The sequence below is a fragment of the Bos indicus genome, chromosome 3, assembly GCF_029378745.1.
Source record: "Bos indicus isolate NIAB-ARS_2022 breed Sahiwal x Tharparkar chromosome 3, NIAB-ARS_B.indTharparkar_mat_pri_1.0, whole genome shotgun sequence".
Classification (NCBI taxonomy): Eukaryota; Metazoa; Chordata; class Mammalia; order Artiodactyla; family Bovidae; genus Bos; species Bos indicus.
Window position 1 is genome coordinate 114451083 of NC_091762.1, and position 72089 is coordinate 114523171.

Here is a 72089-nt window from a genome sequence, read left to right on the forward strand (position 1 = left end):
GGCCATTAGTGGATATGTATTCACTGTGAAGGGGCTTCCCTGGTGGTGCTAGTGGTGAAGAACCTGCCTGCCAATGCAGAGAACGTAAGAGACTTGAGTTTGATCCCCGGGTTCGGAAGAGCCCTGGAGGAGGGCACGGCACCCCACTCCAGTGTTCTTGCCTGGAGAAGCCCATGGACAGACTGCAGAGGGGCAGACTTCCTCTCTACTGGCAGACTGCCGTCGGACGCGACTGAATCGACGACTTAGCATGCGCGCACGCGTTCACTGTGAAATGAGAATCTGACTTAGAATCCACCCAAAGGTTCCGCTTTGCCTTTGTTTGTCAGAGCTGGGTTGCCGGGTGGGCAGACTTCCCCTCTACTGGGGGCACCAACACAGCCAATAGCAGATGCTAGCTTGAACAATTTATGCAAAAGCCGGAAAGTCTCAGAGGATGTGATTTGATTGTCGGAACGTACTCGAGCTTTGCTGTGCAGTCTGGTATTATCTTTATTGTCCCGAGATCAGGCTTGCAGGGACTTCCTGTGCTCGAGGTCTCTAAATGACTTTACCTGGCCAGCTCAGAGATGAGCATTCTGCTAAGGTGAGTCCACAGAATGGGCTTTGAAGAGAGTTGCCAGTCCCAATATAATTTCAAATTAAAAAACCCAGACATAGATTATGCAGACAATCATAGAAGGGGATTGAGTTAAGGGAGATCTCTGGTCAACTGTGGCCACCTGATGTGAAAAGCTGACTCATTTGAAAAGACCCCGATGCTGGGAAAGATTGAAGGTGAGAGGAGAAGGGGAGGACAGAGGATGAGATGATTGGATGGCATCACCGACTCAATGGACATGAGTCTGAGCAAACTCCGGGAGCTGGTGATGGACAGGGAGGCCTGGTGTGCTGTGGTCCATGGGGTGGCAAAGAGTCGGACACCGAACTGAACTGGTCAAGTGTTCAAGAGGCCACAGCACAGTGCCACTGGACTTTCCTCTGATGCTGTTAATTGAGGGTGCCGGAACTTGCCTTTCAAAATGCATCATGCCAGGGAGTCAAATTCAAAGTCATGTCAGCAGGACACAGCTGTACAGGCTCTGGGGTAGCCGGGTAGCTATTGAACGTGACATAAGTAGTCCTGTTGGTATTTCATTGTAATTTACCATTAATTTCAAGCTAATGCCAATGAAATAGGACACTGTGACAGGCTAATGGTTTCCTGCCCCCTGCTGATGGCAGCTGGAATGTTTATTTTCCTAGCTGGAGACACTGATCCCGTGACCAGGGGTCAATTACAAAGACTACCCAGTGAATTATGACTAATTTAAAAATATTTTGTGAAAATACAGTTGGGTTTGACGAGAATGTGATAAACACTCACTGAGTGATCACAGAATAAGCAGTGTTCCTGGCAAGTGTAGAGGAGCATGAGCAGTTTTCTAGAGCCCACCACAGACTTTAACGACTTACTCGGGGTTCAGTAAGATGGAGACACACTTTCACTTATTTTGTTAACTTTGAGCATGGAGATACAGAAAAGAACCAGGATGAAAGATGGGCCGTAAGAAGACCCAGTTCTCAAATATCTAGGTCTTTCTTAATGAGATCCTTAATCAATAATGGATGAGAGAGAAGAAGAGTTTGAAATGACTCATTTCTTTCGTTGCCCATTTCAAAACATTATATGAATTAAGTGTTCACTCTCTCACTAAAATACTTAAAACCTCTTCTAGCCCAACTTCTGCACCATCTTTCCAGAACTGCATAACCACTCTGTCCACCCTAGCTCCCTCCCACGCTCTATGCGGCCACACCGCATCGCAGGACACGCTTCTCTGCTGAATATCTAGGATGCCGGGGGTGTCCCCGACACACCATTTGCAGCCACAGAGCTTGAGCAAAGCGGCCTTTTGTTTGGCCACATCACAGGATTTCCTGGCTTGTGATCCTCGGATCTTTTTCTAGCATGTGATTCCAGCAAACTGACCCACTATACCTCAATTTAAGTTGCAAGTATTTTGAAGCCCAGAGCCAATTTCTTCTCCTGGCATCTTCTGTTCCACTGGTATCGCTTCAAGAAATTAAAGGAGTCATTGCAAAAGCAGTATCTCCTTTACTTTCAAAAGGTGTGGCCAGAATGTTTGCATGACCCATGAACTATGACTGTTTTAGATCATTTTAGCAACAGAGCTATATTGACACCTCTTGAGCAATCAGAAGTCAATCTGAATATTACATGTTATTACATCATGCTATTACATCATTCATAATAGCCAAGACATGGAAACACCCTAAGGGCCTGTCAGCTGGTGAATGGAAGAAGAAGATGTGACAGATGTCTGTATCTGTATCTCTCTATATATAACACAATGCGATATTACTAATAATTCAGCCATGAGAAAGCAGACAATCCTGCCGTTTGCAACAACGTGGATGGATCTTGAGGGCATTATGCAAAGTGAGATACATCCGACGAGAAAGAGAAATGCTGTGTGATATCACTCACTTTGCTGTTGTTTAGTTGCTAAGTCATGTCCGACCATTCGTGACTCCACGGACGGCAGTGCACCAGGCCTCCCTCCTGGAGTTTGCCCAAGTTCATGTCCGTTGAACTGGTGGTGCCTTCCAGCCGTCCCATCCTCTGTCACCTTCTTCTCCTTCTGCCTTCAGTTCTTCCCAGCCTCAGGGTCTTTTCCAATGGGTTGGTTGTTCACATCAGATAGCTGAAGTATTGGAACTTCAGCTTCAGCATCAGTCCTTCCAGTGAATATCCCAATGAATATTGATTTCCTTTAGGACTGACTGGTTGGATCTCCTTGCAGTCCAAGGGACTCTCAAGAGTCTTCTCCAGCACCACAGTTGGAAAGCATCAATTCTTCAGCACTCAGCCTTCTTTATGGGCCAACTCTCACGTATCACTTACTAGTGGGATCTAAAAAAACAGATGACTGAACTTGTAAAAACAGAGTAGAATGATGGTTTCCAGGGACTGGGGAGTGGAGAATTAGGGAGATGTTGTTTACAGGTATAAATTGGAAACAAGTGAATAAATAAGTCCTAGAGATTGAATGCACAGCATAGTGACTCTAGTCAACAATGCTGTAGTTTAAACTTCAAAGTTGCTAAGAGCCTAGATCTTAATTGTTTCCACTACAAATAAGAAATGATAATTATGTGATGTGATAGAGGTGTGTACGCTGTGGGGGCAATCACAGTGCAGTATACAATCAGTATACTGCAGTATACAAAAAGTATCAAATCAGCACGTTGAACACCTGAAATTTACAGTGCTATGTCAGTTACATTAAAAATATAGTAGAAAAGCAACTGATTAAAGAAGAAAAGAGCCAGTTTTCCTCAAAATTACACTTATCCTGAGTGTTTGCTACTGTTGTCTTTAACCTTTCAAAGCCCCCAAATGAGCAATGAAAAGATTCTAATTGAAATGAAATTACAGATGCACCTTTTTCTTTTCATATTTTCCACCTCCTGCTCCATCCTGACCCCCCTTACAGCAGATCCATAGCCTTGAGCCAAAGAAGAAGAATGCGACAGAGTAAAAAATCATCAGTTCACAAAGCTGATATGAATCAAGTTTCTCTTTAAAACTCAAAGCCCTAAGGACACCAGAAAGGGTTCAGAGCATGGATCAAATGCTTGAGAAAGATGAGTAGGGCTTCCTCAGAGGCAGGAAAGATCCTTCTGGACTGGGGGCAAAGGAGATGGGAAGAAGCCAAGAGACTGCAAACGTGGGGGGTCTCAAGAAGGGCTGTCTGAAGTGCAGCCATGGGGGTATCTGTGCCCTAGGGTGGCTTTGAAACAGAAGCCCACTTCTTTCCCCTGTGTTGATGCCAAGAACCACACTGGAGGAGCCAGCTGGGTAGACAGATCAATCAAGGGAGCAGCATCAGCGCCCTCCAGCCAGACCACCAGGAGCAGGCATGTGGCTGAACACAGCTGGCTTTGCTGATGCCTTGCCATGAACGGAGGAACCATGGGGCCCCTCCGAAACAGGTGCTGGAAAGGATTTATTCTAGAATCTGGGTGTGCGTTGGGTGATATGGGGGATGTTCAAGGACATGGAGCCTCTATCTGGATGGGAATGCTCCAGGAAACAGCTGCAGTTCTCTGAGTGGGTGTCTCTGTGTAGACGTGGGGGAACGAAGGGAGACCGAAGCTGTAACTGGCCAAGCAGCAGAGGTCAGGCACGTCAGCCACCAGAGGGGAGGTTTGGTCATTTTGCGGCTTAGACAGTGGCCAAGGTTTGTCTGGGTTCAGTTGTGATTATGAAGCAGGCTTGCCTGATCGTCACAGAACGACCCTCAGGTGGCTCTGATGCAATCAAATGATACTCAACAGACAGGAGGGGCCAGCCACGGGTAACCCGCCACTGACAGCACCGGGCCAGCTCCCTTCACCAGTGGTGACCTGCGCATATCAGTCCCCTGGGTATTCAAAGGCATACCTGCCCACTTTGATGGCCAAAATCTAGACAGCCGGGTCCCGCATCCTCAGCTCCACCGAGACCACCAGGATCCAGGTGACTTGCCTGGCGTAGGGACACATCAAGCCCCCTTCCCAGGAGCGGGTACCGTCCTGAGGACAGAGACCACATCCAAGTCTATGTGGCTGGGAAGTCTGTTTGCGGGTGTGTTTCTGCATATAAACAACCTGCACGAGACAGGCGGACAGAGACAGACGGACAGAGGACGGACCACTTATCAGGAGAGGGTCAGTATCCGTGACAGAGATGGCGGGCTGTCCTGCATGCTTGACTCTGGAAATGATGGGGATCAAGGGTAAGGCGGACTTGCCAGCTTGACCTCAGGACATAGTCCTGGTCCACGGGGAGTCATGGTGGCTGGAACCAGGCTCAGGAGAGTGAAGGGAGAGAAAGAAGATGGAAGGAGACCAGTGCTGAGGGCTGTGGGTCTCTTGTCAAAGGTGAACACTGGGGGGCTACGAGAAAGGAGGTGGGAACAATAAAGGACATTTTCCCACCTGCCCTTGGTCTCCAAGTATGCTCAAACTGACTTCAGGCGGGCAGAGCTCCTGCTGATAATGGACTTGGCCGGCAACATTTCTCGGCTCACTTAAGCTTGCTGCAAACACACACACTATATTATTAATACATACACACAACTCAACAATGCACACCCTGCACTCACAAAATACACCCCCGCACTGCACACACTGCAACCTGAAGCACATGTGCCATGCACACAAACATTTGTTCCTCAGTTTTCCTCTGGGTCGTCCTGAATTTTCTAGACCAAGCCCAACCTCTATTTCTTCAGGAGCCCCGTAGAGCTAGGGAGCCAGAGAGGGGAAAAAAAAAAGGCTTGTTTCTCTCTGTTTCATTAATCTTTATTGTAAAAGTTCATGGAGTGATGTCCTATTGACTAGAAAATAATTAGGGGTGGGTGTGGGAAGCACAGAGGAATGTTCCCAGCCCTGTATGACTCTGGGAAATCATTTGTAATTGAGAGTTTAGACCAGCCAACTTGCTAAGCATCTTTGCAGCCCCCTCTGTTTCCGAGGTTGTGTGCTCCTCAGTCTTAGCTCAAAAGTTGGGGTTCTTCTGACGTAGGTCAAGCCTGCGTCCTGGTAACAACTGCACAGAGCGTTCTGCTTGCTTGACCCTGCATGGTAAGACCTGGCCAGACCCTTGTGCTTTGCTTATAGACGTGACCTCTCTCCCTCCAGCTGGACAAGCATCCCTCATGTTCCCCCTACGCTTGAAATAGTGACGACATGCACAGCAACTCCTTCGTTTACACAAGTAGCTACTAAAGAATCAATAAAGGGGTCAGCTCGTGGATGTGCACCCAGGATTGCTCCCCTGGATGGGTCCTGAGGCTGTGTATGCTTTCCAAGGCAGGCACCCCACTTTTTGGGCTGTGAGAACGGAACATCTCTAAAAACTGGGTTTATGGCTCAGGAAGCCTTGTCCTTGGTCTCCAATGCTTTTCAAAATATTCAGACTCGTCCTCTCAGTGGAATGGCAGAAACCTACTCTTAAGCTCCCCCAAATCTTTCCCTTAGGAACTGTCCTGAGAGCAGGCTTCACGGTACTTCCAGAACTCAAGCAGCATGTAATGCCATATGAGTAACACTGGATTCAGATACCGGAATATACATGAGCTGAGGAGGTTCTGACGGTCAGAGTAGAGCCACCAGCCTCCTCTGTCCATGAGATTCTCCAGGCAAGATGCGGCAGTGGGTTGCCATTTCCTCCTCCAGGGGATCTTCCTGACCTAGGGATCGAACCAGCATCTCTTATGTCTCCTGAACTGGCAGCAGGTTCTTTACCACTAGAGCCACCTGGGAGGCCCCCAAGCCCAGCAGCTGTGCATTTTTCTACATCGATGCATTTGACCTTTACCTAGACCTGTTCGCACAGACAAGGTTCTGGGCCAGCCCCCCTGTTCCACGCGCCTGAGAATTTCTGGCAGCAGTCTATTCACTGTGTGGACAGGTACTAACTGTCAGCCCGTGCCTGAGTTTGGGGTCCCCTGAGGGCAGACTCAGTCACAAAGACTGAGTACAAGATGACTCAGGAGGTTGGGGAGGGCAGTGGGGAAGATCACAGAGACGCGAAGAAACCAAGAAAAGGCGCACAGAGGCAGTGCTACCTCTGCAGGCAGCTGGGGACCAATCCCACATCATCATGTGGACCATCCTTCCAGGGAGCCCCTCCCCCCAACCCATGGGGTTTGTCCTGGAGGCTTTGGATGCCCAGAATTTCTGGGGTCCGTGGGTTTGAACTCAGCAAGGCCCACACTGCCAAGCAACGAAATGGGCAGGACACAGCTAAGAAGCTATCAGCAGGCAGAGACCTGTCTACTGTAGCTCAGTGACACACAGGTGTGTGTGTGTGTGTGTGTATGTGTGTGTGTACCTCGAGCGGGAGCTGGGTGGGCCACCAACAGCCTCTACCCCAGCTCACTGGCATCAGTTCACATAAGCGCCTTGGTTAGAGTGTTTATACAGAACTTGTAGGTCAATCATATTCAGAGTGATAGAGAAAATATCTCTTGGGTGGGTCAGGAAAATAGGATTTTCTAATTTAAAAACGAAGGAAAACAGGGCTGCTTTTATGTACCACCTCTCTTCTAACTTGAACTTAATGACTAGCTGCCTTTCAGGATGCTGTGGGTGTGGACTTTCACCCCTTCTCTGGTCCCCTGGCCCAGCAAACCAGGGATCAGAAAGATGAGCATGCCCTGGAATGTTCTGAAAGCATCTTTTTCTTTTGTCTTTTTTCTGAGCATGATATCCTTCTGTCTGGCTCCCAGAGAGAGGGGCACGAGTAGGGTTGGAATTAACATGAAAACAGCAGAAATCCAAAGAGAAAAAGGTAATTTCATCTTATGAAATTCAAAATAGGCTTTCATGGGACTAGAGCACTCCACAGCCCTGAGTAATTGCGAGAAAAGATCAGCCTCCCTTTCTGCAGCCTGGCTGGGCGCTCTGGGCACGGGCTGGCTTGGGAGGGGAGCCCGCCCCTTGCTGCCTATGATGCGGCCTGGGAGGGCCAATTTCCCCTTCCCAGACCTGCCTGCTAGGGGAGGGCTTGTCTACTGAAGTTAGACAGTCTTAAGAGAAGCTTCCCGGGCAGAGGCATCCTGGCTCTAATCGCTTCTGGGGACTCGGGGCCCCAGACGTGGCTCAACACACGTCAGAAGCCTGGGGCCGTGGTCAGAGGGAGTATGCTAGGTTTGGACTGTGCTGGGTTTGAACGTTTGAGCCTCTCTGTTACCGAGGCCAGCAGGTCTGCTGCAGGCCCCACCAACGTGGCCTGAACAAGACTCCTCCACATCACGGAGGACAAGGCAGAGACTCAGGGAGGAAAACAGCTCTTTAAGAGCCAAGGGGATTCCATGTGGGAAAATACAGAGCCCTGACCAGCCGGCAGAAGGCCTTTAGCTCCAGACATCAGCAGAGCATGCAGGGGGGGACAAAGATATCCTTATCCTAGGGGACAAGACCTCAGCTGGGAGCGGAGAACCTGCCCTCCACCACCAGGGGGCGCCGGCGGCCTTAGAGAGGAGCCAGTGGGGGCAGGGCTACAGAAAAAGGGACTTTCGGTTTCGGTTTCATTTTCAGTTCACTCAGTCGTGTCCGACTCTGCGACCCCATCGACTGCAGCACGCCAGGCCTTCCTGTCCACCACCAACTCCCGGAGTTTATTCAAACTCATGCCCACTGAGTCGGTGATGCCATCCAGCCATCTCATCCTCTGTCGTCCCCTTCTCCTCCTGCCCTCAATCTTTCCTAGCATCAGGGTCTTTTCAAATGAGTCAGTTCTTCCCATCAGGTGGCCAAAGTATTGGAGTTTCAGCTTTAGCATCAGTCCTTCCAATGAATATTCAGGACTGATTTCCTTGACTGGTTGGATCTCCTTGAAGTCCAAGGGACTCTCAGGAGTCTTTTCCAACGCCACAGTTCAAAAGCATCAATACTTTGGCGCTTAGCATATATCCCCAAAGACTGAGCTCCTCCCACAGTGATTTTTAGATCTTGAATCAAACTGTTTAAAGGTAGATTAGACAGACAGTAAAGAATCTGCCTGCAATGCAGGAAACCCAAGTTTGATCCCTGGGTTGGGAAGATGCCCTGGAGAAGGGAATGGCAACCCACTCCAGTATTCTTGCCTGGAGAATCCCATGGACAGAGGAGTCTGGCAGGCTACAGTCCATGGGGTCACAAAGAGTTGGACTAACACACACACACACACACAAACTCACAGGCATTTAGTGCAGGTGAGTATAATTTTCCCCAGTTAAATGCTTTGAATTGAATGCTGTCAGAAAGTGGTTGGATATTTTCAGTACAAGAAATTGTGTCTAGACTGAGCAAGGCTAAAGCCGAACATGGCAAAGAGAAGGCAGTCTCTCCTATTAGCCAGGATGCGGGGGCAAGAGGGGGTGCCATTCTTGTGGTTTGGACGTTCTCCTTCTCACCTGTCCAGATGTGACCATGGAGAGGTCTTGGTCTTGCTCCATCAAGGTCACAGACAGGCATTGTCTGATGGTGATGTCCTCACATGGAGAAGCTCAAGCTCAGCTGTGTGTGCCTGGTCAGCTCCCAATGTCAGGGGCTGCTCTCCAACGAGACTGTGTAATAAAAAGACAGTAATGACATTAGCTGGGTGAGGACAAGCCTATCAGTGTAGTGCATTAGGAAGTGCACAAGCCAATTTTACTTCAAAAGAAAAGGTCATCTCTTAGGAATAAGAAACTATGAATCAAGAGGAAATGAAATCTTTGTTTGTTTTTTACCAAATGGCTTCCCATGATTTGTAAAAAACAAAGCACAACTTAGATCCAGACTTAGCAAAATCCTGCACAATGTATTTCAGTTAGGTTAGAGAAGTTTATTGGAGAAGGAAATGGCAGCCTACTCCAGTGTTCTTGCCTGGAGTATTCCATGGACAGAGGAGCCTGGTGGGCTTCAGTGTATGAGGTCACAGAGAGTTGGACACGACTGAGCGACTAGCACACGCACACACACACGTTTATGTTTAAAAGAACAACAGAGTGAAGTAAGCCAGAAAGAAAAACACCAATACAGTATACTAACACATATATATGGAATTTAGAAAGATGGTAACAATAACCCTGTATACGAGACAGCAAAAGAGACACTGATGTATAGAACAGTCTTTTGGACTCTGTGGGAGAGGGAGAGGGTGGGATGATTTGGGAGAATGGCATTGAAATATGTATAATATCATATATGAAACGAGTCGCCAGTCCAGGTTCGATGCACGATACTGGATGCTTGGGGCTGGTGCACTGGGACGACCCAGAGGGAGGGTATGGGGAGGGAGGAGGGAGGAGGGTTCAGGATGGGGAACACATGTATACCTGTGGCAGATTCATGTTGATATATGGCAAAACCAATACAATATTGTAAAGTTAAATAAAATAAAATTTAAAAAAAGAAATACACATTAAAAATATTTCTCTAACCCATGATTATCACATGATTTTCCAGGTTTAAATACTAGAGTTTATCTCAAAGACAGTGATCAATACAGTTGAATCCATCCAATTCAAGTCATATGTGTCAAAACACACCACAAATAGAACTGAAAGACATCTAATTTTAAAAAGGGTTTCAAACAAATATGAAAACTGGAAACATTATTATCTAACTATCTCATATACATTACTAGAAAGGCACTAAAACTTCAATAAAATGGACAAACGTGTGGCCAAATATATACAAATTATGACGAACGATTAGTAAAGATTTGGATAAATGTCTAGCTGTGTTAATAACCAAAGTAATTTAAACAATGAGAATATACAATTATAAACAATCACATTATAATAAGAGACATTACTTTGCTGACAAAGATCCATCTAGTCAAAGCTATGGTTTTCCCAGTAGTCATGTATGAATGTGAGAGTTGGGACTATAAAGAAAGCTGAGTGTGAAAGAATTGATGTTTTGAACTGTGGTGTTGGAGAAGACTCTTGAGAGTCCCTTGGACTGCACGAAGATCCAACCAGTCAATCCTAAAGGAAATCAACTCTGAATATTCATTGGAAGGACTGATGCTGAAGCTCCAATACTTTGGCCACCTGATGCTAAGATCTGACTTATTAGAAAAGATTCTGGGAAAGATTAAAGATAGAAGGAGAAGGGGATGACAGAGGATGAGATAATTGGATGGCCTCACTGACTTAATGGATATGAGTTTGAGCAAACTCTGTGAGATGGTGAAGGACAGGGAAGCCTGGTGTGCTGCAGTTCATGGGGTCACAAAAAGTTGGACATGACTGAGTGACTGAACAGCAATAATTCTATGTACTAAACCATGAGTGATTTAAAAAAAATGGAAAATGCCAAATAACCATGAGAATTTGTCAAAATTAACACCCTGTTATACTGCCGGTAGAGTTATAAATTGTTCCTACATTCCTTGAAACTAATTAGATTTCTAGAAATCTAACCTGAGAAATTATTTCAAAACACAAGGATTTCTATACAATCCAGTTATGGCCATAATATTTAAAGTGGGAGAAAAACTGGAAATAACTCAGAGTTAGGATGAAACAGATTATGACTTTCTATGAAATGTAATGTTATGGATCTTATTTTGCAGAGATTTCACAATGCTTTGGGAAATGTTTTCTCTTTAACATTTATCTGCAAAAAAGATACAGCATTGCATAGTTTTGGTTGACCTTTAAGTTATGACGGGCTTTTAGGGGATAGTTATTACTTTTATCATGAAAGTAACAAATAATTTTTCATTTCTTATCTAACACGGTGACAAATAGCTGACTTAAAGAACACGAAGGTTTTGTTGTTGAAGACCTTTTTCTCAGTGTTGAGTTAAATGACTGAGTCATGTTCACCTTAAGTAACTAGATTCTGTCTCCAGATCGAACCACACATTCAGAACAGTTTAAAAATAATTACGAATGATTCACTGTGTGAAGCAGCTTGTTGTTATTTTTTTTTGCTCTGACATATGTAGAAATCCTTCTCTTTTTGAGGAAAAATAATTTGGTCTTTATTATTCCAACACAGAGTGGGTGTCTGTCATGAATGAAAATGTCAATGTATTTTAATAACAGAATCTATCTTTTGGTATCACAAAGGAATTAATTATTCATGGCACCCACTGCAATGAGATGCCGTTCTCCTCCAGGCGTGCGGGCCTGGCGTTACATTATTAATGTTCCCTATTTACAGATGCACACTGCCAGAGCAATTTCCCACAGACGTGCTAAGTGTCGCATCCTGTTCATTTGGAACGATCGGGAAAGTGGTCCTTCACTGAATTATTATGGTGACGTTACAATTTTATGTGGTATTTTAGAAATAATCATGAAAATTTTGGCGGAGGAGTAAATCATGAAAACACGTTTTTTGGAAATTACCACCAATTCTTGTGAACCTGAGCGTGAGTGAGTGACAGTTGCTCAGTCATGTCCGGCTCTTCATGACCCCATGGACTGTAAGGCCCACCAAGCTCCTCTGTCAATGGGATTTCCCAGGCAAGAATACTGGGGTGGGTTGCCATTCTCTTCTCCAGGGGATCTTCCCCACCCAGAGATCGAACACAGGTTTCCTGCATTGCAGGCAGATTCTTAACCATCTGAGCCACCAGGGAAGCCTACTATTAAGACACATTTCTAAGTATAAAGACAGGTCAACTTAAAAAGTATCAACAGATACTTGCTTGACTTTATCTTATAGTCTATAGACAACACATTAGATTATGTAATGAAACCATCCACCTTTTCCAAAGGAATACCCGAGACAGAGGTAGCAATAAAGTTATAAATGACGATCACCAATCAGATGAAATAATTTAGATGAAGCTTATCTAAAGAATCCTGTATTCCCAAGGCCACAAGTGGCTCCTGGAAGTTCCTTGTAGGGCCTAAGATGCCTGCAGCTTTCTTAATTTTACTTCCTCCATCAACTGTCTGCTGTGATGCTACAGCTTCACATGCCTCCATCTCCATCCTCCCCCACTTTGTCCCCCCACCCCCCATCACACAGGCAAGCTGACTAGACCAAGAGAGATGCCCACCCCTGCTGGGCCAATTAGATTCTCTGTCCAAGGAATTTGGAACTTGACACCTGGAGACGAGTTGCCATACAGTGGTGACCACTGGATGTGTAAACTCATTTTGAACCTCAATAAGGTACACATAGAATGACCCAATGGCCCAACAGTTCTGTTCTTAAGTACATGCTCAAAAAACCCTGAAAGACATACTCAGAGCAGCACACACTTAAAGCAGCATTATTCACAACAGCTGAAAAGAGGAAATGACCCAACTGACTATCAACAGGTGACTAAATACAGTCACTGCTTCCACTTTTCCCCCATGCCTTCCTGGTGGCTCAGCTGGTAAAGAATCTGTCTGCAATGCAGGAGATCTGGGTTCCATCCCTGGGTTGGGAAGACCCCCCTGGAGAAGGGAAAAGCTACCCACTCAGTATTCTGGCCTGGAGAATTCCATGGACTGTACAGTCCATGGGGTCACAGAGTTGGACACGACTGAGCAACTTTCACTTTCATTTGCCGTGAAGTGATGGGACCAGATACCCATGTCAATATTTCTAGGAATGGGTAATTACATAGGCTAATGAGTGGGAGGAGTATTCCAGCTATTTTGGGGAAAGGATGGGGATTTCCAGGAATTGGACTTTCTGACCTTTATGGCCATGCCACCAGTGGGTTGCCGTTTAACTTGATGCTGTGTTCAGTTCAGTTGCTCAGTCGTGTCTGACTCTTTGCAACCCCACAGACTGAGCACACCAGGCCTCCCTGTCCATCACCAACTCCCGGAATTTACTCAAACTCATGTTCATTGAGTCGGTGATGCCATCCAACCATCTCATCCTCTGTTCCCCTTCTCCTCCCACCTTCAATCTTTCCCAGCATCAGGGTCTTTTCCTGATGAGTCAGTTCTTTGCATTAGGTGGCCAAAGGATTGGAGTTTCAGCTTCAGCATCAGTCCTTCCACTGAATATTCAGGACTGATTTCCTTTAGGATGGACTGGTTAGATCCCCTTGCTGTGTTACAATGATCATATTCTGAGGCTCAAGATCTTGCCATCATGGACCTGCTTGGTTCTAATCAGTTTACCTTATGTCCTCGGTCTATGTCATTCTTTTAAAAGTTGTGCTCATGCAATGAAGAGTTGTTCAGTCATAACAAGGGATGATGTACTGATACATGTTACAATGTGGATGAACCTCAACATAGTATCTAATAAAAGAAACCAGTGACAAAGAGCACATATTACATGGTTCCACTTATGTGAAATTTCCAAAATAGGTGAATCCACAGAGGCAGAAAACAGATTGGTGATTTCTAGGGGCTGGGGGAGAGGGTTTAGGGAGAATAACTGTTGATGGGTATCTTGGTTTTTGGGGGCTGCTGTAACAAGAAAGTCATCGAATGGTGGCTTCGAGACGATAGAAATTTATTTCTTATGGTTCTGGAGGCTGGAAGTCCAAGAACAAGGTGCCGGAAGATGTGGTGTCTGGTGAAAGCCTGCTTTCTCATAGAAGACTGTCTTCTATGTGTCCTCACAGGGCAGGAAGAGCAAGGGATCTCTCTGGGATCTCTTTTATAAGGACAGAGATCCCCTCTCAAAGGCCCTGCCTCCTCATATCATCAGGAGTATCAAGTTTCAACATATGAATTTGGTGAAGTGAAAGTCGCTCAGTCGTTTCCAACTCTATACAGTCCATGGAATTCTCCAGGCCAGAATACTGGAGTGGGCAGCCTTGCCCTTTTCCAGGGGATCTTAGCAACGAAGGGATCGAACACCAGGTCTCCCAAATTCCAGGCAGATTCTTTACCAGCTGAGCCACAAGGGAAGCCCAAGAATACTGGAGCGAGTAGCCTATCCCTTCTCTAGCAGATCTTCCTGATCCATGGAGAGGTATTTATCCTTAGGGGCTTCCCAGATGGCTCAGTGGTAAAAGAATTCACCTGCCAAGGCAGGAGACGCATATTCCATCCCTGGGTTGGGAAGATCCCCTGAAGAAGGGAATGGCAACCCACTCCAGTATTCTTGCCTGGAGAATCCCATGGAGAGGAGCCTGGTGGGCTACAGTCCATGGGGTCGCAAAGAGTCAGACTCGACTTAGCAACTGAGCATACACACTTTCCCTTTGTCTGTAGAAATGGGTATAGGATTTTCTTTTTTGTTTGTTTTGGTCGAGCTATGCAGCGTGTAGAATTTTAGTTTCCTGCCCAAGTATTGAGCCTGGTCCTCAGCAGTGAAATCATGGAGGCCTAACCACTGCATTGCCATGGAATTCTGGGGATTTTCTTTCAAGAAGATGAAAATGTTTCGGATTTAGGAAGAAGTGGCGGTTGTACAACATTGTGAACATACATACATGCCACTGCGTTGCACAATTTAAGTAGGTAATTTTATGTAATATAAATTTCACTGAAGTAGCAAGCAGTCATGTAGAGCTGAGGTCAGGAGCTGGCACCTGGCACTGCCAGACAGATGCTAAACGAAGCTCCATGGGAGCACAGATGGGAGCCAGCAGAGCAGATTGGCTGGACAGGAGGTGGATCAGGCATGCAGAGAGGGCAGAGGCCAGTGGGCAGACTAGAGCCACGGGTGGCCAGTGACTTGCCAGTTGGTTCTCCCAGCATCCTCTGCATCCCCATGAATGCCCTGTTCTCTGAACCCAAATGGATCTCTGCTTCTTACAACCCAACCGTTTCAGGCTAAGACAGCCTCTTTCCAGCAAAATCCTGGGGAGCTGCGTACTGGCCAATAGACCAGGCCGGGCCTGCAGGTCAGGGGTCACGGCCGCATTGTCCCTCTGCACCCAGAGCCTAACAAAGCAGGTACTGGACTGATGTTAGCTGAATGAAGTCACTGAGTGGGCACTGAAATAATGATGATCAGGAGCTTTACAAAAGACGCCCCCAGCAATGGGATGGCCCCTGCCAGAATGTAAGGTCAGAGACCCAGAGATTACAGGCCTGGAAGCAGCCTGAGATCCGTCAGAACCCAGCCAGGGCAGCCAGGGCCGGCAGGACCACAGGGCCTGCCCCAGGCGTGTGGCTGCTTGAGCGGAAATCCGATCTGGCAGAAGAGCCGGCAGACAGGAAGGAGCATCTCCCACGGCTCTTGTTTAGAAGTGACGTCATCTTCCGGTGATTCCATTTGAGACAGAACCGGAGCTCCCCGTGGGCAATCCCTCCAGGAGTGGACCTCAGCTGCCTATCCCGCTCTGCCCACAGTCACTGTGGGAGAAGAATCTAGGGACGGTGTGGTTAAGAATAGCAACCTCTGTCTCCACAGTGGTGACCGCTGGAGCACCTCCCAAAGCCCTCCGCTGTCCTCCAGCATCGTCGTGCCTGATCTTTAGTGCTGTGCATGCACAGGCCCGGAACTATAAGCATTGCCTTCTTACAAGTCTCTGATTCCAAACAGCTCTCTCTCTGGCCCTCCTTCCCTTCCTCTCTCCCTCCATCTCCTGATCACCCTTCTTTCTCTTCACAGTCTCCCTGGGCTCTTTCCTCCACTGAGTGCATGCCCTGCTCAGTTGCTCTAGTCCAGTCGGTCTCTGTGATTCCACAGACCATAACTCACTGGCATTTTTTGTCCATGGAATTTTTCTGCCAAGAATACTGGAGTGGGTTGCCATGACCTCCTCCAGAGGATCCTCCCGGCCCTTTGATTGAACCGTGTCTCTTATGTCTCCTGCATTGCAGGCGGATTCTTTACCGCTGAGTCACTGGGGAAGCCCATCTTCACATTTAATTAACATCTTGAATTGGTGACGGTTTAGCCTCACTCTGGTCAAGAACTCTAACCCAAGCTTCAAACCCACAGAGCTAACCATGTGTCAGGTCACGTGATAGCAGCTGGTACCCAAGACAGCTGCCCAGGCCACACGCCCCTCCTCCTCAAATCTGTTCCTCACCTTGTTCCCTCAACTCCTCAGTGAGAAATCTGGGTGCAGTCCTTGTCTCCTCCCCCTTTGCCACCTTCCCCTGCAATCAAGTCCGCAGCATGACTTAATTAGGCTCCTGAGTACTTCTCTTTTCCCCCTTGGCCAGAGCTCTTTTTATTCTTGACAGGGAAAATAAACTGAATAAGAAAACATCTTTTGCACATTGCCCTGTTATGCAACTAATTTACAGTTAGTTAGATACCAGAGGGAAAAAAAGTTCAGATAGGAGAGAAACCTCTGAAAACAAGCAGTGCCAAAGTGTTTCATCTTAAGCGGTAAGCCAGGGGAGGACACAGGTTTTGTGGGACCTGAAGCTATGTATTTTGGGAGATCTGTCAAATGTCTGTTAAGATTCCTTCTTGCGTGCTTTATGCAGCAGGCTGAGCGGACCTGCAGTCCAGACTGGAGCAAAAGAACAGAGGCAGAGTGTCCTCCAGGAAACAAGAGTTCATTTAGAAAATTCCTTCTCTGGCATTCAGTTTTCCTGTTTGGGATTTTGTGTATAACAGAGTTCAGGGATGACCTTTAGGCGGTTGTGGGTCTCTTTCCTTGCCATAAGATGCTGGAGGAGTTGGAAGGATGCAGGTAAGTGAGAAGATAGATGGCTGTCCTGGAAGCACAGGCCCCTGGATGTTTCTGGAATGTTACTCCATCCACTCCAGGCCAGAATACTGGAGTGGGTTGCCATTTCCTCCTCCAGGGGATCTTCCCGACCCAGAGACTGAATTCACGTCTGTTGTGTCTCCTGCATTGGTAGGTGGGTTCGTCACCACTAGCACTGCCTGAGAAGCCCTTCATTCAAGTCAAGTCCAGCATTCCATCCACTCCACCCCCTGCGCTACATTGGCCAAAGGGCCTTCTCACCACTCTCCTCCTGACCCGGTGCCATCAGAACGATATCTATAAAGCTCAGATTTAACTCCTGCAGCCATGTAATAAAAAGATGCTTACTCCTTGGAAGGAGAGTTATGACCAACCTAGACAGCATATTAAAAAGCAGAGACATTACTTTGCCAATAAATGTCCACGTAGTCAAAGCTTTGGTTTTCCCAGGAGTCACATATGGATGTGAGAGTTGAACTATAAAGAAAGCTGAGGGCCAAAGAATTGATGCTTTTGAATTGTGGTGTTGGAGAAGACTCTTGAGAGTCCCTTGGACTGCAAGGAGATCCAACCACTCAATCCTAAAGGAAATCAGTCGTGAATGTTCATTGGAAGGACTGATGCTGAAGCTGAAACTCCAGTACTTTGGCCACCTGATGCGAAGAACCAACTCATTTGAAAAGAGCCTGATGCTGGGAAAGATTGAGGGCAGGAGGAGAAGGGGATGACAGAGGATGAGATGATTGGATGGCATCACCGACTCAATGGACATAGTTTGAGTAAACTCTGAGAGTTGGTGATGGACAGGGAGGCCTGGTGTGCTGCGATTCCTGGGGTCACAAAGAGTCGGAGACGACTGAGCGACTGAACTGAACCCCTGCTTGAAGTGATCCAGGATTTTGATGCCAGTGTGCAAAAGCAAGTCCAGGCTCCCTGATCCAGCATCTTCACAGCCCTCCTTGTTTTGTCCCTGTTCCTCTCTCCTGGAGGTCCTCTGAGCAGGTGTCTCAGGCCCCTCACATCCTAGGAACAGTGGAGGACAGTTTGGCCCCTTCAGATCATCCATCTCGATGCCCCTGGGCCTTTGCACCTGCCACTCCCCAAATCCACAGCCTCATCCCTTTCCCTGTCTACTTGATAAACACCTGCCCCCTTTCCAAGAGGGTTCAAGGACCAGGATTGCATGCGCATGTTCACGAGCATTTGCCATGTGCTGTGTGGGGCATGGTGGACCCAGGCCACCACTGGCCTTCTGGAGCTGCTGCTTCTGGTCAGGAGGACACAGACCGAGGATGTGCAGCTCAATTAGTGCTGCCAGGGGACGTGTCAGGGACATGCCCAGGATGGCCAGTGATCCCGTTGACAAGGACTGTCCTCACTTTAGGAGCAAAAGTCTCATGTCCTAGGAAATGGCTGGTCAAGAAGGAGGACCCACAAGAAAAGTCAGTGTTAAGCAGAAGAGATGGCAGGAGGATGCGGAGAGGTTTCCAGGTAGCTGACCCTGCCCTAGTGAAGGGGGAAGGGTTGCCTGAACAGGCAAGTTCGAGGAACAGAAGAAAGCCTTGTCTGACTAGGATGAGTCAACCTTTCTGGAATAACCCCTCTACCCTCATTTCCCACATCTAACCCCCAGAAAGGACCCTTCTCTCCTCTGAGGTCCTACAATGCATATGCGTTTTAAATAGGCTTTTTGTTGTTTAAACTACACATCCAGGAAAGTCTAAAAAAATTAATGAAACGTGCATATAAGTGACTGCATAGCAGGACAAGAACATTAACTGCAAACAGTAAAGAAATGAAAGTTAGAAATACATCACATAGACATTTTTAAACTTATGACTTCACTTGCTAACTTTACCAATTTTCCTCTAAGTGACTTCAGGCCAGAGCCCATTGCCTAAGCCCACGTCTCTGGGGTTAGTAGCATGAATGTTGTAAACATTTGCAGGATGGGTGACACTTGAATTGTGCTTATTTGTTCCCAGAGCTCCTTTCAAGCACCCACTGAATTAGAACAGAATCAAAGCAAAGTTATTTTTATGTGACAAACAGAGAAGGGTTAATCCCAGGGATGTCAGTTTCCAAGGCTCCCTGAGACGCCAGGAGAGCAGAAGGCGGGAGATTCCCAAGGCCATGAGCATTTAGAGACAAAGGATGCTTGTGAGAGAAAAGAAAGTTAATCAGGAGCTCAGGCTTTGCTGAAGAGTCTAGACCAAACTGAAATGACGTGGGGCTTTGTTCTCTCTCTTTGTCCTCGGACTCTAAGGCCCAGGAAGACAGAGAGCATCTTGGTCTTGTTCACCTCTGTGCCCTGAACTTCCAAGAGCAGTTGCATTTGGCAGCTTTGCTCAGCCTTCACCCACAGCAGTCACTTAAATAAAAGCTCCTTGCTCGAAGTGTGATCCATGAGCTGGGACCCCACCCAAGACCTATGGCTCAGAACCTGCATCTGAACTAGTTTTCTGTCCCATGAGTATTACCTTTTGAGAAGACCTGTTTTAAAGGACAGCCTAGGTTGGCTATAAAATCAATTAGCACTGAGGCTTCCTTGCCCACCTGGAAAATGTATCTTTCATCTGTGAATCCCCTGCTCAGGTGTTCTTTGTATGAGAAACTTCCCAGACATCTCCCCTGTTGCCATCACACCATCTGCCAGTCTGCCTTACGCTCACCCTTCTGTTGAGACATTTATCACACAGTGACTCAATTTGGTTTCCCTGCCTGTCTTGCCCACCAGATGGGTTGGCCAGACTGAAGTCCTTGAGACAAGAGAAGGAATCTTATTTTCCTTTGCATCCCAGGTTCAGTTCACACACTGAACTGATGAGTGATTTGCCTGGTGTGTGCTGGCCTGTGGGCTCTCTCTTTGAGTCCCTCATCCTAGAATCCCAAACTTCACCAAGAGAAGTTTTCCCTCCTTCCTTCCTTACTTCTTTTCTTCCAATGGAAATGCAGAAACTCAAGCAATATTCCTTTTGGTGGCCCAGCCTACCAAAATTACTTTTGTACTATCATAATTAGGTAGAACATCTATTCAAAGTGGATGAGCAAATTCCCAAGGTGATTCCTCGAAAGACAGCAGTAAGGAATGCCATGGCATTTTCAGGGAGGTCAGGATTCCATAGCCTCTCCCAGATAGTGGGGAGAGTGGCCACTTCATCCATCCAGTAGTAACATTTTCTCATCCATGTGAACATCTGAGGAAGTGATGACAAAATCTAGGGATTCAAATAGAACAGGATGTGTGTGATATCAGGCTTGGTGTTTATGCTGCAGTCCTTACTCAGATTGGCATCATGTACTGGGGCTATGAGCTCCTTGAAGACACCAGCTCTGCCTTGGACATCTGAGTGTGCCTTGGCACTTGACATAGCATCCAGCTCAGAAGAGACTCACAGAGATGCTCATCTCCATTGAAGACAGGTGGACACGTGGTTCCAAGTCAAGTCCAACTCTCTGTGTGCCCCGAGCAAAGCACACAACCCACGCTTGACCGTTGTCTCTGTTACAAAGCGATGCAGTTAAAACAGCTTCGTTATCTCCGAGGTCACATGCCATGGATAGCACGAGAAAAAAAATTATGGCCATCTTCTTTGATTTGCTCACTTCTGCCTGAAGTGCTGGTGAAATTATTGATAATTCATGTGAATTAGTAAGATGTTACCATTTTGATAACTGAAGTAGAGAATGATCACTAAATAACTCTTGTTCTCACTAGGGTTTTTTTTTTTCATGGTTGTTCATCAAATTTAAAAGGAAACCCTCTTGGAAAAGTAAGATAGAAAAGATCTCCTTCAATACCTCATTCAGCAATGCAGGAGGATATCCTTCAAATCTCTCAAGAATGTCCCCCAAAGGGCTTTTTCTAAGTAATCCAGTGAATCTGAACACTGCTTTATAGACCAAAAGGTGCTCAAATCGGGTTGTGCTTCAAAGTTAGCCAGGCAGCTTTGTTTTCTTAATACAACCCCATGTGAGGTGTTAACTAATGTACACAGTCTTTTTGTGTGTTATCCTTAAAAAAATGTCCCCTTTTCTGATCGATTCAGCCATGAACCAGTGCACATCGTGGGCAAGGTAATGGTGTCCTGGATTTCAGCCCCTAATGGCCTTCTTCACCAGATGCCTTTGTGCAGTGTGCAAACCTCACAACTGTGCATGGCAGCCCTGTTCTCAACTTCCCCCAAAGATTCTGATTAAGGGATTTGGGTGAAGCTGTGATTAGATAGTTTGAGCAAGTTCTCCAGGTGAGTCAATACATTGGCATATTTGAGAACCACTACTGTATTATACATATACTCAGCAATCATATTTATATACAATGCATCTTTGCACTTAGTCATCAATGCTTTAGTATAGCTCTCTAGTAAATCAACCCTGAATATTCATTGGAAGGATTGATGCTCAGGCTGAAGCTCCAATACTTTGGCCACCTGATGTGAAGAGCTGACTCACTGGAAAAGACCCTGATGCTGGAAAGATTGAAGGTGGGAGGAGAAGGGAATGACAGAGGATGAGATGGTTGGATGGTATCACTGATTGAAGGACGTGAGTTTGAACAAACTCCAGGAGAGAGTGAAAGAGAAGTCTGGTGCACTGCAGCTCATGGGATTGCAAACAGCTGAACATGACTTAGTGACTGAACAACGACAAAGTGCTTCCTACATGTAAAAGAAAATGAGTGTGGCTTTTGGTTGAGGCTATGATTTAGAAATTTTCTTATGTACTGTATAAAATACCTCTTGAGTCATTGCTGTAGCTAGGAAGCACCAACGTGGATCTCATTGGGACTAGACTCTTCTAAGAACTAAGCTGGCTCAATGAAGGAACCTGGCGTCAGCATGCACTCCAAGCCCTGGGCACATGCCCCCTGCCAAGAAGAGCCCCTCTCAGCTCAACTCCTGCGATGCCCTGCTCTGTACCTGTCTCTCTGGGCCAGCGGTTGCCTGGCGATAGGTCTGATGAAGCCTCCTGGGCAGAAGTCATCCCTAAACAGAAGGCCATGTGTGCTTCTCTGTCTTGATAGATGTTGCACTTGGACTTTCACAAAAGACTGTGGCCTGCTCTGGTAGCTGGGATGCCAGCAGCCAAGCCCTGGCCCCTCAGCCCCACCCGTTGTGAGGAGCGGCAGCAGCTGCTGTGTGGACGATGAGCCTGCAGGAGCGTGGAGGGAGTCAGTAGCAGTGTGGACCCCCGGGGCCTCTGTTGGTAGCCAGTCAGGGAGTAATTAAAACGGCAGGGCTGAGGCCTGAGTGAGTTTCGCTGCCCATATGTTGCCAGAAACTCTGTGCTTTTGAGAGAAGATGAACACTGTGTATCTTCTCCTCCCAAGGAATGGGGTGACATGGCATGTCCCCACTGCCTCCCCAAGAGGAGATAAAAGAAGTCATCACATTCAGTTGGCGGTACTCACCCCCACCTGAATACGGCAGTAAACTCGTTATCTGTATTACATTTCGTCTGGAAAGAAGTCTGGAAGTTGTCATGATAAATGTTTTCAATCTTTTTTCTATCCTAAACATCTCATACCACTTTCCTACAAAAGATGCTTCGAACACTCTTTGGAAGGGAATTTTTACTTCACTTGGTAAATAGCTTGTCTGATGTCGGTTGATATCTCATTCATTCCCTTCAAAACATGAGACAGCATTCACTGAAATATACAAAGTTAAAGGATGCTACATGCGCATGGACCACATATGCAGCTGGACAAGAACTAGCCTCCTAAGGCCCACTACTCAGCTGTGAGCCTGGGCAGCAGCTGGCTGATGGCAGGCGTGTCTTGCTGAGTTAGGGATGTGCCCACAGAGGATGGGTTGGGAGAGAGGCATAACCTGCAGAACTGGGGCCGTCACACCCCCACCATGGAGCACAGATCCTTGGCCTTATCCATCAGATTTTCATACCCAGAATTAAATCTGAAGTGCATTAAAAAAAAAAAAAAGGAACCTTCATCAGTAAGTTAAACACGGAATTACCACTCTCTCCATTTAGAAGTATAAATCCAAGAGAAGTGAAAACACATGTTCACACAACAACTTGTACATGAACATTCACGACAGCACTATTCACAATCGCCAAATGGTAGAGACAACCCAAGTGCCCATCCACTGATGAACGCACAGACAAAATGTGGTTCACCCACATAGTGGAATATTATTTGGTCATGAAAACAAATGAGGTCCTGACACATGCTACAATACAGATGAGCCTTGGAAACATGATGCTTGGTGAGAGAAGTGAGCCAGTTACAAAAAATATGTATGATGTGATTCCGCTTATGTGAAAAGTCCAGAAGGAGCAAATGCACAGAAGCAGAAAGCAGATTGTGGTTGACAGGAAGCTTGGGAGATGGAGGGATGAGAGTGACCACCTTAATGGGGTGGGGTTTATTTGAGGGTGATGAAATGATCTGGAGCCAGGAAGTGGTGATGGTTGGGAAACATTATAAATATATTAAATGCCACTCAATTGTATGCTTTAAATGGCTGACATGGTGAATTTTATGTGGTGATTTTTGCAACCAAAAAGAAGGGAAAAGATAAAGCATAAGATGCACGGGCCCAAGGACAGTTGAGCCTCCACAGGAGGGGCTCAGCAGACGTGACAAGTGTGCTTAATGGATGCAGGACTGAAGGACATTCTGCTGTTGACTTTTGGATCAGCCTTTTTTCCTTCCCTTTTTCTTTATTACTCTTTCCTTCTGTTTGTCCATTCATTCATCCACCCATCTACTCTTCCTTCCATCTAGCCGCCCACTCATCCATCTCAGTTCTCCTCTCTAAAGGGCTGACAGTGATAATAATCAGCTTGGTTACAATGTAACCCCACACCTTCCTGCAAATCCTTGGTCATAACCTCTCATTATCATAATTACTTGTTTGATCATCCAATCATCCATCTTGCCCACTAGAGACCAAGTCTATCTTAGTGCTTGCCTAAATCTAGGCCCTAGCAGAGTGTCCAGCACAAATTGGCACTCACCAATGACGAACTGCAAGGAGATCAAATCAGTAAATGCTAAAGGAAATCAACCCTGAATATTCACTGGAAGGACTGATGCTGAAGCTCCAGTACTTTGACCACCTAATGTGAAGAGCCGACTCACTGGAAAAGACCCTGATCCTGGGGAAGATTGAGGGCAGGAGAAGGGGGAGACATAGAATGAGACTGTTGGATTGTATCACTAACTCAATGGACATGAGTTTGAGCAAACTCCAGGAGATAGTGAAAGACAGGGAAACCTGGCGTGCTGCAGTCCATGGAGTAGCAAAGACTCGGACATGACCAAGTGACTGAACAACAGCAACGATGAACCAATGGTGTGATGACCACATGAAGTCTGGTCATCCCTCTGTGAGCTCCAGATGCACCGCCCCCCCCCCCCCCCCCCAATCCTGTTCAGTGATCAACACACACACACAGCCGACCTCTGTGTGGTCCGCTTCCTTCTAATCTCCCTACACCCAGTCCTCGCCGGCTTTCACAGCTTTCCTCCAGGCAGGTATAATTAAACTGCAGTTACTAAGTCACTCCTTGAGATTCAGATCAAGATCACCTTGACTAGGATTTTGCGTGCTAGCAATAACATCTAACACACATTTAACAAAATGTTCTTTAGTTTCCCTGTATTGAGTCCAAAAAAAAAAAAAAAAAAAAGAAGGAAAGAGAGAAAGGAAAGGAAGGAAGGAAGAAAGATACAAAGATACAAAAACACCATCCTGCTCCATTACTTAGGAACAAGAAGTGTTTCCATTTAATGTTATCCAAATGATATGCCATCAGCACATCACTGGGGAGATTGTTAGGATGCCAGTTTTCAGGTCTCACTCTGGACCTACTGAGTCAGAAAAGCTGAGGAAGGACCCAGTGTCTCATGTCCCAAAAGCCCTCCAGATATATTCTGATGGCATGCTCAAGTTGGAGAACCACTGGTTTCGGGCAATGATTCCTGATTTTGGACACTTATTGGAACCACATGAGGAATTTTAAAAAGTAAATCCCCTGGAGACTGGTGTGACCCAAGACCAAGACCCTCTGCTTCAAGATGACGAACCTTGGCCCATGGCTTGCATCTTGGTAGAGAAATTGCTGATATAATGCTGGATCACAGTCAAAAATGAGAATTATTGACTCAGGAGAGGACCTAAAAATGATCTCATTATCAAATGAGAAGACCGAGGGCCAGATAGGTTAATTAACTGTCTAAGGTCCTGTTGCTTGCATGTGAGCCCAGGACTCTGGCATTCCCCAGGTCAACACTTTCTTGTTGCGAGCTGATCCATTTTACCCAAGCTGCTTTGAACCTCAGCCTCTGCCCTTTGCTTGAGGACAGAGACGCTTTCTGAATGGCTTTCACTCAGCACCCGTGTCGGGTGGGCCTTGTTCCACGGGCGTCCACCTGATGCTTGAGCTGATGGCTCTGCATCGCCGCGTCCCACACTCAGCACTCCTGGCTTCTCCTCATCCCACCTGAGCGTCCTTCTCAGGTCAGCCTCCTCCGGGAGCTCTCAGTGGACACCTCCCGCATCCAGCTCATATCCTTCACCCTTCCAGAACACCTCCCAGCTCACCCTTTCTGCTGCTGTGCTCCCCACTGGGATCAATTTTCTGTGTACATCCTTTCCTCCAGAGTGAAAGTGAACACACGGGTGTCAGGCAGGCTGAGGGGCCCAGAAATGGGGCACCTGTGAGCTGACCCATGACGTCTGAGCCATTAGAGATGACCTGAGGCGTCCACGACTATTCCTGTAGCCCCAACCAGCACGGCCCGTTTAAGCAGCTGCCTTGTCTGGATGACACTTCCATAAGTTCTATAACGGTGCTTCCCCATGCTGGTCTTTTATGAACCCACTTACTTTACCAAATGTCCCCCTCACCCCCGGAGCTGCCCCATCCTCTCTCTGAGACAGCTGTGTCTCCGTCTACCCGCTGCCAGCACTCCCATCTCTTCCTGCAACATCTTCTGACTGTCCTTTCCTCTCCTCTAGGACAGCGCAGGAAAGGTCCCTAAATTCTACGAGCTGTGGGAGACTCTCACTCAGATTTCCCCTTTGCCTGCTCCAGTATCACTGACCTTGAAGTGAAGTGAAGTCAAATTTGCTCAGTCATGTCCGACTCTTTGCAATCCCATGGACTATACAGTCCTTGGAATTCTCCAGGCCAGAATACTGGAGTGGGTAGCGTTTCCCTTCTCCAGGGTATCTTCCCAACCGAGGGATTGAACTCAGGTCTCCCGCATTGCAGGCAGATTCTTTACCAACTGAGCCACAAAGGAAGTGCAAGAATACTACTGTGGGTAGCCTATCCCTTCTCCAGCAGATATTCCCAGCCCAGGAATAGAACCCGGGTCTCCTGCATTGCAGGTGGATTCTTCACCAACTGAACTATCAGGGAAACCCATCACTGACCTTAAACAACTTTTTTTTTTTAACCTCTGTCAGAACAAAGATGCTAAGTTGTGACCATGAACTGTTGTTCTCAAGCAATTCTCACCCCAAACTGTGAGTATCTTTCTCACAAAGGTACATGTTACATGGTTGCTACATAAGGAAGACGGAATAGCTACTGTGTCCTGGGAGAAAGTCGTGTGCCTCCCAGTGGTGTTAGCTTGCTGTTTAATGCTGCTGCTGAAGAAGAGAGACGCGTCTGTCTCTAAGTCCTAAAACTAAACACGGAGTTATGATTAGAAATCATTATTGTCATTCACTTTCAGTCCCAAGACAGGTTCTAAAAGGTGTTGGAACAGTTTACATCACCCCATATCTTAGGTTCTAACTGTTGTCGTCATTCGGTCGCTAAGTCATGTCCGACTGTTTGTGACTCCCTGGACTGCAGAATATCAGGCTTCTACCATTTTTCAATACCAGGAACCAAGCCTCCTTGGAAATGCCATTCCAAGCCTGCAGCAGGAAATACCAAGATGAATGTGAGCATTTTGCAGAGCCAGAGGGTAAGGAAGCAACAAAATAATAAATTTATGTCAAAGAGCCACAAGAACCAAGTGAAAGAGCTCCCTATAGCCAAAGTTGGAGCAATTCAAACAAGAAAATAAAGTGAAAGCTGCCCAGTCGTGTCCAACTCTTTGTGACCCCCACGGACTTCTCCATAGAATTCTCTAGGCCAGATCCTGGAGTGGATAGCCTTTCCCTTCTCCCAGGGATCTCCCCAACCCAGAGATTGAACCCAGGTCTAAGTAACTTTGAATTATAATCCAAAGTAGATGGTAAATACCCATGAATCCATGCTGATATAAATGATTTAATTAATAAGTAAATGGAGGAGAAGACACAAATTTCCTGTCCATAAGAATTCTGCAAAATTATGTACATACCCCATCCTGTAGCAGGGAGGTATAACACCACCCGTCTTGGGGGTGGGCTCCCAAGGTGACACCCTTCAGGGGGACGGTCTGAGAGGCAGCAGCTGCAGCCAGCTCTGGGTCCTCACACACCTGGCCGCTGCGGAAACTGCCCTATTCAGTGCCTACTGCGGGCAGTGGAGGCGGTTTTCCCATCTGATCAGCTCTTAGGATGGGTTTGTCCATGATTCCTGGAAACTTGGCCTCCTTGTGTCCTCCTCCTCCTACCTAATGTATTTTTAATTTTACTCAAATATAGTTGATTTAGTTTTCAACTTCATTTTTTAATTGGTGGAAAATTGCTTTACAGTTTTGTGTTGGTGTCTGCTGTACAACATGAACTAGTCACAATTAAATATACAATATATATATATCTCGTCCCTCCTGAGCTTCCCTCCCCTCCCTACATGCTACCCCTCTAGGTCATCACAGAGTGCCAGGCTGAGCTCCCTGTGTTATCTAGCAACTTCCCACTATTTTACACGTGACTGTATATATCTTTCAGTGCTTGAAGTATAGTTGATTTACAATGTGTTCATTTGTGTTAATTTCCACTGTACAGCAAAGTGAGTCAGCTATAATATATGTGTGTATATATACACACACACATATATATATATACACACATATATATACACATATATTTTATGTGTATATATACACACACATATATATACATATACTCTTTTTTCATATACTTTTCCATTATTTTATCACAGGATATTGGATATAGTTCCCTGAGCTATACAGTAGGAGCTTACTGTTTATCCATCCTATATATCCTAATATCTTTTACATAAATTTCTTTTATTTAATAAGTTAAAGGCATTTTCTGTCACATTTCACTAACAGCATTGATACATTCAGCAAGGAAAGTTTGGGTGCAGGAGGTACAATGGCATACTTGAAGGAAAGATGAGCCCAGAAATTAATACAAATACAGCAGGAAGTGTAGCCTATTATTGACTATAGAAGTAATTTGGGTGTCTGTGTTTTAAAATAGGATAAAATAAAAAGTGTTATGGATAATAATAAAACTTTAGGGTTTTTAAGGGGCATAAGTATGACAAAATTCTTGCCATAATTTGAGATAGGATAGAGTGAATTACTGTAGAATTTTCTAGGAAAAAAAACTTATGGTTAAGTGAAAACTTTATTGGCAATCACTAGGTTAATAAAAATATAAATATGACTCATCAATAGAGGGGAAAAACAGAAAGGTGACTATAGAAAACTTCATTAATTCAGTAAAAAGAAGAAAAAGACAAAAATGAAAAGAGGAAAGAAGGTAAGTAGAAAATCAACATAAGATGGGAGAAATTAGTCTAAACATATAATCTCAACAAACATAAATGGATTAGACTTGTCAGTTAAAAGATAGGGATTGGCAGGTAAAAGCATTTTAAATTGTAGCTAATACTACTTAAACACAAGGAAACATAAAACTGCACAGAAATGTTTAAATAAAAAGATAGGAAAAGATGTGCCTTACAAACATTGCAATAAAAGGATAGCAATATTACTATTAGATGAAAGAGAATTTTAAGTAAAAAGCAGGACTTCCTTCATGGCTCAGAGGTAAAGAATCTGCCTGCAGAGAAGGCGATGGCCACCCCCCTCCAGTACTCTTGCTTTGAAAAATCCCATGGACGGAGGAGCCTGGTGGGCTGCAGTCCATCCGGTTGTGAAGAGTCGGACGCGACTGAGCGACTTCCCTTTCACTTTTCACTTTCATGCTTTGGAGAAGGAAATGGCAACCCACTCCAGTGTTCTTGCCTGGAGAATCCCAGGGACGGGGGAGCCTGGTGGGCTGCCGTCTATGGGGTCGCACAGAGTCGGACACGACTGAAGTGACTTAGCAGCAGCAGCAGCCGATGCAGGAGACATACGTTCGATCCCTGTCTGGGAATATCCCACAGGTTGCGGGGCAATTAAGTCCATGCATTGCAACTATTGAGCCTGTGCTCCAGAGCCCACGTGCTGCAACTACCGAATCCCACATGTCCCAGAGCCTGTGCTCCACAGCAAGAGACGTCAGCGTGGTGGGAAGCCTGCAGACTGCAACAGACTACAAGGCTACAACTGGGAGAGTAGCCCCCGCTTGCCACAACTAGAGACCAGACCATGCAGCACAAAGACCCAGCACAGCCAATAAATAAAAAATCAACAAATATGCTTTATTCATAAAAAGTAAAGTAGAAAAATATTAGGGGGGATGAAGAAGGACACTATATATTACTAAATATATTACTCTATATTGCTAATAGGAACAACTCAATCAGAAGAATCACGTATTTGAATGCCTTAACCATGCCGCTTCAAAATATACTGAACTTTAAACCTTGAGAGAGATTTCAACACTTCTGTATTAGAAATTGGCCTTCAGCATGCAAGATAAAAATTACAACCAATAAAATTAAAATGGACAGAATTTATATAAAATCTCCCATGACTCCAAACATACAGTAGATATTATTTTCAAGAACACAACAAAGATTTTATAGACTTGATTATGCATTAAATTGCAAAGAAATTTATAAAAAATTTCAGAGAATCAATAAAATGCAAATCATGTTTGCTAAGCATAAAACAATAAAACTGGAAACTAACAATAAAAGAAAAAAAAACAATAAAAGACCTTTGTAGATAACACTTTTTCCTCCCCAGAAATGGGGACACTTGAACATACATTTATTAATAACTCATGGATTATGGATAAATTCACAGTGAAAATTATAGAGTATCTAAAACTGAATAGCATGAAAATACTATATATTGCAAAACTTGAAGGATATAGCTAAATTGGTACTTGGGGTTTAAATTATAGCCTTGATGCATTTATTAAAAATAGAGTTCTTAAACAAATGAGTTTTGTTTCAAGTTAACAGGAAAGGCACTCAAGCCTAAAAATATAAAAAGAAAATAAAAACAAAAAAGCGGATATTAATAAGATGAAAAATAAACAATAAAAAGAATCAATAGAATCAAAAGCCAGTTGATTAAAAAGTCAGTAAAATAACACTGATCATTTAAAAGGGAAAAAGAGATACGAAAACAAGCAAGGAATAAAAATGGGGTTAGAACGATGGTATAGTGGACTGGATTTATTTAGAAACCATGAGAGTGCTGCATGCAACTTTATACCAACAGATCTGATGACAGTAAAAATACAAAGATTTCCAGACAAATACAATTAAACATAGAACTCGGAATACCTTTCACAGTGTCACATTGTAAGGCAAAATCCAGAAAGACAAAAAAACACAGAAAGGAAGACACATGGTTCCTGGTCTCTCATCACCTCACAGAGCACCACACTGGGGGCAGCTGACGCCACTGGACACCTGGAGCTTTCCTCTCCAGCGAGGGCACTGGTTCTCCTGGTGACATCTTGTGTGGAGCGAAAGCAAGAAGCATCAGGTGTGTGAGGTATAAACAGAGAAGGCTTGGGTGCCAGGCTCTTAGGGAGGCAAAACAGCTGGACAGGAGTTTTGGGGGTTGCACCTGGTACTTAAGGGGAAATTTGTCTAGCAGCCACCACCCACCCCTCACCATGCCCCCTCCCTGACCACCACCAGAGAATGGAATGCCACCCCCTGGGGAGATGACCTTGAAGCAATACCTCTCCCAGAGAAAGGAAGAGCATCTCTCTGTTGTTCTGTCTCCTGGGTCTTTGAGGCCATCTTGCTTGCTTCTTTGTTGCCAACACCAAATCACAAGGGAATAGAAATTCTTTTTTTCTTCTTAATATTTATTTATTTGGCTGTGCCAGGTCCCAGTTTTGGCACTCAGGATCTTCACTGCAGTATGTGGGATTCTTTTTTGAGTTGTGACATGTGGGATCTAGGTCTCCTACCAGGGATTGAACCCTGGCCCCTTGCATTGGGAGCATAGAGTCTCAGCCACTGGACCACTAGGGAAGTCCTAGGAATTTTTGTTAAAATGAAATACATTAAAAAAAAAACAATGTACTGGTTGGAAATCAAAAGATTTCTGTTTTAAAAGACAGGAGAATCCAGTGTTTCAATGGTACACTTTGCCACACTTTCAATGGAATATTACTCAGCTATTAAAAAGAATGCATTTGAATAAGTTCTAGTGAGGTGGATGAAACTGGAGCCTGTTATACAGAGTGAGGTAAGTCAGAAAGAAAAACACCAATACAGTATATTAACACATATATATGGAATTTAGAAAGATGGTAACGATGACCCTATATGTGAGACAGCAAAAGAGAAACAGAGGTAAATAGCAGACTTTTGGACTCTGTGGGAGAAGACAAGGGTGGGATGATTTAAGAGAATAGCATTGAAACATGTATATTCAGTTCAGTTCAGTTCAGTCACTCAGTCATGTCCGACTCTTTGTGATTCCATGAATCACAACACACAGGGCCTCCCTGTCCATCACCAACTCCCGGAGTTCACTCAAACTCATATCCATCGAGTCTGTGATGCCATCCAGCCATCTCATCCTCTGTCGTCCTCTTCTCCTCCTGCCCCCAATCCCTCCCAGCATCAGGGGCTTTTCCAATGAGTCAACTCTTCGCATCAGGTGGCCAAAATATTGAGTTTCAGCCTCAACATCAGTCTTTCCAATGAACACCCAGGACTGATCTCCTTTAGGATGGACTGGTTGGATCTCCTTGCAGTCCAAGGGACTCTCAAGAGTCTTCTCCAACACCACAGTTCAAAAGCATCAATTCTTTGGCTCTCAGCTTTCTTCACAGTCCAACTCTCACATCCATACATGACCACTGGAAAAACCATAGCCTTGACTAGACAGACCTTTGTTGGCAAAGTAATATCTCTGCTTTTAAATATGTATATGTATATTACCATATGTGAAATAGATCGCCTGTCCAGGTTTGATGTATGAGACCAGGTTCTCAGGGCTAGTGCACTGGGATGACCCTGAGGGATGGGATGGGGAGGGAGGTGGGAGGGAGCGTCAGGATGGGGAACACATGTACACCTATGGCTGATTCATGTCAATGTATGGCAAAAACCACTACAACATTGTAAAGTAATGAGCCTCCAATTAAAATAAATAAATTAATTTTAAAATACCTATTTTAAACAATAGTTTAAGAGACTGAAAAAACAAGGAAATCCTCCAAATCCACTTGAAAAATTGACAGGAATCCTTTTCACCAGCTGGACCAGGGAGTAGAAAGAAAAGATGGACCACTCTCATTTATTAAGCTATGATCATTTTAAACAAAAATTTGGCAAATCAAACTCTACACTGTATAAAAAAACATAATGCAGATTTAGTCCAGGAATATATATTTCAAAAGAGGAAAATGTATTATTGAAGTACATTCATGTTAAAAGAATAATAGGAAAGCAAAGGAAAATCCAAAAAGAAGTACCTAGGACGGTCACAAAGTAACACACACTTGTGATTTTAAAACTCTCATGGAACTGGGAATAAGAAGAAACTTTAAAAGCCTATAGCTCTACTAATCCTAATGCGTTTGGACTGGGATTAATCCTAACTAACCATTAGGATGGTCTCTAGACGCATCAGCACTGAAGTCCAGAACAAAGGAAGAGTACCCTTTATCATCACCATTCAAAAATGGACTCTGGCGCCTAGCAAAAGAAATAAGAAGTATAGGGTTTGGAAAGGAAGACAAAGCACTATATTCATTTGCATATAATAGTTTATTAAAAATAATTCTTAAGAGAAGGTCCAGATAAGCCATGGAGGTTAATAGGAGAGTTTGGCAAAATTTCAAGACAATTAGTGTTTAAAAGACAGCAACAACCCTATTACCAGTAGCAACATTAGAACGTGTAATAGAAAATAGAAAATCTCCAGGCTGCTGCTTCTGGCCACAGGGAGGAAGTGGTCAGAACAGCTTTCCTGCAGTAGACAACTAGAGACTTGGACAAAATACAGAACATAGCTGTCAGACTGGACAGCTCAGAATGTAGCAACCGAGCCCTGAGGAAGGGGTAGCCAGCGAGGCGACCCTGTCATCACTGGGGCTCCTTCCCAGGACCGAGGTCATGGAGGGGAGACTCCAGCAGAACCTGCTACTCTGGCAGAGCCAAGAAGCCACTGCAAAATAATGAGAACTTGTGAGCTAGGGTCCTGAGAGGGAGGAGCTACCCAGTAATGAGGCACAGAAATCTGTGTAGGCATCCCTCTGAGTCTTTGACTGAAAATCAGACTTTTTTTTAGAGATTACTTTTTTAATGTGAACCAGTTTTAAAGTCCTTATTGAATTTGTTACAATATTGCTTCTGTTTTATGTGTTGCTTTTTAGGCCAACAGGCATGTGGAATTTTTAGCTGCCTGACCAAGGATCGAACTGGCACCCCTTGCATTGGAAGGCGAAGTTTTAAGCACTGGACTGCCAGGATGTCCTAGACTTTTATTTTTTTAATGAAACATAGTTGAAGGTTTAGTTTTGAGTATGTGTGCTCAGTCGCTCAGTTGTGTCTGACCCTTTGCAACCACATGGACTGTGGCCCACCAGGATCTTCTGTTGATGGGATTTTCCAGGCAAGACTACTGGAGTGGTTTGCCATTTCTTCCTCCAAGGGCTCCTCCTGACCCAGGGATCAAACTCACATCTCTTGTGACTCCTGCATTGGCAGGTGGATTCTTAACTGCTGGGCCACTGGGAAAGCCCATTTTAGGGCATAGACACAGACATAAATGTTTACACTTAAGTATTAATAAAAAGATCAAGCATCAGTGACCTAGTGCCCCAGCCTAAGGATGAGACGCTGATACAGGTAATCCCACATGCAACATTTACACTTTTTGTTCTGACTTTAAATTATTCGATGGCCACTCAGAGAAGAGCTGAAACAATCTCATACTGAGGGCCTTCTTGGGGTCCCCCTCTCACGTGGCTTCTTACAAGTCAGCAAAGCCAGGAATCGCTGGAAGATTTTCCAAAATTAATCCACTCCCAGATTTTGTATCCAGAAATTTCATATTTTTCCTAATGTGAGAGATGCCAGCAAAGGTGTGCCCTCATTCTTTACGCTCACAAGTTTCTCTGCAGTGAGTTTTCACAGTTTATGGAATGTGGGGAAATAGGAGGCTTGCCAGTCCTGTGACATTCAGTGGGACATTCTCTCCAGGATAAATCCTCATGGCTGTTAGGCATCCAAGGCTTTCTCATGGTAATTGCACTGAGTCTCTTCACCTTCTGCTCAGTACTGCAAATGCCTGTGTTATAGGGTTTTCCACGTTCCTTACATGAGTGTTCCTCTGTAGCGATACCTCATGTCTGTTCTGAGGAGGAGCGTTCCTGAAGGCACGTGTGTAGGTGGAAACTTCACGAGGCTGGATGAGAATGATTTCTGAAAAAGAACAGTTTCCAAGTAGTGATTTAAAAAAAAAAATGTCTCAACACTTACACAAGGCCATGTGTGTTAGTTGCTCAGTTAGTTCAGTCGCTCAGTCGTGTCCGACTCTTTGCGACCCCATGAATCACAGCAGCCCACTAGGCCTCCCTGTCCATCACCAACTCCCGGAGTTCACTCAAACTCACGTCCATCGAGTCAGTGATGCCATCCAGCCATCTCATCCTCTGTTGTCCCCTTCTCCTCCTGCCCCCAATCCCTCCCAGCATCAGAGTTTTCCAATGAGTCAAATCTTCGCATGAGGTGGCCAAAGTACTGGAGTTTCAGCTTCATTTGCTCAGTCATGTCCAACTCTCTGCGACTCCATGAACTGTAGCCCACCACTCTCTTGTGTCCATGGGATTCTCCAGGCAAGAATACTAGAGTGGGTTGCCATGCCCTCTTCCAGGGGATCTTCCTGACCAGGGATTGAAATCAGGTTTCCCACATTGCAGGCGGATTCTTTACCATCTGAGCCACCAGGGAAGCCCAAGAATACTGGAGCAGGTAGCCTATCCCTTCTCCAGGGGATCTTCCTGACCCAGGAATTGAACCAGGGTCTCCTACATTGCAGGCAGATTCTTTACCAACTGAGCTACCAGGGAAGCCCCAAGTGGGTGCTTAGCCAAAATCAAAGGGACTTTACTGGGAGTAGAGTGGAGTGGGAGCTGGTCCCACTCCAAAGCCAGGAGCCTGGGGCCAAGGACTATTCAAGTTTCCTTTAGCCAGAGTTGAGAGGCTTTGTTGAATTTATGGGGAATCCAAGAGAGACTTTGGAGAAGCCAGGTCTATCTTACACAGGATATAAGACAGAAAACCTACCAGACAACAATGTTCCCAGGAAGTCCCTGAGGGGACATGAGCCATCAGTGCAGTAAGAGGTGTGCTGCCTGGCGGCGGGGTGGGGTCCAGGAACACTGAGAGGCACAGAGGTAATTCTCCTCCATTTACCTGTGTTGGTGATGGGAGATGCCTTTAGACCTGGGTTCACTGACAGCAGTGGGAACCACAGAAACCAAAATAATAGATGAAGTGGCAGCACCCAATCACCAGAAGTCGGGTGCATTTTTATCACGATTGGTGAGGCTGGGAAGAGAGCCAGAAGGGTCAGACTGAGATATTTATTTCAACATGGCTTCCCAAGGGGAAAGTAAGCAGGCAGACAGCAAGGGTGACGCCAATCTCTGCAAAAAGAAGAATCAAAAATGATCATTAGGAGTCTGGAGGAAATCCCCAGTATGAGGTCAGATTCTTCTCTGAGGACCCAGTTTTGGGGACCAGAACCCAGTGACTTAGGGAGAAGCTGGCATTTTCACAACATTCTCATGAGTTGAGTACTTTAGTTATCCCTATTTTACTGATGAGGAAACTGAGGGCGGTTGAAATTAATTTGTCTAAGAATTACAAGCTAGGAAATGGCACCACCGACCCACCCTATGGGCATGAGTGTATAATACTCATAAGTGCAGAATTGATCAGTGAAGGAAATAAATGTTTTAAAATTTAAAATATGCTCTCGATTACATTTTTAAGAGGTTATAGTGTTTCATACTCCTACCAGCAAGAAGGAAATCTTATCTCTTTTTTTATCCTCTCTAAACCTGGCTTGTATCATCAAGTGAAAATAGGTGATCAGATTTAATTTCAGCTTTTCAAACTTGTTTATCAACGGGTTGGATTTCTTCCATGTATTGCCTGACCATATTCATTAACTATTTTTGTATTTAACTACAATTTTTTTGTTTCTCACTTTGTTGTTGTCATTCAGTTGCTCAGTCGAGTCCAGCTCTTTTTGACCCCATGGACTGCAGCACGCCAGGCTTCCCTGTCCTTCACTATCTTCCAGAGTTTGCTCAAATTCACGTCCACTGAGTCAATGATGCCATCCAACCATCTCATCCTCTGTCGCCCCTTTCTCCCTCTTGCCCTCCATCTTTCCCAGCATCAGGGGCTTTTCCAGTGAGTCGGCTCTTCCCATCAGGTGACCAAAGTATTGGAGCTTCCGCTTCATCATCAGTCCTTCCAATGAATATTCAGGGCTGATTTCCTTCAGGATTCACTCGTTTGGTCTCCTTGCTGAACAAGGGACTCTCAAGTGTCTTCTCACTTTTATAAAAGACTTTTGTAGATTAGTGTGATGACTCTTATGTCCCTCCTACATCATAAATTGTTTTCTTAGCTTATAGTCTGCTTGTTTACTTCCCTATGATTATTTTTGCCATATATAAAAATGTTCATTTCCTCTGCAGTCCATCTTAATGTGATTTCCACCTTTGTCATTCCATTCAAACTGCTGCTTTCAGGGTTCCCAACAGCCTCTGCCTCGCTAAATTTAATATGGAATTTTCTGTCCTCTTATTCAGTCCAGTTATAAATCTTTTATTTAACCTCACAGAGCCTCAGTTTCGTTTTTCTACATGAATATGAGGAAGAAAAAACCTCTCCCAGCTCTGCAAGTTGGTTGCAAAAAATGAAAAAGCATTGGTGCATAGCACCTAGCCCAGTGCCTGCTCTTATTACTGGTCAAAAGCCTACCCAGCTGTTGTCTGTGTGCTCTGGCCCCGGGATCCTGGGGGAAAGTGCTGCTGGTCACAGGAGTAGGAGGAGGAAAAGGACTTGGAGAAGAAGAAGAAGAAAAAGAAGGGGTGGAGGGAAAGGGGAGCGGGGAGCAGCAGGAGGAGGGGGGAGGAGAGGGGGGCGTCAGCACTGATGCTGCCAGGTGCGTCCCTGGAGCTGTACTAATCACTTCTCAGAGCAACAGGACCTGGGGCTTCCGGATATGAATATATCAGCAACAACAATGAAAATCACAAACACTTAGGGGGAATCGACCACTCCCCACCCCTCGCTGAGTGCTTCATGAGGAAGGGTGGCATCCAAAGGGGGCCTTGGCCTGCCTGGCACCCAGTCAGTGCCATGTGTGAACCATGGTCTCGATCACCACTTTTCTTACTCTTGTTTTACAGGCGACGTCTTCTGACACCAATTGTCTGCTCCCAGGCAGATGGGTGGGGGACCCCGACCCATCTGTGCATTCTGTCCCCCATCAAGGGGCCTGGGAAAGCCTTCTTTCCTCCAGGGTGAGTCAGCAGGGAACAAATGGAACCTTGTGGAAAGTTCTGTGCGCAGGAGAAGGCCTTTCTGCAGCAGCTACACTGAAAACAGGCTTAGGGGTAGAACCCTGGCCAGGAAGCAGGTTGCATTTGGGCCTCCCCAAGTTGGCCTAACATTTCATTCAGAACAGTTCACCTTGAAATAGGGATCTTCAGCTTCTGCTGATGCTTGTCAACAAGAGCCTCTCTCAGTGTTCTTCCACCAGCATCTCCGCTCACTTCAGATGTCAGTCTGGCCCTAAAGGTGATTGGGTCCTGGACCCAGCTCCCTACCCTCAGGAGAAAAGTGCTCCCGTGAAACAGACATATGTACTCTGTTAAACAGAGAGAATTTTTAGAAAACACCCACTCAGTATTCTCTGTCTGACTCAGAAGACGCAGCTCCAATTTAATTCTCCATAGAAAGATAATAAAGGAACAGCCCCAGAAACAAGCTTGTAGATAGAAAGAATGGAGGCAAATATTAAATTCATACTGAGAGGGGGGGGAAAAATCAAGCCCGTTATTGAGGGAAATCAAATCAGCAAAGCTGGAGATAAACTTGAGCAACCTCCTAAGAGCACAGAGGAAATGAATAAAGAGATTAAAAAGATGAGAAAAATAAGATAATAGAGGCAGAGAACTAATCAAAGTGATCCTGTCCGCAAATAAAAGCTACTCCCAACAAAGAATGCCCTAGAAATGAGAGTGATACAATAATAAAAGGTATTAGAGAAAACTTTCCTGACCTGAAAATAGAGTTGCCAGCCAACGCTGGGAGGTAGTTTCTAGGCAACATTAATGCCAAAAGATGGATATCAAGACAAAGCCTGCAATTTTGTTTTAATAATTTCAAAAACAAGAGAATTCCTTTGAGTTTACCCTCAAATAAATGAATGTTGGAGGGGGGGGTTGGCCTAAAATTTCTCCCCTGCTGTATTAAATTAAATTTATTGCCAAGAGGCTATAGAGATACACTGGCTGAAGCAAACAAGAACATGGGTCAGAGATGACAGACCATGGGGAGACACAGCTGAGAGGCCATTTGTCAGCTTCTTCAGAGTTTTGTGTGTGTTTAGGGGTGGGGGTTTCATCAACACGGCACCATATTTGACGACTTACACAGGAAACACCTCCTAATGTCTTGGATTCAAGATGCAGCTTTAAGAGCAAGACTCTGATGCCTGGAGAGGCCAAGTCCACAAGCCTCCCCATCAGATGGTCTGACTGTTACTTTTGGCTGATGTTAGGATCTCAGAGCACCTGCCCACAGCACAGTCTTTGGAACTGGAATCATGCTTTGAAAAATGTGTGTCAGCAGGGCCAGAGATCTAGTTCCCACTGACATCGTAGGGGTGAGTGTGCTGATGTGCCCCAGTGAACCAGACACTTGATGGGGAGGTTTCATTTGGACACACCACACTCAGGTGTCAGGCTGGATACAGAGCTTGTTGTTCAGTTGCTCAGTCGTGTCCGACTCTTTGCGACCCCATGGACTGCAGCACACCAGGCTTCCCTGTCCTTCGCTATCTCCTGAAGCTTGCTCAAACTCATGTCCATTGAGTCGGTGATGCCATCCAAGCATCTCATCCTCTGTCGTCCCCTTCTCCTCCTGCCTTCAATCTTTCCCAGCATCAGAGTCTTTACCATTGAGTCAGTTTTTCAGTTCTTTGCATCAGGTGGCCAAAGTACTGGAGCTTCAGCTTCAGCATCAGTCCTTCTAATGATTATTCAGGCCTGATTTCCTTTAGGATGGACTGGTTTGACCTCCTTGCTGTCCAAGGGCCTCTCGAGGATTTTCTCCAGCATCAGAGCTACATCTGCACCAGTTCCAGGCCCCCATGGATCCCAATGAGTTCTGTCTGCAAGAGCCTCTTTTCACAGTCTAAAATGCTGATTTTGAACCCCAGTTATGTCCTGGAACCCCAGTGTTTGTGAGCCTTTGCTCCTAGAGAAGATAGAAGTCTGCAGAAGTCTACAGAATAGCCCATCACCTGCACCTCCTCACCATCTTCCTGACCCCCCAGACTCCAGGAATGGTCATTCACTTGGAAAGTGGCTGGAGGAGCCCTCAGCCCTTTGAACTTGTCCATGAGGCAAAAAATCCCAGCTATCAGTCCCTGAAGTTGGGCCAATACCAATAGCTTCACCAATGGAGGACACGGCTGGAGCCTTTCTTGTTCAGCCCTGCTTTCAAAATTCCCTTTACTCATAGCATTCTTTTTATTTACACATGGCTTCTTCTCAACTGCCATCCTGTGCTGACATTTTTCTAATTTGAAATGTTTAACTTCAAAGGTTATTGTGCCAATAGAAAAAGCAATTCAGCATTTGAAACATTGAATAATTAAGCAATGGCCCATTGACTTACCCATTGCCATACATTAGGCATCCTCTTCTCATTTACCATCTTAGTTCCTAATGAGTTTATTCTCACACTGGTATTTATTGACAGCTAGAGAACAACAATTCAAAAGCATCCAGAGGCCCATCCCAATATGAGCCAATCCGAGCTGAGTTATTCATAATTTAGATACCGCTTGGGTGTTGTGTTTCCTGCCATCTTTACTAAATGAATACGAAAAGAATTGGAATTGGAGAAAAGAACCAGGTTCTGGCTTCTGATAACTGGGAGTGGAACAGTACTTCTAACAAAATCAGTTCTATTCTGACAGTTAACATTCAATTCCTGCACACCATGTGCCATTTAATAAGTAAACCGCTGCTCTTTTTAATGAAGCCAAAAAGATGATGTATGCCATCTGAAGCACAATTATACCCCCAGAAACAAGGAAAGAAATGCTAATTACAAAACTGTTCACATGGCAACTGCTTGATAAATTAAACTGAGGAAAACAGCCCTATGTCTCTTACCCATTCTTCTTTGTGTCTGGCAAAGGCAAGGGATATGAAAAGACAAATCGACATCTCATTTTGGGTGCAAGGTGGCCCTTTTTATAAGATGGGTCTCTTGAAAGCCCTAACTATGCTGATGGCTGAGACCAACACAGTGGACACGGGCAATGAGAGGGGACCCCTCATGGAAAATATCCTGAATCTCTCCTGGTTAGCTTCTTCCCTAGCTGCCAACTACCACCGCCTCCAGTTTGTCCCTAGGGATTGCAAAGTCGGGAGCTCCCCATTTCTGGGGAAATTTGACAGGGAGCCACAGGAATGAACCGTCAGTCAACTCTGGGATCGGGATGTGGGTGTTGGAGCGCAGCAAGGTTGTCACTTCTGATCCTGACAATGCTCTGACAGATATGGAAGAGCCAGTCTTCCATGGAACCAAGAGCCCTCCCAAGAATGCTCCACTCTCCTTACCATAAACTCTGAGACGGTCTCTGCCCACCATCTGCCCATCTATGGAGAGTTCATCATTAAAAAAAAAAAAAGTATTGTTTACTTTGCTATGCCGGGTCTTAGTTGCAGCATGTGGGATCTTTGCTTGAGGCATGTGAACTCTTAGTTGGGTGTATGGGATCTAGTTCCCTGACCAGGGATTGAACCTGGGTCCCCTGCATTGGGAGCACGGAGTCTTAGCCACTGGACCACCAGGGAAGTCCCTGGACAGCTCATCTTTTCTTGAGTATGACCTACCTCTTTGTTGGCAGCCTACATCCACTTTATCCTTCTCAGGCCATGGGTCATAGGTGAGGCTGACTCTGTCTCAGATTTTAGGACTGAGCATGGGTCCTGGAGGAAGCCAGTCAACACTTTGCACCCCCTGGTTCAGTGATGGACACACGACCCAGAACAGGCTTATCGGAACAAACGTGATTCAGTTCCTCAGCTTTCGTATGAATGACTGGTTGGAGGGCTTTTCCCTCACTGAGTATATACATCCTGAAGTTTGAACAACTATTTTTTAACAATGTGATATTCCCTTTTCAAATTCCTAGAATGGATAATATTTGCTTCTATTTTGCCCTCTTCGGTCTAACAGATGTATTGACTATTTAAGTAACAAACATTTGGTTTTATTGAATTTCCTGATTGTATTTCTGTCCCCAGTTTTATTGATTTCTGCTGTTAACGTTATTATTTCTTTTCTTCTGCTTGCACTGGGTTTAATTTGCTTTCCTTTTTCTAGTTTCTTAAAATATAACCTTAAGTCTCTGATTTGAGACATTGCGTCTTTTCTAACATAAGCATTGAACACTATAAATTTCCTTTTAAGTGCTGTTTTGGCTGCATCCTACAAATTTTAATATTAATTAAATTTAATATTTAATTTTATTTTCACTCATTTCAAAATCTAATCTGATTCCTGTTGTGTCATCCTCTTTGACCTATGGGATTACTTAGAAGTGTGTTGTTCGATTTCCAAACTTTCGGTGATTTTCCAGATATCATATTTCTGTTGTTGGTTTCTAGTTTGATTCTGTTAAGCTCTGCAGTGGAGAGGGAGAGAAGGTCTGGATGGAGCATCATGTCTTTATCTCAGAGGCTGCAGCTCCTCTCCACCAGGCTGCACCAGGAGTGTGAGTTTCTCATTGCCTCTTGACCCATCCCCATCTTTCTTTGAGGACTTCTAGAAGTCTGCAGAGAAGAGCTAGCTAGTGGTGTGAATTCCTCTTGTCAGTTTTCATTCCAATCCCAAAGGACATTGCCTTTGAATGTTCAAACTACCACACAATTGCACTCACTTTACATACTAGCAAGGTAACGCTCAAAATCCTTCAAGCTAGGCTTCAACAGTACATGAACTGAAAACTTTCAGATGTACAAGTTGGATTTAGAAAAGGCAGAGGACCAGAGATCAAATTGCCAATATCTGCTGGATCATAGAAAAAAGCAAGAGAATTCCAGAAAAACATCTGCTTTTGACTACGCTAAAGGCTTTGACTGTGTGCATCACAACCAACTGTGGAAAATTCTTCAGGAGATAGGAATACCAGACCATCTTACCTGCCTCCTGAGAAATCTGTATGCAGGTCAAGAAACAACAGTTAGATCCAGACATAGAACAATGGACTGGTTCCAAATTGGGAAAGAAGTGCGTCAAGGTTGTATATTGTCACCTTGCTTATTTAACTTATAAAACGTAGAGTACATCATGTGAAATGCTGGGTTGGATGACGCTCAAGCTGGAAGCAAGATTGTAGGGAGAAATATCAATAACCTCAGATATGCAGATGACACCACCCTAATGGCAGAAAGCGAAGAACTAAAGAGCCTCTTAATGAAGACAAAAGAGGAGAGTGAAAAAGCTGGCTTAAAACTCAACATTCAGAAGATGAAGATCATGCCATCTGGCCCCATCACTTCATGGCAAATAGATGAGGGGAAAAAATGGAAACAGTGACAGACTTTATTTTCTTGGGCTCCAAAAGTCACTGCAGACAGTGACTGCAGCCATGAAATTAAAAGACACTTGCTCCTTGGAAGAAAAGCTATGGTGAACATAGCATATTGAAAAACAGAGACTTCACTTTGGTGACAAAGGTCCATATAGTCAAGGCTATGGTTTTTCCTGTAGTCATGTAATGATGTGAGAGTTGGACCATAATGAAAGATGTGTGCCAAAGAATTGATGCTTTTGAACTGTGGTTCTGGAGAAGACTCTTGAGAGTCCCTTGGGCAGCAAGGAGATCAAACCAGTCCATCCTAAATGAAATCAACTCTGAATATTCATTGGAAAGACTGATGCTGATGCCGAAGCTCCACTCCTTTGGCCACCTGATGTGAATAACTTTTCATTGGAAAAGACTCTGATGCTGGAAAGATTGATGGCAAAAGGAGAAGGAGCCAATAAAGGATGGGGTGGTAAGACAGGACCATTGAATCAATGGACATGAATTTGAGCGAACTCCAGGAGATAGCGGAGGACAGAGGAGGCTGGCGAGCTTCGTTCTATGAGGTTGCAAAGAGTCAGACATGACTTAATGAGTGAACAGCAACAAAACAACTTAAGTTTTGAGTTTTTTGGTATTTTGTTGTTGCAGAGGAAGAGCCATACAGTCACATGTAGAATCTTTCTCCACTTTTGCAAAATCCCAGTGAAAGACATTATTTGATTGATTGATTGTCTTATATTCCTGAACATGTATGAGGATCAGTTTAATGTATTTTATGTGTATTTAATGTATTAATGTATTCTAATGTATTCTATGTTTTAGTGTCAGGAAAACGTTTCTTTTCAAAACCATGTTGGCTTTGTCTGATCACATAATGAGAAATGTAAAACTTGTCTTGATTTCCTTATTTCATTGGCTGTCAAGAGGCTACAATTTAGCTTTCAATTGGATTAACTAGTTGATTGTAAGTTTGTAGAATATTTTTTTCCCTTTTCAAAAGAGTTCTTAGTTTTTAATTTAAATGTTATTTGCCTGAAAAAGAAAGTTGTGAAATGAACATGCATTTAGTATGATATCAAACACTTGCATTTTATACATCTATATATGTAAATCATGAAAAATTTAGGACTAACTTCTCTATAAGCTTTCTCAAGAAACTTGTAATTGACAATAGTAAAGCAGAGTAAATGTACAATAAATTATTTATGAAAAATGCTAGGAAAGACTAGTAAAGGGTTATTCTCATTATCCTTGCAACATCTGTATTGTTCAAAGGATGCTCAACCCAGGCATTTGTAATGAATGCTGTAACAGAGGAACGCTCACGGCTCTGTGACAAGGAGAGGCGACAGTCTGCTTGTGTCATGTTTGTGCTTGATTTATAGCATCAGCAAGCCTACAGGATAAATTCAAAATCCCTTATATCCAAGACTCTTTTAGCCTGACCCCTGCTTACTCTCCCACTGGTCTCCTAAACGCTGTGCAAACAGAACCACTCAGTTTTAATAAAGTTCTTGTGGCTTCAAAAAAAAAAAAAAATGAAATCTGTATTGTTATGTGAGCACGATACACTTTTGTTATAATAAAAGAATGTATAAGGGAAAGCATAAAAGAATACACATACATGGATAAATGTATAGTTAGCCCCAAATGCTCAAAACCTGACAGTGAGATTAAACAGCAGCCACTGAACACTGTTGCCCTTTGCACCTGTAGAGATTCTTCCTTCCTGAGGGATGCCCTTCCATTACCGAGACTCACCACGTGATTCCTGTCTGCCAAGTGTCCAGGCAGAGGCTGGCTGTGGGTACAATGGCAGGAGGCTGTCATGAATGAGCTTAAAGATACTTTTCAATTGAAGATTCTAGATCCCATTTTCACTCTACTGACAACTTCAGACTTGTCCTCTGGACCCTGAACATAGAAAATCAATGTCAAAACAAATTAAATACATGAGGCTTCTAATAAACAGTTCCCTGGTGGCTCAGATGGTAGAGTCTGCCTGCACTGTGGGAGACCTGGGTTCGATCCCTGGGTCAGGAAGATCCCCTGGAGAAGGAAGTGGCAACCCACTCCAGTATTCTTGCCTGGAAAATCCAATGGACAGAGGAGCCTGGCAGGCTACAGTCTATGAGGTCACAGAGTCGAACACAACTGAGCGACTTCACTTTCTTTCACTTTCTAATAAACAGTATCTCTGGATAAGATGAACCTAGATTTAAATTCTGTTACATAAATTCCACTAAAGAAATCTAAGGAAGAATTCACGGTGTTGATTGTTAAAAATAAGCAATATTTTCTAAGGCAAGCAAAAGAGCTATACATTCTCTTTTTAGCTAAAATCACGGATACCTTAACTATGCCTATATTTTGCAAGCATTTGTCACACTTCTTCCTTCGAAGGGCTCCTCTGAGCTCCCGCCAACTCTGGAGGCCTCTTTGATTATTTCCTTTCTGAAAAATTCCTCAGTTCAGTTTTGTAGGCATGCTTCAATAGTTGACAAACACACACATGTAAACCATTACAAAATTTCACTCTGTAAAGTATTGTCATTATCCAAAGGAACGGTTCAACCTTGCATTATGAAAGGAGGTATTTTGGGGTTTGCATCATTATTTGTATTCATGTATAATTCAGGGCTGCCTGACTGTGGGTTTCCTAGAGTTGTAGAGGATGGGAGACCAGGATGTAGGATTTGAGAGTGTATCTAAATATTTTAAAGCGAATTGCATAATGGTGGGGGAGGGGGAAGCAGCAAAATAAAGCTTTCATGACTGGCAAAGTGAAGATTTTTCTTTATGAAGTTAGAAAGACATTTGCAGGAGTGTGGGTCATGAGAAACCCGAGTGCACCTGAGATTCTTCATGTGGGTGATGAAGTCAAGGTCATGCCAGAGACAGCATGCTCTGACCTACAGCAGTTGTTTTCATATTATCCAAGAATTTGAGACCAGCAATGCCCTGCTTAATAAGTTTCTGTGCTGCATCTGTCCCAAGGCAATAGATGTACTTTATAGTTTTTTTAAAAAAAACAACAGCTCATGAATAAACAATGGGACTAATGCAAAACCCCTCAGGCTAGAGATCCAGATCAGAGCCAGCCACTCCCTGCCCTCCCTACAGCATCTTTAGAAAAAGCTGATCTTGTTCAACACACCATCTCTTAGCCAGGAACTTGAAATGCTGCCTTTCCTCACCCTTAGAAGCAAGTTGACTGTAAAATCCCACAAAGAAAAGGAAAACAATTAGTAAAATAATAAGTGAGACAAAATAATAATAAATGCAGCTTCCCGGGCTCTGCTTTCACTCCCACTGCTTTATTTCTTGTTACAGGCCCGATCGCAGTCGGCTCCAGGTGTCTTCATGGAAGCAGAAGTCCCCCAGAGGCTAAACTGACTTCTAGTTCTGGGATTCTACAGAGGCTCCTGGACTCCTGTCTTCCTTAGCCGAGGGGAAGAACGCCTTTCGGGTAGGATCACAGATGAGGCCTGCCAGGGTTTCTGCTATGTCTTCCCACAGTGATCAGAATGCACTGTTAAAATGGAGCTGGACCCTGGGGGGCCTTCCTGGGGACAGAAGCCCTGTGTCCCCTGCCTTTTGTTTGTAGAAGAGCTTTAGCCTCCAAGGGCTTCCCTGAGTTCCAAAGAACAAATTTAATCAGAGAAGTAAGAAAATGGAAAAACAAAGGAAAACAGACAAGCAAAACCAAGTAGCAATAGCTCAGTTCAGTCAGTTCAGTCTCTCAGGCGAGTCCGACTCTCTGTGACCCCATGAACCGCAGCACGCCAGGCCTCCCTGTCCATCACCAACTGTCAGAATCTACCCAAACCCATGTCCATTGAGTCAGTGATGCCATCCAGCCATCTCATCCTCTGTCGTCCCCTTCTTCTCCTGTCCTCAATCTTTCCCAGCATCAGGGTTTTTTCAAATGAGTCAGCCCTTCACATCAGGTGGCCAAAGAATTGGAATTTCAGCTTCAGCTTCAGTCCTTCCAATGAATATTCAGGACTGATCTCCTTTAGGATGGACTGGTTGGGTCTCCTTGCAGTCCAAGGGACTCTCAAGAGTCTTCTCCAACACCATAGTTCAAAATCATCAATTCTTCAGCACTCAGCTTTCTTGATTGTACAACTCTCACATACATAAAACAAAGTCAAGAACTTTTAGTGCCTTCTCTAGGCTATAGATAATATTCTGAGTCATGTTCTTGAGCTGTTTTGCAGATGCTGAAATCCCCACCAGGAGGAAGAAATTAACTGTAAACTGGACACCAGCACATAGCCCATAGGCTGGTTAGAACCGGAAGGGTGATGATTGGATTTCCCAAAACACCACCCTGCTATCTTATGACCAACCAATCAGAGAAATGTCCATGAGCTGATCACATACCTACAACCCTCACCCTTAATATTGCTTTAAAAACCCTTCCCTGAAAGCCACTGGGATGTCTTGGTCTTTTGAGCATGAATCATTAATTTTCCTTGGTTGGCCTAGCAACAAACACTGTAGTGTCCTTCACCGCAACCCAGTGTAAATAGATTGGCTTTGCTACTCACTGGGTGAGAGGACCTGAGTTTGGTTCGGTAACACTATAAGTCTCCCTAGAGGCCCCTCGACCTTCTAAACTTAGAGATAATGATGTCCAGTAGAGTTGTACAATTGAAAATTTCATACCTAGAAAGAAAATTGTTCATTTCACTATTTGAGATCAAGTTTCCACTACAACTGTCTTTGATGTTGATATTTAATAGCTAAATCATATCCAACTCTGTGTGATCTCATGGACTGTAGCATGCCAGGCTTCCCTGTTCTTCACCATCTCCTGGAGTTTGCTCAAACTTACATCCATTGAGTTGGTGATGCCATCCAATCATCTCATCCTCTGTTGCCCCCTTCTCCTGCTTCAATCTTTTTAAGCATCAGGGTCTTTTCCAATGAGTCAGCTCTTTTCATCAGGTGGCCAATATATTGGACCTTCAGCTTCAGCATCAGTCCCTCCAAAGAATATTCAAGGTTGATTGCATTTAAGGTTGGCTGGTTTGATCTCCTTGCTGTCCAAGGGATTCTCAAGAGTCTTCTCCAGTACCACAGTTGCAAAGCATCAGTTCTTCAGTGTTCATCCTTCTTTATGGTCCAACTCTCACATCCATACGTGACTACTGGAAAAAGCACAGTTTTGACTATATGGACCTTTGTCGGCAAAGTGATGTCTCTACTTTTTAATATGCTGTCTAGGTTTGTCATAGCTTTTCTTCCAAGGAGCAAGTGTCTTTTAATTTCATGGCTGCACTCACCGTCTGCAGTGATTTTGGAGCCCAAGAAAATAAAATCTGTCACTGTGGAAACAGATTTTCCATTTTTTCCCAATCTATTTGCCTTTAAGTGATGGGACTGGGTGCCAAGATCTTAGTTTTTTGAATGCTAGGTTTTAGGCCAGTTTTTTTTCATTCTCTTCTTTCACTTTCATCAAAAGGCTCTTTAGTTCTTCTTCACTTTCTACTTTCTTAAGAAGCAGTAACAGGTCACTGTAAATTTCCCTTCATGCTAAATTTATTGACTCTCAGATTCCCCAGAGTAGAAGCCCCCAAACTTCATGCTTTCAAATGAGGGTCGCTAAGTGCATTGAGGCTGAAGAACTTCACAAAAAGATCTGTATCAGTGGTGTCACCAACTGACCGCCTTTAAGATTGGGAAATGCTTCAAGATTTGGTGATCTCCATAAGTATAGCTGTTATTATAAACTCAATGATGCAAATTTACAACTAAGTAAATTATTTTAAGAGAAAGGGTAGAAAAGTTTCAAAATGTATCCCTCCCTAAATATTTTACTATAGGTTGATTATCTCTACTTTGATGTTATTTATATCTTTTGTATCTTTAAGATGGAAATATACTATACAACATATACTACTGTGCCTCTCTTCTCAGCTCTGCATCCAGTGATATCAAGTTGATTGATTGAAATTGATATTATTGGGAGTATTTACACCAGAGTAATCAGCAAACGGGCTTCCCATGTGGCTCAGTAGTAAAGAATCCACCTGTCAACTCAGGAAACTCAAGAAACATGGGTTCAGTCCCTGGGTAATGAAGATCCCTTGGAGAAGGAAATGGCAACCCACTCCAGTATTCTTGCCTGGGAAATCCCATCGACAGAGGAACCTGGCAGGCTACAGTCTATGGGGCCAAAAAGAGTCAGACATAACTCAGCAACTGAACAACTGGGCACACACACAAAATCAGTAAATGCTACAAATCAGGGCACTTTTCCCTCACTAGAGAGCCAGTTGTTAGACATTTACTAGCACACCACTGATCTCCAACCAGAGCATAGAGTGATAATTTTAGGAAGAAGTACATGTTCTGAGACCAGATTCTCAGGTAGAACTTCCTACTGGCACAATAGGTCCAGTGCAGGGCTCTTTGTTCCTAGCAGTTGATGGATGAGTGTGCAAGCTGAGAGCTTTGAGCCCCACCTCATCATGACTGAATGCCCCAGACTGATGGTCAGAAGAAAGCAGAATGGCCAGGAGCTAAATCAGCAGGAAATCAATGCCTGAGAGATGGAGCAGTCTGTTTTTACACCATACTCGAAGCCCAAGTTGGCCGATTTTCGTTAGTTTTTGAAACTTTCTTTCAACAAAGGTTTTTGCAGCCATACAATACTTGAAACAGATGCAAGTAAAGCCACCCAGTGACAAAGTGGGAGGGGGCCAAGCTCACTGGCTTTGCATTTTCCTTCTAGCTCCCAGAGGGGCCGAAAGGGGGGCTCCTCATCATTGGGGTACACAGCTTCGAAACCTTGGCCAGAAAGAATGAAAGCTGAGAACAGTTGATTGCTGATGTTGAACAGCACAGAGCAGCCTTGTTTCCACCCACAAAGGCACTTTGCTTTCCCCAGAAGTCGTTTACAGAGGCGGCTGGTTTCACCTGATAACCCAAGATCCTCTACCAAGAGGATCTGTTTCAGATGGAAAGAAGGCTTTTGCTTAATGACTTCTAGGCCCAAGTGAGAAGTCTGGTTCCCGCACTGGCAGCGGGGAAGATGCTTACTGAGGTCCACTCTGGCCCCAGGCGTAGCATCCTCCAGGGCAAGTGGGTGAACGTGTGTAGGAAGCCAGGAGAGCGTGGGGATGGCTAGAAGTCTCGGAAATGTCTTGTTCAAATGTGCACGCAGTGCCTTGTAAGAAAAACCCCAGCTTAGCTGACCATCTCAGGGAGATGAGTAAGATCAGAGATGAGCCTCAGAAAAGATCCAGGACTGTCAGATGAGCCAGGGAGGTGGTGTCTGTGAACGAAGTGAGGTTACCCACAGACCAGTGCCCAGAGGAGAAAGAACCACATACAGGTGCTGAATACTTCCCAACACTGCCCATGTCCTTAATCTCAACAGCCATCATAAAAGTCACACACTTGGTTAATTTGTGGCCTTCATTGCTTCCTTTCAATTTTGTTAGAGTCTCTAATTCTGACCCTCTAAGGAGTAAGTGCCACAGTCTATGCTGTCTTCATCTTACCAGGGTTTCCTGTGTTACAGGCGCACTCTTTACCAGCTGAGCTACCAGAGAAGCCCTCATATTACCCACATGTACATAATTCAAGTCTTGTGTCTTTCCCCCTCAGTTCTAAAGCACATGGTAGCATCTAGAATTGACCGTGCTTGCCAAATTTGCAGATATGTTTCTTTTCTTAGAACCTCCTTAGCCTTCTTGCATCAAGTCTGCATGTGTTTCTCAATACACAGTTCATACACTGCTGCTCCTTGAAACTCTCATGAAGCTTCTTTATCAACAAGTCACCATTCATAGGGGTTTCACACATTTTCCTACCAAAAAGCGGCTTACCCCCAACCCCCGGGCTCCCGGCCACTGCCACTGCCACTGCTGCTGGTGCCAAGTCTAATGGGACAGAGACAGGAATCAGCGAGGGTGAGAAAGGATGGGGAGGTTGTGAAGACTCAGTCGTGTTCCATCAAACTTCCTTAACATAAATTCACATAGAAACACTCAGGTTTTGTGCATCAGTCTCTTGTGAGTTGGGATAATATGTGTCCCTTCATCCTGCTTGCTTACTTCAGGTAAAGTTCATTCCTTTTAGGGTAACTGAATTAGAAGTTTCCTTGTAAAGCTAAACTCTGCATTTATTTCATTCTGTCTTTACTAGGCACAGCATTCTTGTCCCAAATTTAGACTCTCAGCAGTGTGGAAAACTCCGCTTATGCCTAGAGTCCCAGACTGGATTCCACTCCAGTCCAAGCAAAGAAGCCTGAATTGAGCCACTGATTCAGGTACTGACCTGGTCCCTAACAGGATGGACTTTGATATCCAGTCGGCTAAGGCCGCTCCTGAGATGGGCTTCCAGGTAGATGGAGAAGTGTTAGAAATTGAATCCTACACCCCGAGCTCCTTTCACAGACAAACACATCCAATTCCAGTTTAAACAAAAACTGAACGACAAAAAAACATTTTACCCCTTAGGATAGGAACACACAAGCAAGGTGAGGCAAAACGAGGAAAACCTGTCTGCCTTGTCTTAAACACTTGGGGCTCTTTACCTCTCTCATCGTTAATACCATCTCTGTATAAATATTTACCCAGGAGGCCACTGCTGGTGACTCACAAGCCTTCTTCCATGAAGGGAGGAGGGATGTCTTTTCCTCTTTCTTCTATCGTGGCTGCCTCTCGATGGGAAAAGCAATGCCCATGAGGTTACCTGTCTCCTACAGGTGAGCCTAGACCTGAGAGTCCTGCCCACTTTCCTCTCAAAAATACAAACCAATTTCAGAGACATTGACAAAAACAAGTGGTGCATCAGCCAGTCTGGATGACATTTTCATTGTTGCAATTCAGATTTGCAGTATCTAGTTAATAGAGAGCTTTTCTCATTTGTCTAAGTATTCCAGTAGACTTCTGTTCTCCCTGAAGCTCTGTCCCCTGACTGCTGCATAAGGTCTTAGATAATCCAAGAAAGTGTGCTGTTGAACATTGTTGTAAATTCTCCCAAGATAAGAAATCAACTTAATACATTTTTACCTATTCTGAATCATAACTGTTGTCAATAGTATAAAAATGCCAGGTTTGGTAATATGGTCATTTACAGAGAAAGAGAGAGCTCAGGGGTGGGGATCAGTGTGAAATTACTGACTCTACAGAAAAAGCATTCCCAGGTAAAGATTCCCAATGAGTAAGGAATCTGTCTATAATATGGGAGGCCTGAGTTCTCATGATGTACTCTGCATATAAGTAATATAAGCTAAGTGACAATATACAGCCTTGACATACTCCTTTCCTTATTTGAACCAGTCTGTTGTTCCATGTCCAGTTCTAACTTGTTTCCTGACCTGCATACAGGTTTCTTAAAAGGCAGGTCAAGTGGTCTGGTATTCCCATCTCTTTCAGAATTTTCCACAGTTTATTTCCATCCGCACAGTCAAAGGCGGATCCATGTCATCAAGGAAGGAATGATGCTAAAGCTGAAACTCCAGTACTTTGGCCACCACATTGACTCATTGGAAAAGACTCTGATGCTGGGAGGGATTGGGGGCAAGAGGAGAAGGGGACAACAGAGGATGAGATGGCTGGACGGCATCACTGACTCGATGGACATGAGTCTCAGTGAACTCCCGGAGTTGGTGATAGAGAGGGAGGCCTGGTGTGCTGCGATTCATGGGGTCACAAAGAGTCAGACACGACTGAGCGACTGATCTGATCTAATCTGATCTGAGTTCAATCCCTGGGTCGGGAAAATCCCCTGGAGAAGGAAATGGCAACCCACTCCAGTATTCTTGCCTGGAAAATTCCATGGACAAAGGAGCCAGCTGGACTATACTTCAGGGGGTTGCAGACCACATGACTGAGTGCACACACACAGAAAAAGCAATTGAAAAATTAAGAATTGGTGATAGGATGGACAGCTTAACGCTTGTCACTGCAATTCTACATAAACACTCTATTTGCTAGATTCTAACAGTACATCATCCATATTCCTCCTTATTTTTCTCTGCTCTAGCTCCACTGTTTCTGCAAAAGCTCATTACCTTTAAGTTCTCATGTGTTTAACTTAATTTAGAAGGAAAATAACACTAGCTGTCACTTATTGAGTGTGCAGGCAATGTCACCTCTATGACTTCTTAATTCCTCCAACCAGCACTGCAAAGAAGGATGAGAGACCCAAGGTCATGGTGGTGGGGTGACCCACTCACAGCTCTTGGGTGACAGATTCCAGAATCCATCGTGTCACTGCCAGAGGACACCTGTGGGCACCAAACAGGCTTGGCTGGAGTATTTTTGGCTTGGTCTTCTAAGGAAAGACACAGGGAGTCTAACCTTCTGTTGGATGTCTTATCTTTCATGAAGCAAACATAGGAGGTTCTACTAAGTTGAGAAGAAAGGAAGATGCAGCATTGAGTTAATACACAGTTCAGCTTGAGTTCACTTACTTCCACTTACATTCGCTAGATCATTGAAAAAGCAAGAGAGTTCCAGAAAAACATCTATTTCTGCTTTATTGACTATGCCAAAGCCTTTGACTGTGCGGATCACAATAAACTGTGGAAAATTCTGAAAGAGATGGGAATACCAGACCACTTGACCTGCCTTTTAAGAAACCTGTATGCAGGTCAGGAAACAACAGTTGGAACTGGACATGGAACAACAGACTGGTTCCAAATAGGGAAAGGACTATGTCAAGGCCGTATATTGTCACTTTGCTTATTTAACTTATATGCAGAGTACATCATGAGAAACGCTGGGTTGGATGAAGCGAGAGCTGGAATCAAGATTGCCAGGAGAAATATCAATAACCTCAGATATGCAGATGACGCCACACTTAGGGCAGAAAGTGAAGAACTAAAGAGCTTCTTGATGAAAGTGAAAGAGGAAAGTGAAAAAGTTGGCTTAAAGCTCAACATTCAGAAAACGAAGATCGTGGCATCCGGTCCCATCACTTCATGTCAGATAGATAGGGAAACAGTGGAAACAGTGGCTGACTTAATTTTGGGGGGCTCAAAAATCACTGCAGATGGTGATTGCAGCCATGAAATTAAAAGACGCTTACTCCTTGGAAGGAAAGTTATGACCAACCTAGATAGCATATTCAAAAGCAGAGACATTATTTTGCCAGCAAAGGTCCGTCTAGTCAAGGCTATGGTTTTTTCAGTGGTCATGTATGAATGTGAGTTGGACTATAAAGAAAGCTGAGCGATGAAGAATTGATGCTTTTGAACTGTGGTGTTGGAGAAGACTCTTGAGAGTCCCTTGGACTGCAAGGAGATCCAACCAGTCCATTCTAAAGGAGATCAGTCATGGGTGTTCTTTGGAAGAACTGATGCTGAAGCTGAAACTCCAATACTCTGGCCACCTGATTTGAAGAACTGACTCATTTGAAAAGCCCCTGATGCTGGGAAAGATTGAAGGTGGGAAGAGAAAGGAAAGACAGAGGATAAAATGATTGGATGGCATTACTGACTCGATGGACATGGGTTTGGGTGAACTCTGGGAGTTGGTGATGGACAGGGAGGCCTGGCGTGCTGCAGTCCATGGGGTCTCAAGGAGTCAGTCATAACTGAGCAACTGAACTGAACTGAACTTCCAAAGAAATAAAGATTCTAGGCTAGGAACTATTGAGGACTGAAAACAAAACTTGCTTTTTCCCTAGACACCGGTTGAAAGTAGGTTGATTGATCAGGAAGAAACAATGTCAACAAAGCAGTGTGTTTCAGTAGTTGCGTATGTGGCTGAGTATCGGTTTTATTCATCTGTAAGGTGGGAATGATCGTAAACCTGGGTGTCCAGCGTGTGGCCAAACTGATGCGTTCAGAGCTCCTTGACAACTCTGGATGGAGCAGCGTGTTACTGGTTGTCTCATGTGGACATTCTTGGGTTTCATTGTATTCACTGAAGATCCACCAGAGCTGGGCATTGTGGATATAGTGAGCTTGCTTGAGAGGCCTTCCCAAGGAGAACTTCAGTGAATTAGAAACAGGTAAGTGATATCATCAATTTAGACAATTTAGGCAATTGTCTATAGACAACTTACCTACATTACAGCTTATGTTTAAATGTATTTTTAAAATTAATTCATTCATGTAACAAACACGTCTTGTGTACCTGCTGTGTGTCGGGCACTAGATTATGCACTGGGAATGTAGCAGCAAATGAAATCTACATGGGTTTCTGCTTTGTGCTCTGACAGGTCCGCCCATCTCATCTCAGGGCTACAAAGGTTGGAATAGACTGCATTGAATTACAGCGACTTTTCTTCCACTGGCAGGTCTCCCTTGGAGGAAAGTCACAGAGGAGTTTCAGCCTCAATTCAAGCTGGACTGGATGGACATGAAGGTCACCGCTTAGCAGGAGTGTGTGATTTTACATGATTCTGGGTCTTCTTGCCCGGTTAATCATTGACTCTCCCCACTCCTGTTGCCTCTCCAGGACATGGTTATCATTTGGTGTTACAAAGCTGTGGGTTCAGTTTGAGAAAGGCATCCACACGTGTTGCTCAACTAAGGCATTTTCCTAGTGATTTTTCAAATGCATGGATACTACTACCCAGGTGACTCCCACTTAACGAGCACCTAGAGTTGAAATTTCTGAAAATGCTCCAACAATCAACAAGTTGAGATTTGGGGAAGCTTCTTGACCACCGTGTGAGATCGCTTTTCAATTGCAAAAGAGCTTTCAGTGTTATCCATTTGCTTCTGTGCTGGTCCATGTGGCTCATCCATGCAGCGTGGTTTGGGAAGACAAGGAGAATCTGAGTAAGACAGTCAAGGTCCATCTGGGAAAAAGTCCCGTTAATGTCTGATAGACGTTGAGCAACCTTTTCCATGATGACGAAGTGGCACCAGCTTATTCTTTTTTGCACACATTGGCTTAACCACGAGCACAGAACTGTCATTTCTGACACTGTACCTGACAGCTGGGTAAAGGTCTACCACTGCCATGTAAGTACTAGCTGCCGCTTCTTGATTTTCTAATAATGTGACCTTTAACCTTTATGTAATATTATTCAGATAAAGATGATTCCTATCCGTTTTCTATCACTGTGAACTCTAGCCTTTAGAAATTGAAACTGGTCCTTTTGTCCCATTAATTTTTCCTGGGATTTTACTTTCATGTAACGTTTTTCATCTTTTTCTTTGTTTGTAGTTAATGATTATACTGTTGTCCTTATTTGTGCATATGTGTGTGGTTCTTTGAATGATTACTTTTTACATGAGGCATTTTAGATATGCCACTTTTGTTTTCAGTGGGCCTCTGGTGTGAACTGAATTATGCCCTCCTTCCACTCTCAAATTCATTTGTTAAAGCTCTAATCCCCAATGAGACTGTATTTGGAAATAGGGTCTTATAGCAAGGAGATCAAACCAGTCAATCCTAAAGGAAATCAACTGAACATTCATTGGAAGGACTGATGCTGAAGCTAAAGCTCCAATACTTTGGCCAGCTGAAGGGAAGAACTGACTCATTGGAAAAGACCCTGATGCTGGGAAAGATTGAGGGCAGGAGGAGAAGGGGATGACAGAGGATGAGATGGTTGGATGGCATCACCGACTCAATGGACATGAGTTTGAGCAAACTCTGGGAGATGGTGAAGGATAGGGAAGCCCGGCGTGTTGCAGTCAGTGGGGTCAAAAAGAGTTGGATATGACTTGGCGACTGAACAATAAGGGAGGTAATTCAAGTTAAAAGAGGTCCTGCGGGAGGGACCCTGAAGTGGTAGGACTGGTCCTTATAGGAAAAAGAAGAGACACCAGAAATCTCTCTCTCTCTCTTTCTCTCTCTTCCCATCCTTCTTCCCCTCCCACTCACAGAGAAAGGGCCATGAGAGGACACAGCAAGGAGGTGGCTGTCTGCATGTCAGGAAGACAGGCTTCAACAGAAAGTGAATTGGCTGGCTCCTTCATCTGGGACTTCCAGCCTCCAGAATGGTGGAAAACACATTTCTGTTGTTAAGCCACACAGCCTGTGATATTTTATTGTGACAGTCCAAGCTGGCCAATACAGTCTTTAAAAATACACATGAATGGATTTTGGTTTTCAATCAGTTTGAGAATTTTTTTAGGGTTGTCAAACATTTACATTTAATTTATTTTGCCACTATGTTCTTTTTAATTGTTGTTGCTGCTCAGTCGCTCAGTTGTGTCTGAGTCTTGCCACCCCCTTGGACTGCAGCACATCAGGCTTCCCCATCCTTCACTATCTCCCAGAGTTTGCTTAAACTCATGTCCATTGAGTCGGTGATGCCATCCAACCATCTCATCCTCTGCTGCTCCCTTCTCCTTTTGCCTTCAATCTTTCCCAGCACCAGGCTCTTTTCCAATGAGTCGGCTCTTTCATCAGGTGGTCAGAGTACTGGAGCTTCAGTCTCAGACCTTCCAATGAATATTCAGGGTTAATTTCCTTTAGGATTGACTGGTTTGATCTCCTTTTAATCATTTCCTTTAAAATATTTCCCTTGTCTCTTGCCTTTCCTGTGTGACGTAAGTCTCATTTCTTTCATCTTTGCAGCTCTATGGAGCATATTTTAGATGTCAGCTAAGACAATGGAGATATAGTCTTTAAGCCATTGTAACAGAGGTGACAGTTGAACTGTTGGGAATATTTAATTGCTTAAGAAAAAAAAAAGTGCAGCAAAAGAATGGAAGGAAAAGACAGAGAACAATCTTTGGGGGATGTGTACATTAGACAGAAGAATGAAGCATTAACAGAGATGCTGGGAGCCCAGATGACCAGGAACCATGGGTATGAAGAGGAGAGAGAGGTTTCAGAGGACAAGTCTGGTTACTGGCCCCAAGGCTTCAGGAGGACCAAGCAAGATTTAACTGAGCAAAGTTCCTTGCGATCTTGAGAAGTCATCTTTAGTTAAGAGGTAGAAGCAAAGGCCAAAGCTCCATGAGTGCTGAAAAAGTGATTATATTAATAAGTAACCTCAACTATTCTTACAAGACCTTGGGCAGGAAACAAGAGGAGAGAAAAAAGTTTAGAGACCAGGACATATGCATTCATATTGGAGACAAGACAGACAATGCCAAGTGAAGAAGGTATCCTTCATGGAGCATAGACCGAAAACAAAAATGTTAATAGCTTTGTGTCCCACCGAAGAATAAGCACCATTCTCCCGTCATTCCTGACTCGAGGGTAAGCATTAAGCATGGGATTCATAATAAGCCAGACCCCATTAAGCTTCCCCTGCTGATGTCAAGGGCTCAGAGCAGGGACTGCCAGAGCAATCTTGGAGAAAATCAATTATCATCGCAGGAGGGGATGAGGGTCATCTGCAGGTCAATGCCGCCATACATAAATCCATTGATCCAGTGAGAGTCCTGCAAGAGTCTAAGGATGAACAGTGCAGCGCTTGGGGGTGAGATCCTTCATGTTTCTACCTCATCCATGTCTCACTCTGAGAGTTTCTTGTTTGTTTGTTTTAATTAAAAATAATTTTTTAAAAGCACAAAACCCCACATACTAAAATTGTACACACCAATATTGGTCCAATCTTATATCACTTTATTTACAATTAAACAGCAGCATGGTTTTCTCACCTGGGTTCATCAAACGTGCCCAGAAAATTGTTATTCGAAGTACCTAGTGCTCGTGCTCAGTTGTGACCAACTCTTTGTGAACCATTGACGGTAGCCCACAAAGCTCCTCTGTCCATGGGATTTTCCAGGCACGAATACTGGGGTGGGCTGCCAATTCCTACTCCAGGAGATCTTCCTGACCCAGAATTGAACCTGCGTCTCTTGCATCTCCTGCAGTAGTAGGCAGATTCTTTACCACTAGTGCCACCTGGGAAGCCCGCTCAAAGTATATGTTCCTTTAAAATAAAATAAACTCTTCAGTTCAGTTCAGTCGCTCAGTCATGTCCGACTTTTTGCAACCCCATGAATTGCAGCACGCCAGGCCTCCCTGTCCATCACCAGCTCCTGGAGTTCACTCAAACTCATGCCCATCAAGTTGGTGATGCCATCCAGCCATCTCATCCTCTGTTGTCCCCTTCTCCTCTTGCCCCCAATCCCTCCCAGCATCAGAGTCTTTTCCAATGAGTCAACTCTTCGCATGAGGTGGCCAAAGTACTGGAATCTCAGCTTTAGCATCATTCCTTCCAAAGAACAGCCAGGACTGATCTCCTTTAGGATAGACTGGTTGGATCTCCTTGCAGTCCAAGGGACTCTCAAGAGTCTTCTCCATCACCACAGTTCAAAAGCATCAATTCTTCGGGCACTCAGCTTTCTTCACCGACCAACTCTCACATCCATACGTGACTACTGGAAAAACCATAGGCTTGACTAAACGGACCTTTGTTGGCAAAGTAATGTCTCTGCTTTTGAATATGCTATCTAGGTTGGTCATAACTTTCCTTCCAAGGACTAAGCGTATTTTAATTTCATGGCTGCAGTCACCATCTGCAGTGATTTTGGAACCCCCCAAAATAAAGTCTGACACTGTTTCCACTGTTCCATGAAGTGATGGGACCAGATGCCATGATCTTCGTTTTTTGAATGTTGAGCTTTAAGCCAACTTTTTCACTCTCCACTTTCACTTTCATCAAGAGGCTTTTTAGTTCCTCTTCACTTTCTGCCATAAGGGTGGTGTTATCTGCATATCTGAGGTTATTGATATTTCTCCTGGCAATCTTGATTCCAGCCTGTGCTTCCTCCAGCCCAGCGTTTCTCATGACATACTCTGCATATAAATTAAATAAGCAGGGTGACAATATAGAGCTTTGACGTACTCCTTTTCCTATTTGTAACCAGTCTGTTGCTCCATGTCCAGTTCTAACTGTTGTTTCCTGACCTGCATACAGGTTTCTCAAGAGGCAGGTCAGGTGGTCTGGTTTTCTCATCTTTTTCAGGATTTTCCACAGTTGATTGTGATCCACGCAGTCAAAGGCTTTGGCATAGTCAATAAAGCAGAAATAGATGTTTTTCTGGAACTCTCTTGCTTTTTCCATGATCCAGCGGATGTTGGCAATTTGATCTCCGGTTCCTCTGCCTTTTCTAAAACTAGCTTGAACATCTCGAAGTTCACGGTTCACATATTGCTGAAGCCTGGCTTGGAGAATTTTGAGCATTACTTTACTAGTGTGTGAGATGAGTGCAATTGTGCGGTAGTTTGAGAATTCTTTGGCATTGCCTTTCTTTGGGATTGGAATAAAAACTGACTTTTTCCAGTCCTGTGGCCACTGCTGAGTTTTCCAAAGGTGCTGGCATATTGAGTGCAGCACTTTCACAGCATCATCTTTCAGGATTTGAAATAGCTCAACTGGAATGCCATCACCTCCACTAGCTTTGTTCATAGTGATGCTTTCTAAGGCCCACTTGACTTCACATTCCAGGATGTCTGGCTCTAGGTGAGTGATCACACCATCATGATTATCTTGGTCATGAAGATCTTTTTTGTACAGTTCTTCTGTGTATTCTTGCCACCTCTTCTTAATATCTTCTGCTTTTGTTAGGTCCATACCGTTTCTGTCCTTTATCAAGCCTATCTTTGCATGAAATGTTCCCTTGGTATCTCTAATTTTCTTGAAGAGATCTCTAGTCTTTCCCATTCTGTTGTTTTCCTCTATTTCTTCGCATTGATCGCTGAGGAAGGCTTTCTTATCTCTCCTTGCTATTCTTTGGAACTCTGCATTCAGATGCTTATATCTTTCCTTTTCTCCTTTGCTTTTCACTTCTCTTCTTTTCACAGCTATTTGTAAGGCCTCCCCAGACAGCCATTTTGCTTTTTTGCATTTCTTTTCCATGGGGATGGTCTTGATCCCTGTCTCCTGTACAATGTCACGAACCTCATTCCATAGTTCATCAGGCACTCTATCAGATCTAGGCCCTTAAATCTATTTCTCACTTCCATTGTATAATCATAAGGGATTTGCTTTAAGTCATACCTGAATGGTCTAGTGGTTTTCCCTACTTTCTTCAATTAAAGTCTGAATTTGGCAATGAGTTCATGATCTGAACCACAGTCAGCTCCCAGTCTTGTTTTTGCTGACTGTACAGAGCTTCTCCATCTTTGGCTGCAAAGAATATAATCAATCTGATTTCGGTGTTGACCATCTGATGATGTCCATGTGTAGTCTTTTCTTGTGTTGTTGGAAGAGGATGTTTGCTATGACCAGTGCATTCTCTTGGCAAAACTATATTAGCCTTTGCCCTGCTTCATTTCGTATTCCAAGGCCAAATTTGCCTGTTACCCGAGGTGTTTCTTGACTTCCTACTTTTGCATTCCAGTCCCCTATAATGAAAAGGACAGAATGTGGTCCACTGGAGAAGGGAATGGCAAACCACTTCAGTATTCTTGCCTTGAGAACCTCATGAACACTATGAAAAGGCAAAATGATAGGATACTGAAAGAGGAACTCCTCAGTTCAGTAGGTGCCCAGTAGGCTACTGGAGATCAGTGGAGAAATAACTCCATAAAGAATGAAGAGATGGAGCCAAAGCAAAAACAATACCCAGTTGTGGATGTGACTGGTGACAGAAGCAAGGTCCAATGCTGTAAAGAGCAATATTGCATAGGAACCTGGAATGCCAGGTCCATGAATCAAGGCAAATTGGAAGTGGTCAAACAGGAGATGGCAAGAGTAACATCAACATTCTAGGAATCAGTGAACTAAAATGGACTGGAATGGGTGAAATTAACTCAGATGACCATTGTATCTACTACTGTGGGCAGGAATCCCTTAGAAAAAAATGGAGTAGCCCTCATGGTCAACAAAAGAGTCAGAAATGCAGTACTCCAATGCAGTCTCAAAAACAACAGAATGATCTCTGTTCATTTCCAAGGCAAAGAATTCAATATCACAGCAATCCAAGTCTATGCTCAACCACTAACACTGAAGAAGCTGAAATTGAATGGTTCTATGAAGACCTACAGAGAAGGCAATGGCACCCCACTCCGGTACTCTTGCCTGGAAAATCTCATGGACAAAGGAGCCTGGTAGGCTGCAGTCCATGGGCTCGCGAAGAGTCGGACGCGACTGAGTGACTTCACTTGCACTTTTCACTTTCATGCATTGGAGAAGGAAATGGCAACCCACTCCAGTGTTCTTGCCTGGAGAATCCCAGGGATGGGGGAGACTGGTGGGCTGCCATCTGTGGGGTCACAGAGTCGGAAATGACTGAAGTGACTTAGCAGCAGCAGCAGCAGCAGCAGCATGAAGACCTACAAGACCTTTTAGAACTAACACCCCAAAAAGATGTCCTTTTCATTATAGGGGACTGGAATGCAAAAGAATAAACTCTTATGAGAGCTCAAATCCTTAACGAATCAAAAAACCTTTGACCAACCATAGATTATTATGATATCACCAAAATTGCTTAAGAAAAATAGATCTGAACACTTTTTCCCCTCCAGCTGACAAACTTTAGAGATGTTGCTATTGAATGTGGCCCAGAAATTGACAAAGAAATGTTTTGTTGACAGGGCATTATACTGAAATACCCTCACATATCTCACCTCCCTACTTTAAAAAAAAAAAGTCCTTTGGAATGAATGCTGCTGTCTCATTGTGAGATTTTTAATTCATTTTAAAAGTCTTCAATTTTGAAGACTAAGCTCAGAAGTTAAGGGACCTGCAGAGATGTCAGATGACAGGAACAGCACTCCAGTCCTGATTTCCTGGAGCTGAGTTCAGTGTTCTTTTCACAACATGACACTCCTTTTCAGCAGTCATCGCCTCAGTGACCAAACTACACCACGGGGATAGAAGAAGAGTGTCCACACGACCGAGCATCAGAGTGCCATACTGTAGGGGCTCTTTGGTACTCATCCCGCACTTCAGGTCATTCGTCCAAATTCACCACCTTGATTCCTAGAGAGAGGGTTCTTATCTGAATCCTGTCTTCTTTCCTACAACTAGAGAAGAGTGTAGGACCACCTACAAAAATCCTAATATCCTATGATTCCTTTCCGGGAGGCCAATCCAGGGCTCTTCCACCACCACGGGAGCCTTTCAAGCAGAAGCCATCCCAAGTTCAAGGGAGAAAGAAGGGGCTGGGGAGAATGGGGTTTCAGAATGGTCTCATACGTTATGACCCCCAGCTCGAACAAAGCCATGTGGGGTGTCCAAAAGTGAGAGCTGCTGGCATTTGATGTTCAGGTGAGAGAAAAATGATGGGAGTGCCTTATCTCGACCCCTGCTCCTAAGGCTACTTGAGCTGTGAGACCGACTTCTTTATAAGTTTGTAGCTTCTGAGCCAGTGGCTCTGAAAATGTACTCTTTGGGCTCAATGAGTGGGTATATGTGCAGCAGATTTCTTATGCAAATACAATCTCTGGTTCTCAGTTATCTCCATTAACTGGGATGTTTGCTGGATGAGATTTTCTTCATGTTATACATTTGTCAACTCCATAAATATTTAGAATTAAGCAATTTCAGTTGTATGGGGGCTTCCCAAGTGGCACAGAGGTAAAGAATTTGTCTGCAATGCAGGAGACACTGGAGACATGGGTTCAATCCCAGGGTCAGGAAGATCTCCTGGAGGAGGAAATGGCAACCCACTCCAGGATTCTTGCCTGGGGAATCCCATGGACAGAGGAGCCTGGCGGGCTACAGTCCATGGGATCCCAAAGAGTCGGACACGACTGAGGGACTAAACCACAGCAATGAAACAACTCAGTTATACAGGATCGTAACTATCTTCTTTACAGACAGAAATTTTTAAACTCTAGAGAGATTTAGAATTAAACATAAAAAGGCTCGAGAGACAAAATTAAATCTGTGCATGATGGGTAACATAATATACTTGTTACACATTAAAAGAAGGTGGTCTGTCAGTGTGATCACCTTCTTCTCTCTCTTACATTCTGTGATGGAGGAATTAGTGTAGCCCCTTTAATTCTAGACCTTAACAAATGCATCTACACACTTAGAGCATTTAAGAGGACTTGAGGTTTTCTATATGTAAGTTTAACTCATAGGATTTAAACAAATTATTTTCGGGAAGGTTTTTCTTATTAAATGACATTCCATGACAATGACATGACATCTTGAAAATACTGAAAGAAAACAACTGCTAGTGTAGACTTGGCTACACTTAGTCGTTCAGGCATCTCTGACTCCCTGCGGCCCCACAGACTACAGCCCACCAGGCTCCTCTGTCCGTGGGATTTCCCAGGCCAGAATACTAGAGTGGGTTGCTACTTCCTTCTCCAGGGGATCTTCCTGACCCAGGGATCGAACCCATGTCTCCTGCATTGGCAGGTGGATTCTTTACCTCTGAGCCACCTGGGAAGCCCCAACATAAAATTATATTTCAACAAATACATTCTTCAAAAGCAAAGGTGAAATAAAAGATTTTCAGATACATATTGAGAGAATTTATTGCCAACTGATATAAATGGAAAGAAAATGTTAAAAGGAGTTCTTTAGGTGGAAGTCAAATTATTCCAGGAAGAAGCATAGTAAAACAAGAAGGAATGATGACCACAGGATAGGGTGAATATGTGGGTAAATTTAAAAACATCACTGACTGTAATAAATAATAATGCATCATGAGGTTTAAAATATAAAATCAGAACACATGATAATAGCATAAGAGGCAGAGATGTTGTTTGTCTGCACCTTTCCAAATGACTGGCTCTTCAGTCCCAGATCTGGGATAGATGAGGCAAAAGGGAACCCAGGAAACTGGTTCTGGTCTGCCTTCTCTCCACCTTTCAGAATCTCCTTACTTGTGTTTCATACATAATATCCAAGATTTTTAGTTGCCTGTGGCAAGAGAATAGCATACCTACTCCAGCTTCTCAGCATCGGAACTTTGCAAGAACTAAGTGTTTAAGGGTTCTGACCACCCGTACCAATGTGGGGTGGGGTGGGGTTTCCATACCACCAACAAGCAATATTCCCTCACCAGCTGGCTGTCTTCAACTCCATTCTGCCACCGTCTACCTGGAGAAAGTGTCAGTTCTCACAGGTTAGGGGCTTAGTTCTATAAGACTGCCAATCACATATCTGACAGTAATAAATTGGAGGTTTTAACAACCACCCCTGTGCTGCCTACCACCTTGGGTTGGATTAATTTGCCAGAGTCACCCACAGAATTGAGAAAATATTTCACTTACTAAACCAGTTTATTTTAAAGGGAAGAGATGCACAGAAAGAGACGCAGAAGGGCTACAGGGCTCCCACCCCCTCTCTCAGTGTGTCCTTCTCCTCAGATCTCCATGTGTTCATCAACCTGGAAGCTCTCCAAACTCTCTTCCTTTGGTTTTTTGTAGAGGCTTAATGGCTTCCCTGGTGGCTCAGATGGGAAAGAATCCACCTGCAATGCAGGAGACCCAGGTTCAATCAATCAGGAAGATCCCCTGGAGAAGGGAATGGGAAGCCAGACCTGTATTCTTGCCTGGAGACTCCCATGGGCAGAGAAGCCTGGTGGGCTACAGTCCATGGATCGGAAAGAGTCAGGCATGACTGAGCGACTAACACACACATTACGTAGGCTGCTGCTGCTGCTAAGTCGCTTTAGTTGTGTCTGACTCTGTGCGACCCCATAGATGGCAGCCCACCAGGCTCCCCTGTCCCTGGGATTCTCCAGGCAAGAACACTGGAGTGGGCTTCCATTTCCTTCTCCAATGCATGAAAGTGAAAAGTGAAAGTGAAGTCGCTCAGTCGTGTCCAACTCTTTGTGGCCCCATGGACTGCAGCCTACCAGGCTCCTCTGTCCATGGGATTTTCCAGGCAAGAGTACTGGAGTGGGGTGCCATCGCCTTCGCCGCATTACGTAGGCATGACTGATTAAATCATTAGCCATTGGTAACAATTCTATCCCCAGTGCCCCTTCTCTCTCCAGAGGTCAGGTTCACCTGGTTACCAGTCTCCAACCTTAAGTGTTTTCCAAAAGTCATCTCAATAACATAACTTAGACACCTGTATAGCTCTCATCACTTAGAAAATTACAAGGGTTTAAGGAGCTCTGTGCCAGGAACAGGGACCAAGACCAAAATACATTTTTTATTATAAATTCCAATGTCAGTTTTAAAAGTTCTTTTTAACTCTAAAAACATCTGTGAAACCTCTGATTCATGGGCACATTTAGCCTAGCAAAGAAGAGGAAGGAAATGATTATGTTGTCCTTCTCGGGGTCATTCTTGACCTTGACTGTTCAATGTTCAGCCCCCTCATTTCTCAGCAGCCTCTAGAGCAACACGAAAGATACCAAGCAGAATGAATTGCTTGGATGTCTGGAAATTAGCATTTCCAATTCCACTCCAACTTCTCCTAATGAGTCTCAAGCTGTCTTTATGGCAGGTTTAAGCCCGATTTGTCACTGCACTATCTATCAAGTCAGGGAAGTTAGCTGTGATACTTTTGCTCTAAAACAGAGAAAGGATGTGGTCCTAGAATGGACATCAGCAGCCTTTAGTCAAGGACCACATTGCCACTAAGCAGCCATGTGACCTGGGTCCTCCAAGAGACCTGATTCCCTCCATTCTAAATGCATATCTCCATATCCTGCTACAGTCCTTGGATTTCATTGCATAGGATAAAGGAGCCCCAGGCATATATGTGATATAACAACCATTAAAGTGATGAAGGGTTTGAAGCCAATCTTGAGCTAAGTTACATTTGTATGCTGGTTTCCATAGCATCAATCAGTTTCCGGTGGGTTCAGTGGACAGAGCTTATATTTAGAAGGACAAGTGTGATACAAGACCTGTGCTCAAGAGAAACTGACTGGAAGGTCACACCCTTTTGCATTAACTTTTGGCAAGGTCTCTTTTAGGAGAGGGTGATCCAACACCCCTAACCACTCTCTTGGTAAAAGAAGCCCTGTAATGGGGAACTTATGCCATTATGGATCATCAGAAAAGTCTCTTATTTTTCATCACAGAAGCCACATGACCCAGGCCTGACCAATCAGAGTAGCCCATTTTTCTGGCTACAGTGACTGGTCAATAAAAGACATGTGACCGTGGTCGGGCCAATCACAGTCATTTCTAAGTCATGATATGCAAATCTAAGAGAGAGATTGAGAGCCCAGGGCTGCCAATGTCCACCCTTCCTGCCCTGGGGAGAAAGCACCCCTGTGGGTGGACCTACACAGAGGAGAGGGGCTGAAGTTTAGGCTATGCTTGGGGCAGTTCCTACAGGGAATTTCCTTACCTTCCTTCTAATTCCGAGATCCATTTTTCGTAGAGAACTTTGGGAGGAGCGGTTTGTTAGTTAGCTCACTAGAAACAGCCCAGAGAAATCTTCTCCTTCTCCCAGCTCTTCCTGGGTGCGAATGAATCCATTTCAAAGTTACTCTGTACAGCCATCAAGAACAGACCTATCCCGGGGCGAAATATTGTATGATATGCTATATGTGTGGAATCTAAAAACAAATGATTCAAATGAACTTACTTTCAAAACAGAAAGAGACTCAGTCTTAGAGAATGAGTTTATGGTCGCTGGGGGAAGGAGTGGGGAAGGGATAGTTAGGGAGTTTGGGATGGACTTGTACACACTGCTCTATTTAAAACAGATAACCAACAAGGACCTACTGTAGAGCACAGGGAACTCTGCTCGATGTTACGTGGCGGCCTGGATGGGACGGGAGTTTGGGGGAGAATGTAGTGTATGTGTACACGTGTGTGTGTACATGTACATGTATGGCTGAGTCCCTTCCCTGTTCACCTGAAACTACTACAATGCTGTTAACCAGTTATACCCGGGTACAAAATTAAAAAAAAAAATTAAAAAGAGAACAGACCTGTCCTCTGAGCAAAGACTTAAATATGCAGCCAAAACACTGACTCTCTGAAAGCAGTTCATCTACTTCTGAAAGACCATAAAACCCATGGCTCTTTTTTGATGTCATCTTGCTCCAGGCCCAGACTTTCAAGCCAGGAAGCACCACCTCAACTTGAAGGGATAAAGAGCTTACAGAATCCGTGTGTACCTTGGAGGGAACCCCATCTCTAATCACATCCAAATTCTAGCAGATGACCACCAGGCTCTGTCCATTTGATAAGGCAAGCTCTTTTAAGAAAAGTGCAATAAAGACAATTTTTTAAAGAGTGATTTTCATGAGAGAGGGAAAGATACTATAATTTCATATCCTGGAGGCAGACTAGTTACTCTTAACTTTCTGTTCATACCCGAAGTATCAGCAAAAGTGTTTGTGAAATCAATCTGAACCAATCGTTGCACTTGGAGAGAGAAGCCTGGCTATATACTGTGCATGAGACCTTCAAGTCTATCTTCTGTAAACCAAGTTGGTTGTACCAGATAGGAATGGCAAAGGGGCATCAATTCTTACATCAACTCTGGACTGTTGGTGGGTCTGCTTGGTGAATAAAGAGTTGGGAGGTGCACGTGGCCTCATTAGGACATGGCCTTGCTCAGTGATGACTTCATGGAGGTGAACTGAGATGTATAAATAGTGATGTACCTGAAGTCTAGATTACCTTTGTGAAATGGAATGTCTCTGGCCATATTAGTAAACAAGGATGTAACAGCAAGGAGATCAAACCATCAATCTTAAAGGAAATCACCCCTGAATATTCACTAGAAGGACTGACGCTGAAGCTGAAGCTTCAATACTTTGGCCACCTGATGCGAAGAGCTGACTCACTGGAAAAGACCCTGATACTGGAAAGGGCAGGAGAAGGGGACGACAGAGGATGAGATGGTTGGGTGGTATCACTGACTCAACTGTCATGAACTTGGGCAAACTCTGGGAGATGGTGAAGGGACAGGGAAGCCTGGTGTGCTGCAGTCCGTGGGGTCTTGTGAAGAGTTGGAAAAGACTTGGTGACTGAACAACAACAGTCATCAGCGATTTCAAGCCTCCAAGAATGAAGGCTCCCAAACGGGAGCACAATGCCTGCAATCCAGCAGATGCTGCATTCCCCACAGTGATTGCTGAAGAGCTGGGAGGATGTGAGAAATCAGAAAAAAACAGGCCCCAGATAGCTGAGGAGCATAGGAAAGGAATGAATTCCGGGGGCCAAGAGCTTGCATCTTCCCACACAGAGAAGAAAGCTAAATTCCTTACTTGATATCTGGGTTTCTTTACTTAATAATAATCTTTGATGTTTAGACTTCCTGCCCTCGTTGGTGCAAACTTGTATAAAACCTGACTCCCTCTCCAGCCTCCTTGAAGGAGTTCTCCCAGAACTACCGAGATGCTGTCTTAGAGTCCTTAACACTCCCATCAAAGTCCTCCCCGTCTTAGAGTCCTTAACACTCCCATCAAAGAAAATAACACTCTATTTACAGGTTGTGATTAATATTTTTTAGTCAACACCTTATACATATCCTCAAGCCCAATTGGCTCTTATCATTCCAAGTCTGTAGATTGAGAAGTATATTACTTCATGCACAACCCAATGTTGGTGCTGCATGAGTCCCACGTTCCCTCCAAGAGCACAAAATCCCCTGTTGCAGTAACACGCAGGCCACTGAATGCTCCTTCCTGAGAACCTACCTTCATTGGAACCCAAAGGCATCCTTTGTTTGCAAATGACTCAAGAATCACCGTTCCCCTTTAACCCAGGCAGGCTTGCTCTCTTGGTCTTGGCTCTGGAGAAGTCACGGAAGCTTTGGGGAGGTTTGGGGTGCTAGTTTTTCAGCACTCTCTTGTTACACATTTCAACCAGTGGACATCAGAAAGCGGAGGGATCCAAGCAGAGCTTTTGCACACTGAGCAGAGCCTAATAAGGGCCGAGCGCACACCCTCCTATAAACTATGCTGGAATCACCCTTGGTCCTGAGCGCGGGGTGGAGAGCCCTTCCCCTTGGCCAGCAGCAGGGCCCTCCTGGCCCTCCTAGGCTGCAGGTGAAGCCCCTGGATGCAAGGGAGCAGACCGGGATCACCCTGGGCAGGACTCCATTGTCTGCTCACTAGTAAGGGGATAATGCAATACAGACTCCCCTGAAGGCCTCACAGGAAGGGAACTGGGAGAAAGAAGCTGGTCTTCCTTTCTGACACACCAGTGAACCAATCAGGCTAGGAGGTCCACCTCTGAGGGGTCGGGCAAAGCTAACAGTTTCACTTCGGGTCTTCTCAGAGCAGCAGCTGTGGGGGAAGTTCTGATTTAGAAGCAGGTGAAAGAGATGAGTGAGAAAGCACACTCTACGTGAATCTACAGTGGCTTAGGGTGGTGAGTCCAGGACACCCCGTGCTCTGCAGGTCGGGAGGCACTCGGCTCATGAGAGGGGAGGCGGGGAAGGCTGCAGCAAGCCCAGGTTCAGTCCCTGCCCTGCTGAATCCCAGCACAAAGCGGAGTCCTGTCCCCTCCCCTCCCCCCACCATACGGCCCCCTTACAGGAGCCCCCTGGAATGTGGAAGATGGGGTCTGACCTTTCTTCTCCTCAGTGGGGAGACAAAGTAGGCCAGGGGCCTGGGGATCTGAGATTGTAGATGGTGCAGGCAAGATTCTAGGTGGTTCTTTGCTTGTGACACCCCTGTTATGCTCCATTACAAAGGCCATTAAAATCATATTCACAGATACTCAGGAAAAGTCTTCCAAACTCAGAAAAAAAGGCAAAAAAAAAAAAAATGATCTCATTACCGTCCAGTATTAGGCTGAACGGTTTTCTAATGAGCTTGTCTGAAGGTCATCGATGTTCAGTGAACATACTGCTTGGATTAACAGCGTGTTATGGCCAGGTTACCTGAGGAAAGCCCATGAGATATAATGACTGGCCCATTAGACAAGATGACCCTGAAGGGTACAGTTTAAATGCCCTATCGGAAGAGTAAACAGTTTTGTGCCTAAAACACCAAGCACTTTTATATCATCCCTCTCTGTATTGACTAGATGTCTCCTGTCCATATGAGCTCTTTGTTATTCGTTTTTTCCCCATCTACTGAGTTCCAAACAACCCTCCCCTGTGATTGCTATCTATTTGTATTAGGAATTATGATTTTTAGCCACTTAAGAATTCTCCTTAATCAAGGACTTATAATTTCTGAAACTGCTTAAAATATAACATTAGCTTACAAATCTCTCCATAGAACTAAATGCAATCTCTTTTGTTGAGGCATATTGATCTATCTATGTATCCAGTTCTCTACGCATCCATTGTCTGCCCATTCATCAGTTCAGTTCAATTCAGTCACTCAGTGGTGTCCAATTCTTTGAGACTCCATGGATTGCAGCACGCCAGGCTTCCCTGTCCATCACCATCTCCCGGAGCTTGCTCAAATTCATGTCTATTGAGTCGGTGATGCCATCCCACCATCTCATCCTCTTCTGCCCCCTTCTCCTCCTGCCCTCAATCTTTCCCAGCATCAGGATCTTTTCCAAGGAGTCAGTTCTTCACATCAGGTGGCCAAAGTATTGGAGTTTCAGCATCAGCATCAGTCCTTCAGCTTCAGCATCAATATAAGTTGTCATTAATATCTCTAAGTCCAGAGATAAATGTGTAGGAAAAGTGGGGCAAGTTTGACAGAAAAGAAACAAGGGCTATCTTGGGATTAGTGGTGTCAACTGTAGACAAGGGCTTGGAAGTCCTTCATGCTGTCCTTCCGACCAGAAAGCACTGGACAAGTGAAAAAGGAATGACTGACCTTGGACCCATCTGAGCACTGAGGTTGCAGGGCAGACTGCCACCCTAAGTCAGGAGAAATCAGAGGATCCCTAAGGCAGAAGTGAATCTCAGCTTCAAGCAGACCCTTCTGGAACCATAAACTGATAGAATACTGCAGTGGGAAATTTGGTGAATTCCTGGAGGCTGAGTATGTGCTACCAGGAGAGAGAGAAACTTCCAGAAGCTGTAGATGTAGGGGGTTCTCACATGTTTCTGGGTTTCAGCTGCAGGAACCCCACAGGTTCTCATTGTGAAGATCTGAGAAACATCTCCTTTTGGCTCCAGCAAGGAGAAGGGAAGAGTCATCTTTGTGAAATGTACCCAGATATTTCTCAACCCAGGTGTTCTCCCCAAGGAAAGACTTTGCCAGAACTG

At 44.5% G+C, this 72089-nt stretch overlaps 1 non-coding gene across 1 annotated transcript; it reads right to left on the reverse strand.

Moving 5' to 3' along the window:
• Positions 1 to 41375: 41375 nt before the first annotated feature.
• TRNAG-CCC (transfer RNA glycine (anticodon CCC)) lies at positions 41376 to 41448 on the reverse strand. The gene has a single exon. It is a non-coding gene; the product is annotated as a tRNA-Gly (tRNA).
• Between the last annotated feature and the right edge of the window lie 30641 nt (positions 41449 to 72089).